General features: G+C 38.2%; 2 protein-coding genes and 1 long non-coding RNA gene across 7 annotated transcripts; 2 read left to right on the top strand and 1 right to left on the bottom strand.

The window, feature by feature from the left end:
• Window positions 1-13,483: 13,483 nt before the first annotated feature.
• Window positions 13,484-44,460, top strand: LOC113752000. Its single transcript, XM_027296145.1, has 2 exons — window positions 13,484-14,117; window positions 44,330-44,460. Exons 1-2 carry the CDS (start codon window positions 13,484-13,486, stop codon window positions 44,458-44,460), a joined length of 765 nt encoding a protein of 254 aa, XP_027151946.1.
• A 2,560-nt stretch (window positions 44,461-47,020) lies between these two features.
• On the top strand, window positions 47,021-50,804 carry LOC113754075. Of its 4 annotated transcripts, none has more exons than XR_003465126.1 (5): window positions 47,021-47,106; window positions 47,427-47,463; window positions 48,741-48,779; window positions 49,265-49,315; window positions 50,496-50,804. It is a non-coding gene; the product is annotated as an uncharacterized LOC113754075 (long non-coding RNA). The 4 variants fall into 4 exon arrangements; XR_003465124.1 differs by having other exon boundaries at window positions 47,064-47,151; XR_003465127.1 differs by lacking the exon at window positions 48,741-48,779.
• A 1,410-nt stretch (window positions 50,805-52,214) lies between these two features.
• Window positions 52,215-64,049, bottom strand: LOC113753498 (serine/threonine-protein phosphatase 2A activator). 2 transcript variants are annotated; one of them, XM_027297670.1, is made up of 3 exons: window positions 63,255-64,046; window positions 60,881-61,376; window positions 52,215-52,444 (listed from the first exon to the last, which is right to left on the bottom strand). In XM_027297670.1, exons 1-3 carry the CDS (start codon window positions 63,901-63,903, stop codon window positions 52,438-52,440), a joined length of 1,152 nt encoding a protein of 383 aa, XP_027153471.1. In that variant the 5' UTR covers window positions 63,904-64,046; the 3' UTR covers window positions 52,215-52,437. The 2 variants fall into 2 exon arrangements, with proteins under 2 accessions (XP_027153471.1, XP_027153472.1); XM_027297671.1 differs by lacking the exon at window positions 52,215-52,444 and having other exon boundaries at window positions 60,877-61,376; window positions 63,255-64,049.
• Between the last annotated feature and the right edge of the window lie 8,040 nt (window positions 64,050-72,089).

The raw sequence follows: 72,089 nt of genomic DNA, 5'->3' as shown, positions 1-72,089 counted from the left end.
AGTAAAAAATGGAAGAAATGGCCAGCTGCAATTTTTCTGTGTTGTCCGAAGCTTGTAAAATGAAGAAATAGCGCGTGTCCCCTTTTTTCTTTTTTCATTCAACTTTAAACAACAGAAATTAATTCTTAATAGAAAATTTATTTCCATTAAAGTGCTTTAAATCCAAATCTAAAGGGCTAAAACAAATTTTTAATTTTTGTGAGGATTTTTCCTTCTTTTTTTTTTATAGAAATATAATGCAAAAAATACCTCCTAATTTTATAAGTATAAGCAAAATTAACTATTATCTAATCAATAAAATAAAATAAAACAAGAATAAAGCTAAAATTGAATTTAATGAGAGACCAAACTAAAAAAATCAAATAAACAAAATTTTTGGTGTCTACATCTTCAATCTCGAAGCTCACTGTACCCTCAAATTGATTATTGCCTCCAAACGCGGATGCATTATTCTCACTAGACGAGCTTCCAAAAATTAAATTTTGTAACAAGTCATTTTAAAAATATATATGAGTCGTAATTCCATGTAATTGGGTTCAAAAAGGTTGGAATAAAATATTCGGAGCAAACAGGCAATTAAATATTTAAATAAACTAGTAATAGGAATTTAAAATAGGTAAATTTTGTGAGTCCTCACATCCTCTACCCCTTAAGAAAATTTCGTCCTCGAAATTGTACCTTGATTTGTGAACAGGTCTGGATATTTTTCCCAAATTGCTCCTTCAACTTCCCAGGTTGCTTCCTCTAACCCATGGTTCCTCCATTGAAATTCGTTTATTCCTCAATTCTTTCACCTTACGATCCAGAAGCTTTACCGGTTTCTCCTAATAGGTCAGTCTCTCATCAATTTCAATACTTTCCGGTTGCAAACTATGAGAAGGGTCTGGATGGTACTTCTTAAGCATAGACACGTGGAAAACGTTGTGGATCCGACACAAACTCGGTGGCAATTCCAACTTATACGCTACATTTTCCACGCGTTAGATAATCTTATAAGGTCCTACAAATCTCGGTTGTAACTTCTTTCCTTTTCCAGACATCAAACTCGCTTTCAGAGGTGTAATCTTAAGAAATACTTGATCTCCAACCGCAAATTCTAAGTCATTCCTTCGGTTATCTGGATAACTCTTCTGACGACTTTGTGCGGTCCGAATCCTCTAGCGTACCAACTTCACTTTTTCATTCGCCTCCTCAATCCAAGGCACTGTAGTTGGGCCTAAAATTTTTCGTTCACCTATTTCATCCCAACAAATCGGAGATCTACACTTCCGACCATAAAGTGCTTCGTACGAGGCCATTTGAATAGAAGAGTGGAAGCTATTATTATAGGCAAATTCCACCAATGTCAAAAATTTACTCCAACTCTCCCCAAAATCCAAAACACAAGTTCTTAACATGTCCTCAAGGGTTTGAATTGTCCTCTCAGACTGTCCATCGGTCTGGGGGTGGTAAGTAGTACTGAAGTTTAATTTAGTCCCCAACACCTCTTGCATCTTTTGCCAGAATCTCGAAACAAATCTTGGGTCTCTATCGGACACAATACTTAAAGGTATTCCATGTAACCTGATAATCTCATCCATGTATAACTTAGCTAACTTCCCCAATGGGTACTTCATATTCATCTGCACAAAATGAGCCGATTTGGTCAATCTATCCACTATTAGCCAAATGGCATCATGACCTCTTTGTGTCCTAGGTAACCCTGATACAAAATCCATAGTGATGTTCTCCCATTTCCACTCAGGTATCTCCAAAGGTTGCAGAAACCCGGACGGTTTCTAATGTTTAGCTTTAACCTGTTGACAAACTAAACAGGTCTAGACAAATTGGGCAATCTCCTTCTTCATGCTCTCCCACCAATACAAACTCTTCAAATCTTGGTACATTTTATTCCCTCTAGGGTGTACCGTAAACTTCAATCGGTGTGCCTCTTCCAAAATTTTTTTCTTAAGCTCTTTATCCTTTGGCACTACTATCTGATTCCGAAACCTCAATATGCCATTCATTCTCAAGTTGAAATCTGACTTTTCTCCCTTTTTGACTCTCTCCACCCACTTTTACATTTCAGGGTCCTTTTCCTGAGCTTCTTTTATACGTTCCAACAAAGTGGAATTCACTGCAATATTCCCAAGAATTACTTTTCTCGGTTCAAGTCTAGGATTTCAATAACTAACTTCTTCTATCCAGTGTAATTCCTTAATCATCAATCCGGCCACTTGCACTTGACGACTGAAAGCATCGGCCACTACATTGGCTTTCCCTGGATGGTACTTTATCGTGTAATCACAATCTTCCAAAAATTTCATCCACCTACGTTGCCTCAAATTCAGCTCCTTTTGAGAAAACAAATACTTAAGGCTTTTGTGGTCAGTAAAAACCTCAAATGTTACTCCATACAGGTAATGCCTCCATTTCTTTAAAGCAAACACTACAACCGCTAACTCCAAATCATGAGTCAGGTAATTTCCTTCATGCAGTTTCAATTTCCTAGATGCATACGCTATCACTTTATCATTTTGCTTTAATACACACCCCAAGCCTTCCTTGGAAGTATCTGTGTAAACCACAAAGCTATCTTTCCCATTCTGTAGAACCAATACAGGCGCTCTTGTCAAACATTTCTTCAATTCCTGGAAACTCTCTTCACACTTAGGACTCCAGATAAACTTTCCACTTTTCTTGGTCAACTCAATCATGGGTCCAGAAATTCTAGAAAAATCCTTAATGAATCTCCGGTAATTCCCTGCTAACCCTATAAAACTTTGAATCTCAGTAGGGTTTTCCGGTCGTTTCCACTTCGAAACTGCTTCAACTTTGGCTGGATCCACTTTTATCCCATGCTTAGAAATTTGTGACCCAAGAATGTCACTTCTTTCAACCAAAATTCACACTTGCTAAACTTAGCATACAATTGGTGTTCCCTCAGGGTTTGTAAAACAATTCTCAAGTGTTTTTCGTGATCCTCCACGTTCTTAGAGTATACTAGTATATCATCAATAAACACCACCTCAAATTGGTCCAGATAAAGCTTAAAGATCCTGTGCATCAAATCCATAAAAGCAGCAGGTCCATTGGTCAATCCAAATGGCATTACTGCAAACTCAAAATGTACATACCTCGAGTTAAAAGCAGTCTTAGGTATATCTTTCTCCAAAATCCTTAATTGATAGTAACCCTGTCTCAAATCCAACTTCGAGAATACTACCGCCCCTTGCAATTGATCAAATAATTCATCAATATGGGGCAACGGGTACTTATTCTTAACAGTGACATCATTTAAGCCTCGGTAATCTATGCACTATCTTAAACTCCCACCTTTCTTCTTAACAAATAAGACCGGGGCTCCCCACGGTGAATCACTCTCTTTTATAAAACTCCATTCCAACAAGTCCTGCAATTGTAACTTTAATTCTTTCAGCTCAACTGGAGCCATTCTATATGGCGTCTTAGAGATAGGTGCTACTCCGGAGTCACATCAATCTTAAAAGCTATTTCCCTTTCCGGGGGTAACAACTCTAATTCTTCAGGAAAGACATCTGGGTACTCTTTCACTATAGGCATGTCCTCTAGTCTCACTTTATCACTAGGAGTATTGATTAGAAAAGCCAAGTATCCCTGAACTCCCTTACTTAACATTTTTCTAGCTCAAATCCCTGAGATAAGTGCAGATGAAGCCAATCTGCCCCTTACATCCAGTTTCAAAGTCGCCTCTCCCGGAACACACAGTTCTACTATTTTTGTCTTACAGTTCAATTGGGCATTATAACGGGCTAATCAGTCCATTCCTAGGATCACATCGTATCCCTTAATCGCTAAGCCTATCAAATCGGCCAGTAGTTTCCGTTCTCCAGCCCAGATCTCACAATCTCTGTATACCAAGTTAGCGATTAGACTTTGGTCCCCAGTAGGCGTCCTAACCTTCAAGTCATAAGGTAACTTAATTGGTTTCAAGTCTATTCCACTCATGAAATTAGGGTTTACAAAAGAATGGGTTGCACCCGGATCAATTAAAATCTTAGCTAAACGGTGGAAAACAGGAATCGTACCTTCAACCACCTTAGTCGCATCAGGTATCTGTTGATGATCCAGTGCATAAACCCTAGCCGGTACCTTAGGTCGACTTCCTTCAGCACTAGCCTGCTTAGAGGTTGACTTTTCTGGCCTTTGAGTGCTACCCCCTATATTCATTTTACTTGGACAGTTCGCGAGTTGGTGCTTGGTACTACCACATAGCAAACACTTCCCAGACTTTCTCCAACAATCATTCTCCGAGTGATTTAACTTGCCACAGTAACCACAAGTAACTTGAGGGGTCACAGCCGAACCACCAGAAGGCGCTCCCCTAGCTTGAACCGGTCCACTACAACCTCCTCTGGATAAAGCTCCCCTTGAAGCTCCAGTGAACCTCGCTCCTCCCATTCCTCTTCCCATTTTGGAAGGCTATACATTCTTATTAGCCTGTCCAAAAGTACGACTAGAAAAGTTTCTTTTTCTATTATGGAAGTCTCTAACTTGCATTCTTGCACTCTCTACCCTTTGTGCCTTTTCTAGAGCCTCAGTAAATGTGGAGATTTGGGCTGCGGCCAAGTCCTCCTGGATTTCCACATTAAACCCTTGTACAAACCGTCTTATCCTTTTCCGTTCATTGATCACCAATTCAGGGGCATACTTAGAAAGTTTAGTAAATTTCTCTTCATACTCCGCTGCATTAAGGGTCTATGAGGACTCGTAAAAATTTACTTATTTAATTTACTATTTCTAGGTTATTTAATTATTTACATGACCATTTACTCCGAATATTATTTTCTAACCTCTTGATACCTAATTACATTGATCTATGACTTACTTATATTTTTAGAGTGGCTCGTTTCAAAAATTCATTTTTCTAAGCCCGTTAAGTGAGATTAGTGAATGCGCGGTTGGAAGCAATAACCGTTTTGAGAGTACTATAAGTTTGAAAAATTGGAGACTTGTACATTAGTCTTAAAATAGGTAATTTTATACTTAAGTATTCGAGTATTAATTAGTGAAACTATCGTTATAAGAATTTCTTGGAGATTTCGCTTTATCGCGCAAAAATCGGAAGTACGCGTTTTTACACACGTAATTCAATTGAGGGACTTTACACACTTATTTTGGGACAATTAAGATTGAATAATATTAATATGAATATAAGTGCATTAGAGGTTTAGTGCACTAGTGAAATAAACTCGAGAGGAAATGAGAACAAAACGTGCGCGCGCGCGCGAAGGAGAGAGTTGACTTTTGGGTGAACTTGGGCCACACATTAAAGCTTCTCTTGGAAGCTTCCTTTGATCAAACACTCCCTCACTTTTCTCTCTTATTTGCCCGGCCATCAAGGAGGAAAAAACAAGGAGCTCTTCAATTTTTTCTTCTCCATTTCTTCACAAAATCATCACCCATTTCACCTCAAATTGTAACCATGTGTAGCTAAACAAGTGGTGATCATCCTAAGCTACAAAAGGGGCTGCTTTCCATGGTTTTCTTGGGCTAAGGAGGGCTGAAAATTTCTGCTTTGCTCATCAAGAGAGGTAATGGACGATCCACCTTGAAAAACTTGATTTATGGAAGTAGTAGTGAACTTATGAGCTTGCAAATCCATGTGGGTAGCTTGTTTATGTTGGAAAAATTGTTGTGTGGGCTCTATGAACTCCCACTTGGATTGGATGGACTGATTTGATGAATGATGATGCTATTAATGTTGGTTTAGTGCTTAAATTCGTGGAATAATGTTGGGTTGTTGGTAGAAACTCAAGGAAGGTGCAATGAACAAAAGTGACCATTTTACCCCTGCCATGTTCGTGCACTTTGGTGCAAAATTTTGAGGTTCTAATGACTTGTTTGTGATTTATACATGTTATATGAATGGTGCAGCAAGTTTCAATGAAAAATAACATGATTTGGTTGGTCAATTGTAGTGATTTCAAAGATTTAGCAAAACTGGAAAATTTTCCCGGATTGCCCAGGTAGTCCTTTTCTTTCGGCCATAACTTTTTACTCCGATATCGAAATCAAGTCCCGTTTGTGGCACTAGAAACTACACATTCCCAGATTTCCAACGGAATAAAATTCATGTCCTGATTCTACATGAGTAATCTGTACCAACCGTTTGAACTTGGCTGCCCTGTTTCGTTAGTTCCCTGGAAGGCAAAACATGAACTACAACTTGAGGCTCCAATGTGGACTAGTTGTGGACAGATTTTGAAAATGGTTTTTTCTGAGAAATTGTAGCTTTATGAATGTGTTTTCCAACGCCACAACCACGTCCAATTCCTAGTTGAATTGAGTGATTTGTGGCCATATTTCAAAACTGACTTCTTGAAGGAAAACCCTCCTTTTGGGCAAAATTGTTACTAAACTTGATTGAGACTTGTTAATTCGAGATTCTTGGTGTTAATCACCTACCAAACCTATCTTGGAATGTTTATTAGACCTTGTCTACACCAATGAACCATGTTGAGGGAATTTCCTTGGCCAAATGCTTGAAAACGGAAAAACGGAAGTCCAAGGCAGATTTGCCTTGGAACTTCTTGGGATTTTAGTGGTTTCATTAACTGATTTCTCGTACATATTTTTCTATGCATTTTGGCATAGAAGTAGCCCTTATATGATAGTATATTCATACCAAATTTGGTAGCGTTCCGAGTCCGTTTCGATACCTAACCAAAGTCCCAAAGTCTGAAGTTTAAATCTGGAATTTTGCTTAACAGTTTCGATTTTTCACCAAATTTGAGCTATCATATCTTGGTGCTCAACACTCCGACTCTTGTTCTGTTTTTTTGTATCAAAGTTGGATTGCAAATCTAATAGTGTTCCAAATTTCAGAGGTTAGTTCAAATCAAGTGAATTTTGCCGAATTTTCAAAGTTGGCCAAAAACCGACCTAAACCTGTCTCAAGTGCCCCAAAACAGCAATTTTGAGCTAAATTTTGAATACTTTCCGTTTGGAATCACGGAAAAGTGTATTCTAGGAATTTTTAGTACTTTAGATGGAGTTTCCAACGGTACCAAGTTTTCCAATTTTGGACTTGTAACGAGTGTGATACGATTTTTCAAAGATCTCGTATCAAAACTGAAATTTCCAAAACTTAAGGGAAATAGAGTTGTTCGAATTCTCCTTTTCCCTCGATATCACTTGAACGTTTTACCCTTGATTTCGAAGGCGAAAACTCGATTTCACTTGTACTTTTGAAACCCCTCTTTTGGGCCGCAATTTATGAATAAATTAGGCTCACTTCCGAGAAATTTTCTCGGATTGTACAAGCGTACACTCATGCGTGATAATTGGGGTTTATAAATGATAATTTGCTATTAAATTGCTCAGGCTCGCACGAGGACCTTCAAGAGGATCCTACGGTGGACACCTGAAATTCAAGTGACATTTCTTCCTTGTTTACTTGGTGAGTGTCAAGTGTATGATTACTTGAACTCTTGTGAACTTGATACATGCGTACCTGTAACCAATGATCAAAGATTTTGAAAATAGAGTCGAGTGTGTACTTTATCGCACTCGTTCTCATTTGAAACAAATAATTCATGATTAACTTGCTTGACATGAAATGAATGACCTGCTTGACATGACATGAATGCTTGAATATATCAAATGCTTGCTTGACCTGAAATATTATGCTATGGCTGCATACGTCGCTGGAGTTAATCTCTTCGACACATACATGTTACATGGGGGGCGCCCAAACTCATAGGCCGACCTTGGAACTTGAGCCGGCATGGGCTTGGTCGGGAACCTCGGTGAGCCATGAGATTACATGATAAGCTTGATCTATTTGAGAGATCTCGCTTGACATACTCATGGAGTATCGCCCTATAAATGTCGTGTGGGCCCGGAGTGGTATGTACGGTGGATGGACATGAGAAGTAAGTGGAGACCTACAGAATGGAAATACCGACCCGGTTGACGGAGAGTCATCGCGAGAAGGTATGCGAATGACACTGGCAAAGCAAGTGGAACTTAGCTCCTGAGAGCTACCATATCCTTGAATTGTTTCTGTTTACATTTTATTAAAATTGTCAATTACTTGTACTTTATCTATTGTCCTGTTATTTGGGCTTGTTACTTGGACTATGTGCTTGCATGTGTGTTCTTAGCCTCACGAGCGTTTTGCTCACCCTGTAGATTTTTTTTCCTTAACAGGATTGGACATGGAATGAACTTGGGGAAACCCCTTTTGATGTACTTTTGGCTTAGGGTTTCTAATGTAATTTGGGCTAGACCTCTTATTGGTTGTACTTTTGGGAATCTAATGTATGATTTGGATATTTGATGTACCTGGACGTTGTATATTTCCGCATTATTTGACTTGTTTTATCTAGTTGTGATGTCTAGTATTGCATTAAGCTTGAATGAAAATTGCTTGAGTCCTGGCGAGAGCTAGGCAGGTGTCCGCGGATACCCTTTGGTTCGCCTCAGGGAGAAGTGGGGCGTCACAATTGGTATCAGATCACTAGGTTAGAGATCTATATAGGAGACCTACTAGATACTCTATCCTTAAGACTTGAAACAGAATGACATAGTCATACTTCAAGGGATATTTGGACAAGTTAGTGACTAAGTTAGGCATGCCGTAAGTGACATCCGTGTGAGTTAGCGATTAAGTTTCTAACCCGAAAAGTGTAATTGTTTTGCAGGGATGGAAAATGAAAACGGGACTCCGGCAGCTAATGGGAATGGCCATGCTAATGGTCACGTAGAGCCTCTTAGGCCTATTTACTACCGAGCTCTTAGTGGAGGAGCTCGAGTGCGCTACTCACCCTATGATAGGTATCCTCAGTGTTCGTGTAGGGTGACATTTGCCTACCCAAACTACCTAGTGCTAGCTCTGGACGACGAGTGTCGTCAGTTGGTGAATGCCAACTTAGACTTGCAGGCGGAGGTGGACGAGCTTAGACAGATGGTAGGTACTCAGGGTGAGAGGATCGCTGAGCTCGAAGAGGTTATTGAGGGCGAGGTGGCTACATCTGCCGTTGTTCGTGAGGAGCTCCAGAGTACTAGGGCTTGACTTACTAGCTTGAGGGAGGAGGTCCGTGATCAGGCTTCCAGGATCTTGACTAATGCTACTAGGCTTGTGGATGAGGCAATGGATATAGTCCAGAGCTCTAATGAGGAGGAGGAGGATCCGGAGGAGGATCCTGAGGAGGATCCTGAGGAGGAGATTCCGCCCGGTAGTCCTACTGTGGACTAGGCCCTAGTGATTGACTACTTGACCTTTTGACCTTTTGACTAGTACAGTTAGGATTAGTTGGGGTGATGCGAGTGCTGAGGCCATTGTATTTTGCATGACTGTGTGCCCTACTTTTGAGGCACTTGTTTTACTTTAGTCTTCTGTGACTAAAAGTACTTTCATGGCACCTGTGTGCTATATTTTGTGATTTTTCCCATGACTTGCTAATTGTATGAACTTGACATGTTAATGAATGTAAATTATTGTTATCTCCAATGTTTTCTTGATTGGCTCTTGTTTCAAGTGTTTTTCCACTTAATTGATTTATTTCTTGCACTAGGCACACTTAGGATAATGGAAGGACGAAGGAGTGGTCGAGACCGTCGACGTGGGACTAGACAGACCCAACCTCATGGGGTTGACCAGGGATCGGTAACTGGACCGACCCAGGGACAGGAAAATATTGAGGGTAATCAAGTGGCTACTGCCATCAATAGGATGACTGATATCCTAGAACGTTTGGCGGAAAGACAAGGTCTAGGACCACTTAACCAACCTGGGGGACAGGATAGAGGAGAGGATAGAGCCCTAGAGAGGTTCTTAAAGTTCAACCCGCCTAAGTTTGTTGGTGAACCCGACCCGGAAATAGTGGAGAATTGGTTAGAAAAGATGACCAACATATTCGCTGCTCTAGACTACACAAAGGATAGGCGAGTGAATTTTGCTGCTTTCCAATTTAAGGGAGTGGCTCGTGCTTGGTGGGATGTGATAAGGGGAAAGTGGGAGAGAGCTCAAACCCCTTGGACTTGGGAGAATTTCACGAGAGAATTTAATGAAAAGTTTCTTCTGCCCTTAATCCAAGAAAAGAGGGAGGATGAATTCATCAAATTGAAACAGGAAACCCTTAGTGTAGCGGAGTATGAGGGGAAGTTTACTAAACTTTCTAAGTATGCTCCTGAATTGGTAGTCAATGAATGAAGGAGGATTAGACGGTTTGTACAGGGGCTTAATGTGGAAATCCAGGAGGGCTTGGCCGCAGCCCAAATCTCTACATTTACTGAGGCTCTAGAGAAGGCATAGAGGGTTGAGAGTGCAAGATTACAAGTGAAGGACTTTCACAATAGAAAAAGGAATTTTTCCAGCCATACTTCTGGGCAGACTAGTAAGAATGCGCAACCTCCCAAAATGGGAAGAGGAATGGGAGGAACAAGAACTGCTGGAGCTTCTAGAGGTGCTTTATCTAGAGGAGGTTGTAGTGGGCCGACTCAAGCTAGGGGAGCGCCTTCTACTGGTTCAGCGGTAACCCCTCAAGTTACTTGTGGGTATTGTGGTAAACCCAATCACCCTGAGAATGACTTTTGGAGGAAGTCTGGGAAGTGTTTGGCTTGTGGTAACACAGAGCACCAAATCGTGAACTGTCCAAGTAAAACGAAGATGGGAGGTAACACTCAGAGGCCAGAAAAGTCAACCTCTAAGTAGACCAGTGCCGGAGGAAGTCAACCGAAAGTACTGGCTAGGGTTTATGCACTGGACTATCAACAGGTTCCTGAGGCGACCGAGGTGGTTGAAGGTACAATTCTAATTTTTCACCGTTCAGTTAGCGTTTTAATTGATCCAGGTGCAACACATTTTTTTGTAAACCCTAATTTCATGAGTGGAATAAACTTGAAGCCAATTAAGTTACCGTATGACTTGGAAGTTAAAACACCTACTAGGGATCAGAGTCTAATTGCTAACCTGGTGTATAGAGATTGTGAAATTTGGATTGGGGAACGAAAATTATTGGCCGATTTGATAGGTTTAGCGATTAAGGGATATGATGTGATCTTAGGACTGGATTGGTTAGCCCGTTACAATGCCCAGATGAATTGTATGACAAAGATTGTGGAATTGTGCATTCCGGGAGAGGCAACCCTGAAACTGGATGTAAGGGGTAGACTAGCCTCGTCTGCACTTATCTCAGGGATCCGAGCTAGGAAATTGTTAGATAAAGGAGCTCAGGGGTATTTGGCCTTTTTAATCAACACCCCTAGTGATAAAATGAGTTTGGAAGACATGCCTGCAGTGAAAGATTATCCGGATGTTTTTCCTGAAGAGTTAGAGTCTTTATCACCGGAAAGGGACATAACTTTTAAGATTGATGTGACTCCGGGAGTAGCACCTATCTCTAAGACACCATATAGAATGGCTCCGGCCGAATTGAAGGAATTCAAATTGCAACTACAAGACTTGTTGGAACGGGGCTTTATAAAAGAAAGTGATTCACCATGGGGAGCCCCGGTTTTGTTTGTTAAGAAGAAGGATGGGAGCTTGAGATTGTGTATAGACTATAGAGGCTTGAATGATGTCACTATTAAGAATAAGTACCCATTGCCTCACATTGATGAATTGTTGAACCAATTGCAAGGGGCAGTAGTATTCTCGAAGTTGGATTTAAGGTAGGGTTATTACCAATTAAGGATTTTGGAGAAAGATATACCCAAGACTGTCTTTAACTCGAGATATGGGTACTTTGAATTTGCCGTGATGCCATTTGGGTTGACCAATGCACCTGCAGCCCTCATAGATTTAATGCATAGGATTTTTAAACCTTATCTAGATCAATTTGTGGTGGTGTTTATTGATGACATTTTAGTGTACTCTAAGAATGTGAAAGATCACGAGAAGCACTTGAGAATTGTTTTACAGACTCTGAGGGAACACCAATTATATGCTAAGTTCAGGAAGTGTGAGTTTTGGTTAAAAGAAGTGGCTTTCTTAGGACATATAATTTCTAAGGATGGAATTAAAGTGGATCCAGCTAAAGTTGAAGCTGTTTCAAAGTGGAAATGACCGGAAAATCCTACTGAGGTTCGAAGTTTCATAGGACTAATAAGGTATTACCGGAGATTTATTCAGGATTTTTCTAGAATTGCTGGACCCATGGAAAGTTTATATGGAGTTCTAAGTGTGAAGAGAGTTTTCAGGAATTGAAGAGACGTCTGACAAGGGCACCGGTATTAGCTCTACCAAATGGAAAGGATAGTTTTGTGGTTTACACAGATGCATCAAAGGAAGGATTGGGATGCGTTTTAATGCAAAATGACAAAGTAATAGCGTATGCCTCTAGGAAATTGAAACCGCATGAGGGAAATTACCCGACTCATGACTTGGAGTTAGCAACGGTGGTATTTGCTTTAAAGAAATGGAGACATTACCTGTATGGAGTGACATTTGAGGTTTTTACTGATCACAAAAGCCTTAAGTATATGTTTTCTCAAAAGGAGCTAAACTTGAAGCAATGTAGATGGATGGAATTTCTGGAGGACTATGATTGTACGATTAAGTATCATCCAGGGAAGGCCAACGTAGTGGCCGATGTTTTAAGTCGTCAAGTGTGAGTGGCAGGGTTGATGATTAAGGAATTACACCTGTTAGAGGAAATTAGTTATTGGAATCCTCGATTGGAGCCGAGGAAAATAATTCTTGGAAATATTGAAGTAAATTCCACTCTGTTGGAACGTATTAAGGAATCTCAGGAAAAGGACGCCGAAGTGCAAAAATGGTCGGAAAAAGTTGAAAAAGGAGAAAAGTCAGATTTTAACTTGGGATCAAACGGTATTTTGAAACTTTGGAATCGGATAGTGGTGCCAAATAATGAGGAGCTTAAAAAGGAGATTTTGGAAGAGGCACACCGATCGAAGTACGGTACACCCTGGAGGGAATAAAATGTATCGAGACTTTAAGAGTCTATATTGGTGGGAGAGTATGAAGAAGGAAATTGCCCAATTTGTCCAGACCTGTTTGGTTTGTCAACAGGTTAAAGCTGAACACCAGAAACCATCAGGATTTTTGTAACCTTTAGAAATACCTGAGTGGAAATGGGAGAAATCACTATGGATTTTGTATTCGGATTACCAAGGACACAAAGAGGCCATGATGCTATTTGGGTAATAGTGGATAGATTGACCAAATCGGCTCACTTCCTGCCGATTAATATGAAATACCCATTAGAGAAGTTGGCTAAGTTATACTTGGACGAGATCATCAGGTTACATGGAATCCCTGTCAGTATCGTGTCCGATAGAGATCCAAGATTTGTTTCGAGGTTCTGGCAAAAGATGCAAGAAGTGTTAGGGACTAAATTGAACTTTAGTACCACTTATCATCCTCAAACCGATGGACAACCTGAAAGGACGATCCAAACCCTTGAGGACATGTGTTCTAGATTTTGGGGAAGGTTGGAGTAAGTTTTTAACCTTGGTGGAATTTGCTTATAATAATAGCTTCCACTCCTCTATTCAAATGGCTCCGTATGAAGCGCTTTATGGTCAGAAATGTAGGTCTCCGATTTGTTGGGATGAAGTAGGCGAATGGAAAATCTTAGACCCGACTACAGTATCCTGGATTGAGGAAGCTAATGAGAAAGTAAAGTTGGTACGCCAGAGGATTCAAGCTGAACAGAGTCGTCAAAAGAGTTATGCAGATAATCGGAGAAAGGATCTAGAGTTTGCAATTGGAGATCTCGTATTTCTTAAGATTACGCCTCTGGAAGCAAGTTTAATGTCTGGGAAGGGAAAGAAACTACAACCGAGGTTTGTAGGGCCTTACAAGGTTATTCAATGCGTGGGAAAGGTATCATATAAGTTGGAATTGCCACCGAGTCTATCTCGGATTCATAATGTATTCCACGTGTCCATGCTTAAGAAATACCATCCAAACCCTTCTCACATTCTGCAACCAAAAAGCATTGAAATTGATGAGACATTGACCTATGAGGAGAAACCGGTTAAGCTTCTGGATAAGAAGGTAAAGGAATTGAGAAATAAGCAGATACCCTTGGTAAAAGTTCTTTGGAGAAATCATGGAGTGGAGGAAGCAACCTGGGAAGTTGAAGAAGCAATTCGAGGAACGTATCCAGACCTGTTCGTGAATCAAGGTAAATTTCGAGGACGAAATTCTCTTAAGAGGGGGAGGATGTGAGGACTCACAAAAATTTACTTATTTAATTTCCTATTTCTAGCTTATTTAATTATTTACTTAGCCATTTACTCCGAATATTATTTTCTAACCTCTTGATACCTAATTACATTGATCTATGACTTACTTATATTTTTAGAGTGGCTCGTTTCAAAAATTCATTTTTCGAAGCCCGTTAAGTGAGATTAGTGAATGCGCGGTTGGAAGCAATAACTGTTTTGAGAGTACTATAAGTTTAGAAAATTAGAGACTTGTACATTAGTCTTAAAATAGGTAATTTTATACTTAAATATTCGAGTATTAAATAGTGAAGCTATCGTTATAAGAATTTCTTGGAGATTTCGCTTTATCACGCAAAAATCGGAAGTACGCGTTTTTACACACGCAATTTAATTGAGGGACTTTAGACCCTTATTTTGGGACAATTAAGATTGAATAATATTAATATAAATATAAGTGCATTAGAGGTTTAGTGCACTAGTGAAATAAACTCGAGAGGAATTGAGCACAAAACGCGCGCGAAGGAGAGAGTTGACTTTTGGGTGAACTTGGGCCACACATTAAAGCTTCTCTTGGAAGCTTCCTTTGATCAAACACTCCCTCACTTTTCTCTCTTATTTGCCCGGCCATCAAGAGGAGGAAAAAACCAAGGAGCTCTTCAATTTTTTCTTCTCCATTTCTTCACAAAATCATCACCCATTTCACCTCAAATTGTTACCATACGTAGCTAAACAAGTGGTGATCATCCTAAGCTACAAAAGGGGCCGCTTTCCATGGTTTTCTTGGGCTAAGCAGGGCCGAAAATTTCTGCTTTGCTCATCAAGAGAGGTAATGGACGATCCACCTTGAAAAACTTGATTTATGGAAGTAGTAGTGAACTTATGAGCTTGCAAATCCATGTGGGTAGCTTGTTTATGTTGGAAAAATTGTTGTGTGGGCTCTATGAACTCCCACTTGGATTGGATGGACTGATTTGATGAATGATGATGCTATTAATGTTGGTTTAGTGCTTAAATTCGTGGAACAATGTTGGGTTGTTGGTAGAAACTCAAGGAAGGTGCAATGAACAAAAGTGATCATTTTAGCCCTGCCATGTTCGTGCACTTTGGTGCAAAATTTTTGGGTTCTAATGACTTGTTTGTGATGTATACATGTTATATGAATGGTGTAGAAAGTTTCAATGAAAAATAACATGATTTGGTTGGTCAATTGTAGTGATTTCAAAGGTTTAGCAAAACTGGAAAATTTTCCCGGATTGCCCAGGCAGTCCATTTCTTTTGGCCATAACTTTTTACTCCGATGTCGAAATCGAGTCCCGTTTGTGGCACTGGAAACTAGACGTTCCAATCTTTCCAACGGTATAAAATTCACATCCTGATTCTACATGAGGAATCTGTACTAACCGTTTGAACTTGGCTGCCCTGTTTCGTTAGTTCCCTGGAAGGCAGAACATGTACTACAACTTGAGGCTCCAATGTGGACTAGTTGTAGACAGATTTTGAAAATAATTTCTTCTGAGAAATTGTAGCTTTATGAATGTGTTTTCCAGCACCACCAACCACGTCCAATTCTGAGTTGAATTGAGTGATTTGTGGCCGTATTTCGAAACTGACTTTTTTAAGGAAAACCCTCCTTTTGGGTAGAATTGTTACTAAACTTGATTGAGACTTGTTAATTCGAGATTCTTGGTGTTAATCACCTACCAAACCTATCTTGGAATGTTTATTAGACCTTGTCTACACCAATGAACCATGCTGAGGGAATTTCCTTGGCCAAATGCTTGAAAATGGAAAAACGGAAGTCCAAGGCAGATTTGCCTTGGAACTTCTTGGGAATTTAGTGGTTTCGTTAACCAATTTATCGTACATATTTTTCTATGAATTTTGGAAGAGGAGTAACCCTTATATGGTAGTGTATTCATACCAAATTTGGTAGCGTTCCGAGTCTGTTTCGATACCTAACCAATGTCCCAAAGTCTAAAGTTTAAATCTGGAATTTTGCTTAACAGTTTCGATTTTTCACCAACTTTGAGCTATCATATCTTGGTGCTCAACACTCCGAATCTTGTTCCGTTTGTTTTGTATCAAAGTTGGATTGCAAATCTAATAGTGTTCCAAATTTCAGAGGTTAGTTCAAATCAAGTGAATTTTGCCGAATTTTCAAAGTTGGCCAAAAACCGACCTAAACCTGTCTCAAGTGCCCCAAAACAGCAACTTTGAGCTAAATTTTGAATACTTTCCGTTTGGAATCATGGAAAAGTGTATTCTAGGAATTTTTAGTACTTTAGATGGAGTTTCCAACGGTACCAAGTTTTCCAATTTTGGACCTGTAACGAGTGTGATACGATTTTTCAAAGATCTCGTATCAAAACTGAAATTTCTAAAACTTAAGGGAAATAGAGTTGTTCGAATTCTCCTTTTCCCTCGATATCACTTGAACGTTTTACCCTTGATTTCGAAGGCGAAAACTCGATTTCTCTTGTACTTTTGAAACCCCTCTTTTGGGCATCAATTTATGAATAAATTAGGCTCACTTCCGAGAATTTTTCTCAGATTGTACAAGCGTACACTCATGCGTGATAATTGGGGTTTATAAATGATAATTCACTATTAAATTGCTCAGGCTCGCACGAGGACCTTCAAGAGGATCCTACGGTGGTCACTTGAATTTCAAGTAACATTTCTTCCTTGTTTACTTGATAAGTGTCAAGTGTATGATTACTTGAACTCCTGTGAACTTGATACATGCTTACCTGTAACCAATGATCAAAGATTTTGAAAATAGAGTCGAGTGTGTACTTTATCGCACTCGTTCTCATTTGAAACAAATAATTCATGATTAACTTGCTTGACATGAAATGAATGACCTGCTTGACATGACATGAATGCTTGAATATATCAAATGCTTGCTTGACCTGAAATAGTATGCTATGGCTGCATACATCACTGGAGTAAATCTCCTCGACACATACATGTTACATGGGGGACACCCAAACTCATAGGCCGACCTTGGAACTCGAGCAGGCATGGGCTTTGTGACGACCCCACTTCCCCCTAAGGCGAACCAAAGGGTTTGGTGGGCCGCCTGCCCAGCTCTCGCCGGGACTCACTATAAAACTCAAGCGTGAATATAATCGATGGTTCTTAAAAGCTCAACCGGAGTATAATATATCCACCAGTCCAACATACCAAAGTACAAGTCCAATACTTCATCTAAATTTTCATACTAATAACTTAAGTACAATCCTTATGTTCACAATTCAAATCATTCTTACAAAAGTATAATCCCCAAAATATCATGAGATTTACATTCACTTCAACCACAAGTACATCATACCATAAAGTTTCACAAATTTTCAAAATAACCATTACATTCCACAAAGAAAATCAATCACAACCCAGATAAAGGATAATCCACGGTACTCCAAATCCTTGTGCTTGAGTAACTATCCTTCTCGAGCCCTGCATAGAACTAAAATGTTTTTGGGGGTGAGCTAAAGCTCAATGAGGTTTCAAAAGGGAAAATCAAGTATTTATAAACCAATTCGTAAGTGTTACTTTGGAAACACATGTAGAAGTAATACTTTTGTTGGCAACTTTATTATGAGTACAACTCATAAATCATTTAAAAACCACTAACGTACATTTTGAATGCATGACCACATAAATATATTCTCATGAATTTTAGCCAAACAAATAGTGGCTCGTCCTACTAGAAGAACATTACAAGGATTGCTTCGTCTCAGAGATTAATGCTCATGAGGAGTCTTACCCGAGAAATGTCAACTAGGAGAGCAATAACAGTATTAATAGTAAAGCAAACACAAAAGGATACAGTACTCAGTCCACTTCCCGTCCTTATAACTCCCATCGATAACTCTCTCGGTTGACTGGCCATCACCTTATCCCTTCAGTGGTAATACTCGAGTATACCAAAATACAGTGCCCAGGGTTATCAACCTATCCGACCGAGTCCGCTTCTGGCTCGAATAGGTGATAACGAAGGGGAAAAGGCCTTGTTCAGCCAATGTGATAAAGTACACATGGCCTATAGCATACGCAAATAACATATAAACAATGAAATATTGAACAGTTAAGCAATACAGCAACAGTTAGGTCGAGTGCGATAAAGTACACACTCGCCTAGAAATAAGTACTTTTCATTCAAATGAACAAGATTCATCAAGTATTAGACCACTTAGGCATGAAAGAAGCACTTATCAAGTCACATCACGTATATATATAAGCAATTATACAAATAGTGGTTATAAAAGTTCGAGAAGCAATTTTGTGCAAAACAGTTTGGAATCCCTCACCGTAATCCGGAGCAAAGCAAGAGCAAAAGCAGGAAATTAAAAGAGCTTCTCGGTGTCCTCTGAATCACCTGAGATTAATCACAATTACAAATTACCTAGATGCTCGATTAAGGCGAATAAAAGAAAACCTCTTAGATACACACACTCAAGCCTCAAGCTCAAACAAATTGAAATAGGAAGTTTTAACTTAATCATTGGTATAAAACCAAAAGGAATTTAAAAGTCCCATTTCCGAGATAAATCGTGGCAAGGACTATCAATTTCAAAAGAAGAGTAAAATGCTTAATTTGGCACGGAAATCGAGAAGGTGAAAAATGCGTTCGTACTAGAAAATTTTCAATAAAAGCTCAAGTACTAGAATATAAGTGAAAAAGAATCATGTTTTCTTGCCGAGCAAGTTTTCTACACTTTTCATTTAAATTTATTTAAATCTAGTGTTTTTAACAATTTTCCTCTAAAACAACTGGCCCGGAATAATTTTTATGAAAAATTTAGAGTTTGGAAGTTAGTCCAATTATTTCTTAAAATAATAAAGCTAGTGTAAGCAAAGAAAAGAATCAACAAGTTAGCAAGGGTTTAAAAATCCCGACACTCGAATTTAGCATTATCGTACTATACTCAATTTCTATAGCTTAATATTGGAACAAAACATTTCAACAAAGCTTGATTTAAAAATACTCAAATTCAACAGACCAAAACGGATTTCACGATTTCAAATCATTTGCACATCGTATTCCCGGTTGCCAAAATAGCCAAAACACAATTCAAACATCAATTTCACTAGGGCTTCATCAATCATTAGCCCTAGGTCTCAACAGATTCAGTTCCAAATAAAATTCAACAAAGGAAGTCCAAGGTATCAAAACAATCCCAAATCACAAACCATGGACCTTCCAAATACGTTTCAACCAACCACTTGAACAAATTCACCAAAAATTAAACTCTTGCAAAAATTACTCAAATGGCCAAGAGCTTCATCAATCATTAGCTCTTGACGACAAACAATCATTCCTTGCAACAATCAACCAGAAATTTAACTCAAACATAGAAGATAAGTCACGGTTAGCTTACACCCACATAAGTCTAGAAATTCATATTTTCCTTTCTTGTTTCAATATTCAAGAAAATTCTAGCAAATGTCAATTCAAGATGTCTATTAAATCTCCAACTTTTACTTGCTAGAAACACTAAACATATGGCTTATAATTTGTCCAACCTAAACTAAAACAAACAATACACAAATCCAGAAAATAATCTCACCAAAAGTTTCAACTAGTACGGCTAGCAACCATGTACAAATTCCAGCAATATAACCCATTAACTTATAGTGTTTTGTCCATAACTTCCTTCAATTTTTACTTCAACTCAACATGCAAAAAGGTGATTAACCAGCTACAAACTAATCTTAATTACCCAGTATAAAAATCTTAGCTAAAATTCAAAGGAAAACTAATTAAAGGCTCAACCTCTTCTTTCGGCCACAATTCAGCTTTCTTTTCTTTCTCTTTTTTTTTTATTAAACACGACTCATCTCAGCTTCATGCATGATCAAAATAATTAACTATCAATCAGCTTTGATCCAATCCATGTGCGGACATCATAAAAAAAAACATCCAACCAGAATTTTCATTCCAACCCACTCGATCGACATGCATGCATCCAGATTTTGTTTTCCTTCAAATTTCTGGTTTACACACTGCTAATAAATCTCATACAGGGCTTAATCATCCAGTATTTAGTTAGCTAAACATGCAACCAAGAGAGAAACAACCACTTTTCAGCAAATTTCACACTAATTTACCCATACAACTCCATCGGCTAAACTGGAAATTTGTTTAGCAGTCCAGCAACTTTCAAATAAAAATTTCCAGCCATGCAACCGAATTCCTGGCCACAAAGTTCTCATGCAACACCAAATAAAGAACTATCTATCAGGTTGGGTCCAAAATTAAGCTCAGATCATCACAAACTAGCAAATTAAAAACCGAAATTTCCAGCTCAAGCTCTCGACAACTTCACTTCCTTCTCAAACAGATTTTCTGTGACTTAAACTATCATCTGACCACACAACTGTGACGCCCCCGCTTCTCCCAAGGACGAACCCTAGGGTATCGGCGGGACGCCTGCCTAGCTCGCGCCAGGACTCAAAACACAAAGCTAACAAAATTATATTAAACCAAAAGAGAACTATTTATAATATATACAAATTCTATTTACATCTTCAAAAGTATCGAGTCAAACCATTTTAATACATTATAATAACAACCATCAGAAGGTAGACCCTAAGGAGGGTTCTTATACAAATCACCAAAACAAAAACAAACATCCTAGCTGTCCGACTATTACAAGCAAACCTAACTATACTAGTGTATGTGTCAAAAGTCCCCGCGTCGGCCCCTGCTAAGGAAAACAAAAGAAAAGGGGTAAGCTATATGCTTAGCAAGTAAACAGGGGTAAAAGCGTAAATCTCACATATTAACAATTGCACAGTAAGAGTAAAGCAAAAGCAGAAAAGTAACATCACATAATAAGGATACAGGTGGCTCCAAAGCCAGATCGTTTGCCATGTGTGACCTCCTGCCGACACTCCGTCGACCACACATAATGGTCCGTAGAACTTCACTTGTACTCCCACCGTACACCTTATCACCCTCTCTGGCCAGACACCTCACAAACTTGCTCAAGCGAACGAAATTGAGCTTGGTTCACAAGCTCGGGTCACAAACTTGGTCCACCTAATCGGTGAACCGGATTCATAAACTTGGTGACCTCAAACCAGGTTGGACTCACTTCGACCAAGCTCTAACCGGCTCGAATAGTCCATCTAGGTCATGAGATCGGGCCCCAAACTCACAAACTTCACAAAATTTACTCAAAAGTCACCCCGAGCCACAAGCTCAAGGGGTTTAGTTCCAAAATGATTCATATACATATGCCATATACAAATGTGTGCGTAAATTAGGGTTTAGGTCGAGTGCGATAAAGTACACCCTCGCCTAGGTACCCTTTTCATACATATCGAAACACATAAGCAACTAATACATAAGAGCGGCCTGAATACTTACACAACGAACAAAAGAGCAAAAGTACGAAATTCGTGCCGCGAGGAGTAGCTAGTAGGCCCCACCGGCTCCACCTAGCTCACCAACGTCTGAAATTGAAGATTGTGTCACAATATATCACAAACGGCTACTAACATACTTAAAACAAGCAAAACGGCAAAATCGGCACATGCAAGTGCGGAAACGGCAAAACGGGCGCACGCGCCCGCGCGGAACGGCAAACGGAAATGGCCAAATCTGCCTTCTCAAACCGTTTTGATCAAAAGTTAGGCTAGGAATGTCGGATCAAGGTACATGAGGTATCGTTACGAAGCTAAGAGGAAGGGTTACAGTTTTCATGAAGACACCTCAATCCGGATCTAAACGGAAATAGGTCGAAAGTACAGAAAATCGTTCCAGGAATTCGCACTCTAGAGTAACGAACAGGGTATGTTTGCTGGACCATAACTCCCAGCTTACAAATCTAAATCAGGAAATTCCAAATGCATTAGAAAGCTGAGACATAAGGCTAAAACTTTGATGTTTTGGCCAAGACCTGAATCCATTCAGAATGGAACGAAAATTGAGTACCAAATTACCTGTCAGAACTGTCCAGATCAAAAGCAGTTCTGACGATCAATCTTGTTTTGGTCATAACGGAAGCTACGGAACTCGGATTTCGACGTACTTTATACCGTTTCGAAGCTAAAACCAAGATATAAATTTATTATGAAGGAGTTGACACCCAGATCGTATGGGATCAAAACAGAAAAATGCACGGTCAGAAGCTGAAATTCAAAACGTACACAATTTCAGGGCACAAAACAGGTGCGAGTGTTTTGGTTATAACTCGAGCTACACAGATCCGTTTGACCGGAAATTTTGCAGATATATTCAGGACTTAAGAGGTTACAATGTTGAAGAAGGCTACTCAGTCCAGTTTCGAGGGTAACTAGGTCAAAAATGCAAAATACTACACCAGAATCACAAAAACAGATTCACAGAATGCATTCTAGCGGGAACATCATAAATCCGGCTATCCAAGTCCGAATCTAGAAATTCCAAAACCAACTGAAAGCTAAGAAACAGGGCTACATTTCATCAGAAGGCCTCAACAACCAATTCGGAAGCATTCCTAACCAAAACAATCAATTACAGGCGAAATTCTTACATTCGGGTAAAACCAGAACAGCAATAGTAATTTCGAATTTTCTCATCCTACAATACTCTGATTGACCTGAAATTTTTCAGGCACCTCTAAAATGTCATTCCCTACAACTTTCATGTTTTAATCCAAGGCCAATTCGGCCTCTAACTAGGAGCTAAAAATTCGGGCAGAATGCTCCCACAAAAACCCTAATTTTCTGAAATTTCTTCCAAACCAGAAATTGGTTGCAATTAATCACTTTTTCCACCTCCTAGAGTCATTATATACCATTTCCAATCATCATAGATAGCCACACAATCATGCTTATATTAAAACAGAAAAATCCCCAAAAATAATAAAACTTCATCACTTCAACCACAATCAAGAAATAATCCATAAACTTGCATCTCATACTACCACTAAGCATGATTTAAGCATCAATTAAGGGAGGAGGGTGGTTCTTCACAACTTACCTTAAAAACAAGAGAGAGAGAGAGAGCAAGAGGTCCTCCTAGCTTTCCAAATCACTCCACCAAACAACTTACTAACACTAATTGAAGAGGTTTTATGGAGTAAGTTCAAGTTTCAATGGTTGGTTTTGATGATTTGGAGCAAAATGGAAGCAAAACTTGAAGAGTTTCTTCCTTTCTTTTTGAGAGAGAGGGCCGGCCAACAAGGGAGAAGAAATGAAGAATTTTTGGTTGTTTTTTTGATTTAATTAGTCAATTGGTAAGACCATGAATAGTGGTCTTAAGGTATGAAGCAATCACATGGTGACACTTGTCACCTTTTATTAAATACCTACCTAACTTGTCTCTCTCATATCAATCCAAATTGCAACCTCTACTTATCTCTTAACACCCGGTAAATTAATTCCAGTATCCAAAACTTAACCTAATTGGCCGAATTTTACCAAACTTTCCGCGCTAGTGGGTCCCACGTCCGATATATGTTCTTAATTTCTCAAAAACTAACCGATACTAGAAAAATCATCTAAAACCTATATTTACTCAATAACAATTATCTGGGGAATTTTTTAATAAAGAAAATGTAGAAAATGCGGGCGATAAATAAAACTCCACTTAAGCTTTCTAATAAATTGTAACACTAGAGGTTTGCTAATCTAGAGTTTGCTAACCATTTCAAACTAATACATAAACTAGGGTTTTCAATCTTAACCGAGATTAGGGTTTCCTCCTTAGCCCTAACCCTAACTTCACCACACCGAAATAATGAATACCCCTAATATCAACTTACGAACTGATTGGGGGCTCACAACAACCACCACATGCAAGCCCATAGTCAACACCATCTACCCTTAACCAATCAATCTAGTTCCGGAAATTACCTCAGCTTGGAGTACACACACACGATTAGCAGCAGAAATTATTTTCCTTCCCTCGGCAGTCCAGAAAAATGCAGACCGCTAGCTCTCTCCCTCTCTCCCTTGCTTTGGCTTGCGGCTGGATGAAGGAAATCTGGTCTCAAGCTCTTCTCCAGCTCACGGATGGAAGACAGACTGAATCGCAAGTCTCTCTCTTCCCTCTCTAGTTTACGGACAGAAAGAAAAGAAACAAGAAGCTCGGCTCCCTCTTTCTCACTCTCGTCGATGATACCAAGGCAGGGAAATGGAAGTGAAGTGGAGTTGTTGTGGGTGGGACTGATGTGTAGTGGAATGTATATATTGCAATGTTTTAGTGGAGTTGAGTCGGCAATAGGAATGGAAAGTGCTGGAATAAGAAATGGAAATGGAACCGGCAGAAATTGGAAATGTTTGGAATGAAACTTGTTTAAGGTTTCCGTGGCTGCATGGTAAATCCAAGATAGTGGAGGGCCAGTTTGGTCTTTTCACACTTGTTCGACCTTCCACTTAGGTTCTCACTCGTAAACTAATTCCAAAATTTACCCCGGATGAAATTCGATAGCCTACTGAAGCACTAATCTTGCGAGAATTCAATTATCGAGACTTCATTGTCCTAAAATAATTATGAAGGTCCTAATCTAAAAACGATTTCGTCTTAATACTAAAGTTCCCGTTAACACTTAAACATTATTAACACTTAAAATTAGCTATCGAAACTCAAAAATTTAATATTAAAGCATTAACATAATCTACATCAAGAAGTATTAATTTATCTTGGCAAAATTCAAATAGTCCAATATTTTGCACAATTAACTTATTTGCGACTTTAAACTTATTAAAATCAAGTTTGACCTTAAAATACAACCATAACATTCTCAATATTTATTTATCATTTTATTTTCGAAACTTATTGACTTTATTACTTTTAAACCATGAAATACCTATCTTCAAGTTTATAAACTTGTATAATGTTTAAACTAATATACTTTCTCAATCCAGTATTAATTATGGCTTATAGATACTCCATTTTCCTTTTTAAGACTAACTAAGCTCTAGGTTGTTTGTGAATTAAATTTTGTTTCACAACCTTAACTTCTCAGGTTTTATAGTCTCTTAAATATTATAAAAAAATAATTTAAGTGATTAGGAGCCATTTCGTGTATATAGTCATAACAAATTACCTTAGAGTTTCTAAAACATTATATGAGTCTTAATCTCATTACCAATTCAACCATTCAACATAATTCAGCAATATTACTTCAAAATCCATTAGGTTTGGTAGCTCTAAAACAAGGTTAATGTTCATATATAAATTTTAAGATCTTATAAAACATTTGAGCTAAGATTAAATCATTTCATTCTAATCTTAATAATTGAAGCTGATGGAACTTTTATTTATTTAATTTTTTCCTAAATTTTCAATTCTATAGGAATTCAATTAGGCATTTAATTTACCCATTCATTTGTTACATGTAATATTTCTAATAACGGATTAAACGTAATGAAATAAATTCAAAGTATACACATAATTTTTCGAGTTCTCACAGGCTTGGTCGGGAACCTCGGTGAGCCATGAGATTACATGATAAGCTTGATCTATTTGAGAGATCTCGCTTGGCATACTCGTGCAGTATCACCCTATAAATGTCGTGAGGGCCCGGAGTGGTATGTACGGTGGACGGACATGAGAAATAAGTGGAGATCTACGGAATGGAAATACCGATCTGGTTGACAGAGAGTCATCGCGGGAAGGTATACGAATGACCCTGGCAAAGCAAGTGGAACTTAGCCCCTGAGAGCTACCGTATCCTTGAAATGTTTCTGTTTACATTTTATTGGAATTGTCAATTACTTGTACTTTATCTATTGACCTGTTATTTGGGCTTGTTACTTGGACTATGTGCTTGCATGTGTGTTCTTGGCCTTACGAACGTTTTGCTCACCCTGTAGATTTGTTTTCCTTAACAGGATTGGACATGGAATGAACTTGGGAAAACCCCTTTTGATGTACTTTTGGCTTAGCGTTTCTAATGTAATTTGGGCTAGACCTCTTATTGGTTGTACTTTTGGGAATCTAATGTATGATTTGGATATTTGATGTATCTGGATGTTGTATATTTTGACATTGAAGCATCTTTTGGATATTCAAGGTAAGGGTTGGATAATCGTTATAAATTGTTAAATTTTAAAGCTTCCGCATTATTTGACTTGTTTTTTCTAGTTGTGATGTCTAGTATTGCATTAAACTTGAATGAAAATTGCTTGAGTCCTGGCGAGAGTTGGGCAGGCGTCCGCGGATACCCTTTGGTTCGCCTCAGGGAGAAATAGGGCGTCACAGTTGAACCATAATATTTTCTCTTGTTTATTCTTAGGGTTTGTCGATGATCAAGGGCAGAATCCGGAAGGAAACTGTTGACGTTATTTTGCTTAAACTGGTGAGTGTTTTTTGTGTGAGGACCCGTAAAATTTTCCTATTTTATAGTACTTTAATTTATTTTCGCCTGCATTTCTTTACCCCACTTTATTATATTAATTTTTCAGAGATTTTTATGAGTGAATATAGCTTTTAAATCATTTTCTTGGTATAAGTTATCAATTGTATTGAGGACGTGGGACCCGCTAGTGCGGTAAAATTTTGACGATTAGTTGAAATTCTACACAGAGGGATGTTAATTTATAAGGTGTTAGGAGTTAATTAAGGATTAGCGAGGCAAAGTAGTGTTGGAAGACAAGGAAAGTGAGAGAAAATTCTGGAAAAGGGCCAAGTGTCATGATACTATTGAAAATGGGACTTTGACCAATTTCTTACCTTTGCTAAATATCAAACTTTGACTAAAATCATCTTCATTTCTTCACCAAGTTGGCCGAAACTTTGAGGGAAAGAAAAAAGAGAAAAACTTCATCTTGCACCATCATTTCTTGCTCCAATCTTGAATTTCAACCATAACTTTTGCAAACTACTCCATAAAAGTGCTAGTTAAGGTAGTTTCCAAGGTGTTTGTGGAGTTATTTTGGAAGGGAAAGCACTAAGCTACTAATTTTCTTGGGGTTTCAAGGTATCTTGCCAAGAACTTCCCCTTTACTTCAATTAATTGTTAATTAGTGGTTTAGAGTTGTGAGTTTTGTAGTTTTATGGAAAAATTTCATGGAGAAGGTGGGGACATGGGAAATTTCAGATTTTTGGTGAATTTTCTGCCTTTATTTGATGCTTAAACAATTGCCATGGATTGATAGCTTTGTTATGTAAAATATTGAGCTTATATGCGCTAGTTTCACTTGCCTACGAAAAATTTCAGCTTGTGTACTTCAATTCCAGATTAGGGTTTCCATTTAGGAATGAATCTGCCCTGTTTCTGACCTGCATATTTGTCCATGATAGAAGTCGAATCAGGTCTAGGTCAAAACATGAAAGTTGTAGGGAATGGAGGTATATATCTGTCTGCAAAATTTCAGCTCAATAGGAACACTGTAGCATGTGAAACAAATAAAATACCATTGACTGCCAAAAGCCCTATTTCGCGGGCAGCTTTCTATTTTTTCTAAGATTGCACATTTTGACCCTGAAAATGCACGAAATGCTTGTTGATGTCTTCATAAGAAATGTATCTCTTTGTCTTAGCTTCGAAACGCCATAAAGTTTACCCCAATCCGATCAGCGTAGCTTCAAATGTGACCAAAATGCCGGAAGATGTCAAACCTGCTCCTTAGCCATTCGTCTTTAAAACTGGTTTCCCGCTTTGATTTTGATGGATGCATTGCTAGAATTGACTTGTATGTGGATGACTTTGAGCCTAGTTGAGGAGCCATTGTGTTATGTTTACTTATGTGTTGAATTGGGCTGAGTTGAGGAAAAAAAATGAAGCCATAAATGACTGGAATATATCGAAATACAAAGGGCATGCTATCCAAAGTTTAAGGGCTACGTGATTCCTTTGAGTTGGGTTGATTTTGAGTAGAAATGAAAGGTTTTGGGGTCGTTTATACCTTGGCACCAATTGTTACTTATTTTCACCCCCAAGTTCTATTTTACCTTGCATTAGTAGTTATTGGATAGGTACGACTCGTAATCGAGTCTCAATTGTTTCTTAGTTGTCCTTAGGACGTGTCGGCGGTCAAGGGCATTCCTTGGGAGGAAACTTTTGATGTTATCCTTGCTTGAATAAGAGAGTGTACCATTTGCATGACTTGTTGCTGATCAATTTTACCTGTACCTGCAATGTGTGACCTGAATGACTATAACACCTGCTTAATTCTGGACGAGACGAGGGTGTACTTCATCACACTCGTCTCTCTTGCTTATTTGTCGAGTCATTGTATATGCTTGAACCTGTTACTTATGCCTGTTATAAGCTGAATTTGTTACCTATGCCTGTTATGATGTCATTTGGAGACTGGTATCCAACGACCTTCCTGTGAAATCTGTGCTCAGCCTCATTGGTAGTTAATTGAATCGAGCCAGCAAGGGGCTTGGTCGAGGAAAATTGACAAGCCATGAGGGCCTATTTCTGGGGAATTCAAGGGTATTGGAGACTGTGGATTGCTGGTATACTCAAGTATTACCATTCTTATTCCTGTTTGGTGTTCGGGCCCGGTAAGGGATATGTTTGGTGAACGGGGGATATTCACATGTTTGTTTCATTAAACGTTGACGGAGGGTCAACGAGTTTGGATCAAGTACTGCAATGGAAATCTGGCTCTTGAGAGCTACCTGTATCCTTTCTATTTGAGATGATTATTCATTTCCCTATTTGACACGTATACTTGATTGATTAAAAGCAAATCTCTATGATTCTTGATTGCTTGTATTTTGGTAACTCATTAAGCGTAAGCTCACCCCTTCCCGTTACCTTTGTTCTCCTTACAGGGTTCAACATGTTGGAAATCATGATTTTGAAGAAAAGAGTAGAGCTAGTAATAGACATCCCTTTTGATTATGTTCCTCTATATAAGAAAACCCTAATTGTACTTTGATCAAGCATCTCCCTTTGATTTGCAAAGTTCCAACGTATGTATATAAGTGATTATCCATGTTTCCTTCGAGTATTTGTTGATGAATGTGTGCTCTATGGGTTTATATGAACTTTTCTTGTATCCATTGGAAAGTCGGGCGAGTACGGAACTTGATCGAGGAAGAAAAGAAATTTGGCGAGAACACTGGTCACAGAATCCGGCCGTATATCCGACCAATTCTTAGCCAGATATCTGGCCGGATTAGCAGGTGATTTTGGAAAAAATTTTGGGATGCTCAGTGCCTTGAATCCGACCGGATATCCGGCCAAATCCTGGCCGGATTGTGACGTGGCCGCGCATCGTTCCGTTTTCGTTTTCGTTTCGTTTTCCTTTTCGTTGAAGCATTTAGTTAAAGTTCCCTTTCACCGTATGGTTTGGTAATCATGTTTTCAGCTTAGGAATCTCTTATTGTTGCATTCTTGGGATTCTATCGCGCGTTGAGTAGGGTTTACGAGTGTTTTGACTCTGTAGTACTGGCGAGAGCTGGGCAGGCCGTCCACCAAACCCTGTGGTTCGCCTTAGAGGGAGGTGGGGCTGTCATAGTTGGTATCAGATCCCGCTTCGCGTGGTCTCTGCGTGGAGTGAGCTTGAGGTCAAGTGGTGTTACGGTCTCGATCATGTGAACGAGTGTAAAGGACTAAGTGCTTTTGAGCATAAGCTATGAGTTATGAAATGTTATAGGTTTCAAACCTTTATCGTGGTACTTGGAGACAATAGATGTATGTCCGGTAGGAATTACGAATGTAGATGATTTACTCTTGGGCCTAGCTAGCTCGAGTTATGAATTACCTTATTTTGGATTCTTGTACCCGAATACGGAAGAGATGAAAGCCTAGGTTGGAAATGACTTGGGCAAACTAGAAATGTGATTCTGTGGAACTTCGTGTGATGGGTTAGGGTGTCATTATGTATGATTAATCATGTCTAAGATTTGACCTGTGTTATTCTTGTCGAGTACAGACGGAGCCCTAGAAGGAGAGACGAACCTAGTTCTAACTATGAGGAAGAGTCCGTTAGCCCAGTTGGGAACTAGGCCTAATTTGTGTATAGTACTTTTGATGACCCCGATACTTTCATGGGATTCTTTTTGATTGTATCTGACTGACTGCTACTGTGTGATTTGCCTGGTAAAGTTGTGTTATATGTGTGTTTGCCTTTTAAGTTGTGTCTACTTTTGTTACTTGTACCTGCATACATTTATTTTAATCTTGTATTCGCACTTCAACCCTAGACCGGTTAAACCAGATAGAGGGTACTCGTAGCGGACGAGGCCGGGGGCACGGATGTAAGCAACCATCGAATGAAAAGGGAAATCAAGAATCAATGCTTGAACCCAATCTTGGACCTAGAGTGGATCCTAACGTTCAGGTGGCTGCCGCTGTCCAGCGCATAACCGACCTTTTGGCTCACGTAGTAAAGCATCAGGGCCATAATCCTGTTAATCAGCCGGAAAACCCTGGCGTGGTCAAGTGGTGTTACGGTCTCGATCATGTGAACGAGTGTAAAGGACTAAGTGCTTTTGAGCATAAGCTATGAGTTATGAAATGTTATAGGTTTCAAACCTTTATCGTGGAACTTGGAGACAATAGATGTATGTCCGGTAGGAATTACGAATGTAGATGATTTACTCTTGGGACTGGCTAGTTCGAGTTGTGAATTATCTTATTTTGGATTCTTGTACCCGAATACGGAAGAGATGAAAGCCTAGGTTAGAAATGACTTGGGCAAACTAGAAATGTGATTCTATGGAATTTCGTGTGCTGTGTTAAGGTGTCATTATGTATGATTAATCCTGTCTATGATTTGACCTGTGTTATTCTCGTAGAGTATGGACGGAGCCCTAGAAGGGGAGACGAACCTAGTTCAAACTATGAGGGAGAGTCCGTTAACCCAGTTGGGAACTAGGCCTAATTTGTGTATAGTACTTTTGATGACCCCGATACTTTCATGGGATTCTTTTTGCTTGTATCTGATTGACTGCTACTATGTGATTTGCCTGGTGAAGTTGTGTTATATGTGTGTTTGCCTTTTAAGTTGTGTCTACTTTTGTTACTTGTACCTGCATACATTTATTTTAATCTTGTATTCGCACTTCAACCCTAGACTGGTTGTGAGGACTTGCAAATTCCTTACATATTTCTTGAAATTTTCCTTTTATTTGAAAATTATTTTGAAATTATTATTCTATACCATATTTCTACTTAATCACCCTAGAAAAAGTGCCAATGATCATAGAAAATTAGGGTTTTCCTTTCCGATTTCAATTCGAAGTGAAATAGGGTTTTTCGTGTATCCGTCGTGTAATTATCCTGTACGAAGCAAGGATCAAATTTGGTGCTTAAGAGTGACTTTTGGGTAAGAAATAATATGTGATTAGAAGAAATGATAAAAAGTTAGTGAATAGGAAGTAAAAACCCTAGTACGTGTGATTTAAGGAAAAACGGCGCGAACCGACGGGTACCGCGCGCTACCGATTGAACGCACCACTTGACCACCACTTTCTTACCACATGAGCTCATTAATATTTGAGCAAAATATCTCCCACATTTCCAGCTAGTCTTGACCGAAAATGTGGACCAAATGCAAAGAAAAGAGAGAAAAAAAAAAGAGTGGTGGTGGTGGCGCCACTTGTCGCCACCTAAGGGTTTCTTGACCAACCAAGAGTCCAACCTTTTTATCCCCAATTTTGCTCTTTCTTCACCATATTTCTGCTGGTTGGCCAAGAGACAAGAGGGGAAAGAGAGAGCAAAGAAACACCTTCCTTCATCTTGAATTTGAGCTGCCAAGTGAGAAAGAAAAGAAACTAAACCGATTAAAGGCACCCTTGAGTGTTTATTTAGTGAGGTGTTGGTGAATTTTTGAAGGGGAAAGCTAGGGTTGCTCTTCGTAGACACTAAGCAAGGTAAGGATGATGATTTCCCCAATTTTTACTCTTAATCTTGTTTAAATTAGCTTAGCATCTCAAAATTGTGGTGATGATGGTTGTTATCATGCTTTGGGTGATTTTCCTTTTAGTTACATGAATTAGGGTTTGATGGATTGCTGCCTATATTTGATGTATGGTTAGTATATGTTGTAGCTAAGATTATATAGGGGGTTTTGGTAGCAAGTGAAGCAAGAAATGAAGAAAGTTATCATTGAAACCAAAAATTCCAGATTTCTGGAAAAATTTCACCCTGTTCTGTCCGGTTTCATTTCGTGTGGTTAGAGGCCGAATCAGGCTTGGAATAAAACATGAAAGTTGTATAGAATGGTATTTTATAGGTTCCTACAAAAGTTCAGCTCAATCGGAGTAATGTAACCTGTGAAAAGACCAAAATACCCTCACTATTTTAGGATGTTTCCAGTGTTCTGTTTTAGTCAGTTCATCCAGTTTATCATGTTTATTCACTAGGATCCGTGCTGATTTAGCCATTTTTTAAAACATTAAAGTTTTAGTACTCTGTCTTAGCTTTTAAACACCTACAAGAACACCTTAAACGGACCTTGGTAGCCTGAGATATGACCATTCTAGTACAGTGCGGTTAATTAGCCATATAGTTGGAAGTTGGCTCTGTAAATTGGGAATTTGACCAGGTTACACTGGAAATTTGACCAAGTGATCTTCATGAAAGTTGTAGGATTTCGTCTTAGCTTCGAAATGGTATAAGTTTCACACCAATCCGATAAGCGTAGCCTCAGATGTGTTCTTTCCGTAAAAAACCCGTCAAATCTGTCTTTTGTAAACTTCATTTCCGCATTTGTTATTAGTTGATTTATGTCCTTGTATTGTCTTGAGCCTATGGAACGGCTATTGAAATGCATTTGTGTTGTGTATAAACTTGGGCTTGAATGAGAAAAATAATGAAGCCAGAAATGGCTGGAAAAATAGGTAAATACAAAGGGCGTGCTGCCCAAATTTTCGCTCGAGGGCTAAGTTTCTATTTGAATTTGTATATTTTCGTTTTGCAAATACTATGACCGTTTTACCATTCCGTTTTACCATTCCAAAACATGATACCTCTTCGATTTGAAACGCCAGATGTTTACTTACTCCGTACCCAAAATATAGAGGTATGATTTCGGGTTTTCTCGGCCACAAGTGAACCACGTTTAAGTGAGGTTTTAAGTGTGAATGTAAGGTAGTATTGTCCTCCTTTTCACATGATTTTATCATGACGTGTAGTCTATACTAGCTGCTTGGGTATGAGGTGATTTTGAACTATCTAAACGATTCCGAAAACAATATTTTTAGCCTATCTCGTTGGAGTCCGAGTTGTCTTTGGTCCAAGTGTTTTCCGCCGGACATTTTATAACCCGCTTGAGTTAGTTTTGTGTTTGGTTTATGAAACCCTAGTTATTTTCGTCCTCCGATCCAAATATCCCCTTTTCACTATAAAGGCGTCTTTATACGTTTTACTTATCAATTGTCGGTTTTTCTTTGATTTCACTTACTTGTTTGTGCTAGATAGACTGTAATATTCTTTCTCATTTACTCTTAGATTTTCTCGGTGACTGAGGTAATATCCGGAAGGATATTTGCACGTTGTTTTACGTAAATAGGTGAGTGTTCCTTGTTTGTTATGTTTCTTGATTATATGGCTTGTATATATGACTGATAACATGTTAAACGCTTTCAATGATTAGCCAAAACGAGTTTTCTAGGCGAGCGTGTACTTTATCGCACTCAGCCTAAATGATTGTGAAATTTTCAATGATTGAACGATTGAAATGTTACTTGTGCATGAATGTAAGCCTTTTGGCTGAACTGGCCACTGCCCCTTGTTACCGATCGACTCGAGCCAGAAGCGGACTCGGTCGGGCGATATGGTGACCTGGGTGAACGTTTGGTATACTCGAGTATTACCTTGAAGTCTGGTGGAGCCCGGCCAATGTCTGGGAAGGGGGTGAATGAAATGAACGAACGAACGAGGGTTTTACTTACAAAATGTATTTTCAAGTGAATGAATGGAGGAATAAGGGGAATGTCAGGAGAACGAATGAATGAATGAACGAACAAATGGCTCCTTGTGAGCCTGTATCCTTTAATGTATGTGTTATTATCACTTTCCATTGTAAATGTTACTTGAATTATTGAAATTCTATATTTAATGTTTTGGATGGATTGCTGCTTACGTGTTCGGAACCTCACTGAGCTTTTAGCTCATCCCTTTAGTTTTGTTTTCCTTAACAGGGGAAAGTGAGCAAGGACGAGAGCTCTGTATAGACTGGCTTGGTCTAGTTCTTTGGTTTTGTAATGGTTCTCGCCCTAGTGCTTGGCACGGGCTGGTTGTATGGTGAATTGAGAACCTTTGTATATTCGACGGATGTACTTCCTTCTGAGATAACAATGTATATAATTTTGTTTTAAGTTTTGGATCCTTGTTTTGCTCTTTCTGGTGGTTTTATTTCTGATTTGCTTGAGTGAACGACTGAGTCCCGACGAGAGTTGGGCAGGCGGTCCGCCGAACCCTTTGGTTCACCTTAGGGGGAGGTGGGGCTGTCACAGTGGTCAAACCAGATAGAGGGTACTCGTAGTGGACGAGGCCGGGGGCGCGGACGTAAGCAACCATGGAATGAAAAGGGAAATCAAGAATCAATGCTTGAACCCAATCTTGAACCTAGAGTGGATCCTAACGTTCAGGTGGCTGCCCCTATCCAGCGCATAACCGACCTTTTGGCTCACGTAGTAGAGCATCAGGGCCATAATCCTGTTAATCAGCCGGAAAACCCTGGTAACCATGGAGAGGGTGAGGATAGAGCCCTCAAACTATTTAAAAAGTTCTCCCCACCGAAATTCCTTGGAGGAAAATTGACCTTGATGTGGCCGAGAGGTGGCTAGAGAACATTATCGATATTTTTGCCGCGTTGCACTATACTAAGGAGAGACAGGTGACATTTGCTGTCTTTCAACTGGAGGGAGCAGCCCGTTCTTCGTGGAACGTAATAAGACTGAAATGGGAAAGAGAACAAACACCGAAGACGTTGGTTAACTTCATGAGAGAGTTCAACGCAAAGTCTTTCCCACCTCTAATCCAGGAAAAGAAAGAAGATGAGTTCATTAGGGTTCGCCAGGGAACCCAGACTGTCGCCGAATATGAGAGCCAGTTCACTAGATTGTCTAAGTTCGCTCCCGAACTAATTGTGACTGAGCAAAGGAGGATAAGGAGTTTCGTCCAGGGACTAAATGTTGAGATTCAGAAGGACCTAACTATAGCCCAACTTAGTGCCTTTAGTGACGCGATGGAGAAAGCTCAACGAGTCGAAAGCGCGAGATTACAAGTTAGAACCTTCCAGGCGAAGAAAACGAGCTATTCCTGAAGGTGGCGTAGGACAAGAGGATAGAGCACACCTCCCAATCTTGGAAAGGGAACTAGAGGAGTAAGAGTTCCGAAGATATGAAGAGGTACCTCACAGGGAGGCTCGATCTCTGCTTCCCGTGGTCCCTGCAGGTACTGTGGGAAGCCGAATCACACGGAGGATGTCTATTAGAAGAAAGGAAGAAAATGTCTGCATTACGGGAGCACAGATCATCAAATCGCTAATTGCCCAGGCCTATCTCGAGAAGGGAGTGGGAACCGACAATCAACGAAGACCAACCCTGACCAGTGGAAGGGGGAAAAGACTAGACCAAAGGTGTCGGCTCAGGTGTATTCCCTTGGGCAACATCAAATCCCTGGCTCATCTGAGGACATGGAAGGTAAGATTCTGGTATTCCACCAATTGACCACTAGAATGGTGTATAAGAATTGCGATTTGGATAGGAAGTGGAAACCATACTAGAGAATTTAATGAGCCTAGCCAGTGAAGGGGTACTGCTTGGTTAGCTAAGTATGATGCTCAACTTAACTGTAAGAAGGAAGTGAAAATTTTCGTATACCGGAGAAGGCGATGATAAGAAATTTCTAGGACGAAATTCTTTTAAGGGGAGGGAGTGTGAGGACCAGCAAAATTTTCCTATTTTATAGTACTTTAATTTATTTTCGCCTGCATTTCTTTACCCCACTTTTTATATTAATTTTTCAGAGATTTTTATGAGTGAATATAGCTTTTAAATCATTTTCTTGGTATAAGTTATGAATTGCATTGAGGACGTCAGACCCGCTAGTGCGGTTAGTGCGATAAAATTTATACGATTAGTTGAAATTCTATACAGAGGGATGTTAATTTATAAGGTGTTAGGAGATAATTAAGGATTTGCTAGGCAAAGTAGTGTTGGAAGACAAGGAAAGTGAGAGAAAATTCTAGAAAAGGGCCAAGTGTCATGACACTATTGAAAATGGGACTTTGACCAATTTCTTACCTTTGCTAAATATCAAACTTTGACCAAAATCATCTTCATTTCTTCACCAAGCTGGCCAAAACTTTTAGGGCAAGAAAGAAGAGAGAAACTTCATCTTGCACCATCCTTTCTTGCTCCATTCTTGAATTTCAACCATAACTTTTGCAAACCACTCCATAAAAGTGCTAGTTAAGGTAGTTTTCAAGGTGTTTGTAGAGTTATTTTGGAAGGGAAAGCACTAAGCTACTAATTTTCTTGGGGTTTTAAGGTATCTTGCCAAGAACTTCCTCTTTACTTCAATTAATTGTTAATTAGTGGTTTAGAGTTGTGAGTTTTGTAGTTTTATGGAAAAATATCATGGAGAAAGTGGGGACATGGGAAATTTCAGATTTTTGGTGAATTTTCTGCCTTTATTTGATGCTTAAGCAATTACCATGGATTGATAGCTTTGTTATGTAAAATATTGAGCTTATATGTGCTAGTTTCACTTGCCTACGAAAAATTTCAGCCTATGTACTTCAATTCCAGATTAGGGTTTCCATTTAGGAATGAATCTGCCCTGTTTCTGACCTGCATATTTGTCCATGTTAGAAGTCGAATCAGATCTAAGTCAAAACATAAAAGTTGTAGGGAATGGAGGCACATATCTGTCTGTAAAATTTCAGCTCAATAGGAGTATTGTAGCATGTGAAATAAATAAAATACCTTGGACTGCCAAAAGCCCTATTTCGCGGGCAGCTTTCTATTGTTTCTAAGATTGCACATTTTGACCCTAAAAATGCATGAAATGGGTGTTGATGTCTTCATAAGAAATGTAGATCCCTGTCTTAGCTTCGAAACGCCATAAAGTTTACCCCAATCCGATCAGCGTAGCTTCAAATACGATCAAAACGCCAGAAGATGTCAAACCTACTCCTTAGCCATTCGTCTTTAAAACTGGTTTCCCGCTTTGTTTTTGATGGATGCATTGCTAGAATTGACTTGTATGTGGATGACTTTGAGCCTAGTTGAGGAGCCATTGTGTTATGTTTACTTATGTGTTGAATTGGGCTGAGTTGAGGAAAAAAAATGAAGCCATAAATGACTGGAATATATCGAAATACAAAGGGCATGCTATCCAAAATTTTAGGGCTACGTGATTCCTTTGAGTTGGGTTGATTTTGAGTAGAAATGAAAGGTTTTGGGGTCGTTTATACCTTGGCACCAATTATTACTTATTTTGTTGCCCAAGTTCTATTTTGCCTTGCATTAGTAGTTATTGGATAGGTATGACTCGTAATCGAGTCTCAATTGTTTCTTGGTTGTCCTTAGGACGTGTCGGTGGTCAAGGGCATTCCTTGGGAGGAAACTTTTGAAGTTATCCTTGCTTGAATAGGTGAATGTACCATTTGCATGACTTGTTGCTTATCAGTTTTACCTGTACCTGCAATGTGTAACCTGAATGATTGTAACACCTACTTAATTCTGGACGAGACGAGGGTGTACTTCATCACACTCGTCTCTCTTGCTTATTTGTCGAGTCACTGTATATGTTTGAACCTGTTACTTGTGCCTGTTATAAGCTGAATTGTTACCTATGCCTGTTATAAAGTCGTCTGGAGGCTGGTATCCAACGACCTTCCTGTGAAATCTGAGTTCAGCCTCATTGGTAGTTAATTGAATCGAGCCAGCAAGGGGCTTGGTCAAGGAAAATTGACAAGCCATGAGGGCCTGTTTCTTAGGAATCTATGGGTATTGGAGACTCTGGATTGCTGGTATACTCAAGTATTACCATTCTTATTCCTGTTTGGTGTTCGGGCCCGTTAAGGGGTATGTTTGGTGAACGGGGGAAATTCACATGTTTGTTTCATTAAACGTTGATAGAGGGTTAACGAGTTTGGATCAAGTACTGCAACGGAAATTTGGCTCTTGAGAGCCGCCTGTATCCTTTCTATTTGAGATGATTATTCATTTCCGTATTTGTCATGTATACTTGATTGATTAAAAGCAAATCTCTATGATTCTTGATTGCTTGTATTTTGGTAACTCATCGAGCGTAAGCTCACCCCTTCCCGTTACCTTTGTTCTCCTTACAGGGTTCAACATGTTGGAAATCATGATTTTGAAGAAACGAGTAGAGCTAGTAATAGACATCCCTTTTGATTATGCTCCTCTATATAAGAAAACCCTAATTGTACTTTGATCAAGCATTTCCCTTTGATTTGCAAAGTTCCAACGTATGTATATAAGTGATTATCCATGTTTCCTTCATGTATTTGTTGATGAATGTGTGCTGCTCTATGGGTTTATATGAACTTTTCTTGTATCCGTTGGAAAGTCGGGCGAGTACGGAACTTGATTGAGGAAGAAAAGAAATTTGGCGATTACACTGTTCACAGAATCCAACCGTATATCCGGCCAATTCTTAGCCGGATATCTGGCCGGATTAGCAGGGGATTTTGGAAAAAATTTTGGGGTGCTCACTGCATTGAATCCGGCCGGATTGTGACCTCGTTCCATTTTCATTTTCGTTTCGTTGAAGCATTTAGTTAAAGTTCCCTTTCACCGTTTGGTTTGGTAATCATGTTTTCGGCTTAGGAATGTCCAATTGTCAGATTCTTGTGATTCTATCACTCGTTGAGTAGGGTTTACGAGTGTTTTGACTCCGTAGTCCTGGCGAGAGTTGGGCAAGCGGTCCCCCGAACCCTCTGGTTCGCCTTAAAGGGAGGTGGGGCTGTCACAGCTGGTATCAGATCCCGCTTCGCATGGTCTCTGCGTGGAGTGAGCTTGAGGCCAAGTGGTGTTATGGTCTCGATCATGTGAACGAGTGTAAAGGGCTAAGTGCTTTTGAGCATAAGCTCTGAGTTAAGAAATGTTATAGGTTTCAAACCTTTATCGTGGTACTTGGAGACAATAGATGTATGTCCGGTAGGAATTACGAATATAGATGATTTATTCTTGGGACTGGCTAGCTCGAGTTGTCAATTATCTTATTTTGGATTTTTGTACTCGAATACGGAAGAGATGAAAGCCTAGGTTAGAAATGATTTGGGCAAACTAGAAATGTGATTCTATGAAACTTCGTGTGATGTGTTAGGGTGTCATTAAGTATGATTAATCCTGTCAAAGATTTGACCTGTGTTATTCTCGTAGAGTACGGACGGAGCCCTAGAAGGGGAGACGAACCTAGTTCTAACTATGAGGGAGAGTCCGTTAGCCCAATTGGGAACTAGGCCTAGTTTGTGTATAGTACTTTTGATGACTCCGATACTTTCATGGGATTCTTTTTGCTTGTGTCTGACTGACTGCTATTGTGTGATTTGCATGGTAAAGTTGTGTTATATGTGTGTTTGCCGTTTGAGTTGTGTCTACTTTTGTTACTTGTACCTGAATATATTTATTTTAATCTTGTATTCACACTTCAACCCTAGACCAGTTAAACCAGATGGAGGGTACTTGTAGTGGACGAGGCCGGGGGCACGGACGTAAGCAACCATCGAATGAAAGGGGAAATCAAGAATCAATGCTTGAACCCAATCTTGAACCTAGAGTGGATCCTAACGTTCAGGTGGCTGCCGCTATACAGCGCATGACCGACCTTGTGGCTCACGTAATAGAGCATCAGGGCCATAATCCTATTAATCAGCCGGAAAACACTGGTAACCATGGAGAGGGTGAGGATAGAGCCCTCGAACGATTTCAGAAGTTCTCCCCACCGAAATTCCTTGGAGGACCAGACCCTAACGTGGCCGAGAGGTGGCTGGAGAAGATGATCAATATTTTTGCCGCGTTGCACTATACTGAGGAGAGACAGGTGACATTTGTTGTCTTCCAACTGGATGGAGCAGCCCGTTCTTGGTGGAACGTAATAAGACTGAAATGGGAAAGAGAACAAACACCAAAGATGTGGGTGAATTTCATGAGGGAGTTCAACGCGAAGTCTTTCCCACTTCTAATCCAGGAAAAGAAAGAAGATGAGTTCATTAGGGTTCGCCAGGGAATTCAGACTGTCGCCGAATATGAGAGCCAGTTCACTAGATTGTCTAAATTCGCTCCCGAACTAATTGTGACTGAGCAAAGGTGGATAAGGCGTTTCGTCCAGGGACTAAATGTTGAGATTCAGAAGGACCTAGCTGTAGCCCAACTTAGTGCCTTTAGTGACGCGGTGGAGAAAGCTCAATGAGTTGAAAGCGCGAGGTTACAAGTTAGAACCTTCCAGGCAAAGAAAAAGAGCTATTCCTGAAGATGGCGTTGGACAAGAGGATAGAGCACACCTCCCAATCTTGGAAAGGGAACTGGAGGAGTAAGAGTTCCGAAGATATCAAGAGGTACCTCACAGGGAGGCTCGACCTCTGCTTCCCGTGGTCCCTGCGGGTACTGTGGGAAGCCGAATCACACGGAGGATGTGTATTAGAAGAAAGGAAGAAAATGTCTGCATTACGGGAGTGCAGATCATCAAATCGCTAATTGCCCAGGCCTATCTCGAGAAGGGAGTGGGAACCGACAATCAACGAAGACCAACCCTGACCAGTCGAAGGGGGAAAAGACTGGACCAAAGGTGTCGGCTCAGGTGTATTCCCTAGGGCAATATCAAATCCCTGGCTCATCTGAGGACGTGGAAGGTACGATTCTGGTATTCCACCATTTGACCACTAGAATGGTGTATACGAATTGCGACATGCCTTCGTTGCTGGAACCACGCCTTTAGTTTATTTCTTCCTGTTTCAATTCCTACTCCATGACAGTTAGTTGTCAAATCTAATCCAATTGGTATATATTTGTGATATTGCAAGTGAAAATTTTGGAATATTTTCCAGCATCCTTGTGAGACACTTTTAGATCATTTTTCTTTTTCTTTTTCTTTTTTTAAATGAGTTCTAAAAAGGGGTTAGTTTTGTTCTTTATTCCCCTTTACTTTTTCCTTGTATTCTTTTTTTTCTTGCCATATTTGTATCATGATTTTGCTCTTGGCCAAAAAGCATAAAAAAGGATTTAACAAATTTGAGAAAGTTTTTTGGAACTTTCTCGATCTAATGCCTTTATAAGAATTTTTTCCTGCTTTTTCCCCCTATTTTATATAATTATTTTTGTAAAAATTTGGAAAGTATCTTCAATTCTTTTTCAAAATACTCTAGGTGATATAGTGAGGCAATATTTTGCAGCCTTTGTGTGTATTTTTCCCTTGTAAATATTTGATTGTGAATATTTTTTCCCTTGTAGAAGAGGCAATCCTGGATTTTGTTCCTTGTCTTTCCTATCAATACAGGTTTTTTGCTATTTTTTATAATAATTTTTTATTTTCCCTTGAATTGTTGATTTATTTATGATTATAACCTATCATGTGTAAGTTTTGATATTAGTAATCATGAATTAGTTGGTCTTCAAAAGATTAGGTTGTGACATGTTTCCTTAAGCCTTTAAAACATGAAGAAGGATAATAATGTTGTCGCACCCCATTTTTTAATGAAAAATTATGAATTTTACGAGTTTATATAAAAAAATGATTTTTGATTTAATTTTGATTGAAAATGATTTTTGATTTTTTTGAAAATAAATAAAAAAAATGGGCCTAGAATGGGACTAGAAAGTGCGACGATTTTGGCCCAAATTAAAAGTTTAAAAAGGGTTTTTAAGAAAAAATAGGAGTCGCTACTTGGTATTGAGTTAAGGTGTACCAAGCCACCTAAAATGAAATTTTAAGGAATAAGTCGAAAAAACCATTTTTAAATGACTCCAAGTCTTCAAAAAATCAGAGAAAAGTGTTCGGGAGTCACGTTTGAAGAAAGGGAAGGCAAGGATAAAATCCAAGGCACCCTTTCAACCTAGCCTAGAGCTAGTTGCATGATTTAGTCAAAAAATTTCTTATTTTAAGCTAAAAATTTATCACATTTGGATGTCACTACATTGATGCAAACCTAAACCTAGGAGGATATCAAGGAATCGGAATATCTCTTCAAAACTTAATTGGTGCAAATCACATTAATTGTGATGCCCAAGTTGACTCTTTGAAAAGGTCACGAATATGCAAAAATATAAGACTCGAAGAAAAGAAAATAATAATTATACAAATATACATGACCTAAAGGAATGCATCATAACGGGTGCGGGGGGCTAAAATTTGTGGCTTTAATTTTCCCTTTAATAGAGGGAATACGAGTGTGCTAAGGATAGAGAGTCATACTCATCCATATCCCATATTCGAGGGGTACTCTCCTAATCTAAGCAAGCAAAATGATCTAACCTAGTTCTAACTTTCCTTAAATGAAATGCAAGTCTAATGTCATGTCTCACACACAGGGATAAGGAATATACATATAGGGGAAATATGGGATAAGGGATATATATATATAAGGAAAATGTCATGCAAAATGATAAAAACCCTAAAAAGTAGAAAATATGCATGAAAATGTAGTGATTGTCATACAAACATAATCTAGCGCGTGGATGGACTAGCCCATGTCTATAAGTTCTTACTAGCATTGGACTAGTGGAAGATCGGGGGAAAAGACCACAACTAGCGTTGGACTAGTGTGGTAAATCATACACTTATTAGAACTAAACAAATCATATAAACCTAATAAAATCAAGTAAACACATAAAACACATAAAACACATAACACATAAACATGATATCTAGATGCAAAAGCCGTAAGAAAGCGAGTAAACACGTAAACACACAATATGCAAGCATGCAAGCAAATAAAAGCAAATAAAAACCTAACTATTACATTTGGGGGCTCTAACTACAATCTAAGGGCGAAAAATGAAATAAAATAAAATAAAAACCTAACTATTACAACTTGGCATTTAAATGCCTCTCAAATAACCAAAATTAAATTTAAATAAATAAAGTGAATAAAGAAATAAATGAAATAATAAAAAACATTAAAAAAAACATGCAATTACACACATAGTAGCACATAGGATCAAGTAAAATCAAAATAAAGGAGTGGAGTGTACCTCCCTTGAATTGGTGACCTAATGAAATGAAATTTTTCTTATTTACCCTTCAAAACAAAGAAAAAGATCAAGGCATCACTTTAATTAACAAATAATTACAAGAAATGGAAATAAACACGAAATTGAATCAATCAAAGCATTCAAATGAAAGTAAATAACCCATATTCAACAAATTAAAACAAACAAGGACCCAATTGAAAGAATTAAAGAAGTTTGAGGGTCAAATCATTATTATTACAAATATTAAGGGTCTAAATTAAAATAAAATAAAATAAAATTAAGTGCTTAAGATGTAGCATACCAAAACCAAATGCTAAACTTCACAAAATGAATGAAAACCCGTTTGCTATAATTAAACAACAAAATTACCCAAAATTTTACTAAAATCCAAATCAAAACTATAAATCTATCAAAAATTATTAAACCTTCAATTTCTCTCATAAGACTTATGAATAATCTGTCCAAAAACACATTAAGACGTACCAAAGAAAAATAACATGTTAAAGGGGCAAAAGTGATTAATTTTTCCTATTTTGTGGGCAATAATAGAATAAGGGGAAACTTGAGGGGTAAAAATGTAATTTTTGGAAATTTTTGCATGCATCTTCGAAGAAGCTCTCTTTCTACAACTCAAGGAACTTATTCAAACTCAAAAAGACAGCCGCAATAGTCAAGCCAAATTCACGGAATCATAAACTAAATCCAATAGGAACCACATCCCCACAAACAAAATACAGAACAACATGGGATTAACAGCTCAAAATTTCCCATCCTAGATTCGCAGATAGAAAGGAAAGCAGACAACTTTTGTTGGGTTTTCATTTTTCGGCAAGAAACTCTACCCAGGTATGCAAGTCCAGAAGCAAAAATGAAAATAATGAAACCCCCAATAACATCCAAATCCCCTTTATTCAAACATTACGTTTAATCACAAGCCAACATGAGGAAATCTTCATCCCACTGCTCAGGAATAGAAACAGCAAGAGCAAATAACAACGGCAACCAAGAAACTCAAGATCATGACCCAACAATGAATGAAGATGAAAGGAACTAATCTAGAGGAGTACCTGATGTAGCTTTTTGGATCGAAATCAGGGCAAGAAATGTGCGGAAAAGCTGCTAGAATTGCTTCGTTGCGGTTCCGTACCCGCACCAGTGAAGCCAAGCTGCGGATTTGGGGACCAGATTCAAGGGCTTTATTGACACTTTTTGCTGAAACTTCCTGAAGAAAACTTCTTCTACAGATTCCATATTTTGTGCAGAAATCAAGATCTGCTCGAATCAAGAAATCAAGAAGGAGATAATTGGGTCGCAATGTGACCCAAAAACCAGCCTGTTCTGATGAAAGTTTTTGCAGAAATTTTTCCTTTTTCTCGCTGTTTCTTTCTTGTTCCGCCCACTGCTCTATCTCTTTTCGTTCCCCAGATTCTCCTCTCCCTCTCTTTTCCTTCTTCCTTTTCCTTTCTTCTTCTCTCTCTTGCCCGCTGCCTTTTCTTCCTCCTTTTTCAACCTCGAAACCCTCTTTTCTCCTCCATTTTCCTTACCCAGCCGAAACTTCTTTCTTGTTTCTTCCTCAGCCTTTTTCCACTGCCCGAAACTCTTCTCACTCTCCCTCTTGGTTCTAGATTGTTCCTCCTCCCCAAGCTCTCCTCTCTCTCGGTTTTTCTTTCTTTCTCTTCCCCCTTTTCTTTTTTTCCTCAGCCGAAACCCTCCTTTGCACTTTTTCTTTCGGTTTTCTTGCTTTTCCTCCCAACCTAGCCCCCACGAAGCTCCCTCCTTCTCTTGCTCAGTTTTTCCTTTTTTTTCTTCCTCTTCCCCCCAGTTTTCCTTCTCCCCTCTCTTCCCTTGCTTGCGTCTTCTTCCTCTTCCTCCCAAAAACTCCCTGGTTCCTTCCTTTTCCAGATTTCTCCCTCGTTTCCTCTGCAGTCTCTCTCTTTCTTGCTCTCCCCCCAGAGTCTTCCCCCTCCTCTGTTTCCTCCTTTGCTTCCTTCAGGTTTTCTTGCTTTGGTTCCTTTCCCTGCAGCTTCCTTTGCCCAGATTTTCCCCTTTTTGCTGTTGTTTTTTCTTCTCTTTGTTCTCAGCTCACTATCCTCCTCCAGATTCTTGCTCTCTCCCAACCTCCTCTCGGTTCCTTTGTTTTTTCTTGCCCCAAAACCCTCGTTTATGGTTTTTCCTTTTCCTCCAACCTAGCTCCCACGAAGCTCTTCTCTTTCTCTCCCTCATCTACCCTTTTTCTTCTCTCTCTTTCAGTTTTTTCCTTTTTCCAACCTCGGTTTTCCTTTTCCAGTTTCTCCCCAGGTTCCTTCAGCCGCTAAACCCCTTTCTTGCTCTCCCCAGAACCTCTTTTTCCTTTGCCTTCTTTTTCTTTTTTCTTTTTTTTCAGATTTTTCCTAGACTTCCACTTGTCCTAGCCACCTAATCTAGCAAGTGTTGTGATGTCAAAAAAAAAAAAAATAGAGACACTTGTCTATTGCCTGCCTTATACACTTAGCTAGTTTGCATGGCCTCCACCTATCTATTATGCATGTGTTCCACATATTTTCCTTTTTTAATTTTTTGTTTTCCAAAACAAATTTAGGATAAATAACAAATGTTACATTCTTTTTTTTATTTTTTACCTTGCAAAAATTCATTTTATTTTATTTCAAAAAATTGAAAAGATAAAAAAGATTGGAATTTTTGTAAGAATTTTCTTTTTCTGAAATTTAATGCAAAAATGTTTTAAAAAAGAAAAATGATGAACCTAATTTACTAAAATAAATAAAATAAAGACTAACCATCATCTTGGAAAACTTAGTCAACTAAAATGAAATAAAATAAAAATAAGAATAAATAATAAAAAAATAAAGCTAAAATTGAATTAAATAAAATTAAAATTTTGGTATCTACAAATGTCTTGCAGCCATTTGAGTATTATATGGATCTCTAGATTTTTGCATCTTTCATATGTAGGATTACTTTTTTCGTCCCTTTTTTGGTTCTAAATTCCCGTAATGATGCAATGAAATTTATATGAAGTCAAATGTTTGATAAAACCCCAAAACTATTAATTTGTATGTACTAGGTAAAATTGGAAAGCAAGAAAGTTTACATGGATCCAAAAATTGGAATTTTGTATTGGTCTTATTGAGTTTGTTGATTCCATAGAATATCTCCATTTCTCTATGAGAGAGAGTATGAACTAGATTATTATTGACTCCACTATGTTTCTATGCAACATGGCTGATGCTCAACGATTTCCGGTAGACATGATGAAACCAAAAAATCGAACCTAGGCCGACCAAAGCTTTATAGTGGCATTTTAAATAAAGAATATATTTCTAAGTTGTCTTCTCATTTCGTTTTCTAATTCAATTTCTCAACTAACATAAAATTTTCTTTGTTATTTGTACGTTTGTCTCTCAGGAAAGTATTTTTGTGTCACAGTTTTTTTGTTTATTTGATTTTTTATTTTTATTATTTAACACATATGAACTAAGGATGAAAGGGAGGTGCGAGACATTTGTGTTTGGTGGCTGACGTGTCACCATTTGATTGGAGGAAATGTGGTTGTTCACCTGATTATGAGGAGAGCACGTGGTTGTGGTGGTGGCTGTGTTAATGCCGAAGAAATGCTGCTGCATAAATTCGCCAGCAAAAAAATTGTAGCTACTAATTAGGAAGCTCAAGCTTGGTCAATTACCGCTTTGTATTGGTGTTATCGCCCGGACAAAATGCTTTCTTTGGCAGTCCCAGAGGTCCCCCTCAATTCATGGCTTTTGTTTGTATAGGAAATAGACTATGATCTCAATTAGAGGTCCACATTATTTTTCTTCTGAGAAAGTTGGCGAAGGGACTTGGTGGACGATGGGCTCAAGACAGAAAGGGGGCTAGTAATATTTCTTCTTCATCTCCCTCTTCCCTCTCTCCTCCATCAAGTAATCATGGTTAATTCTTTCTATTTATCTGCCATTTTCTTTGCTAATCTTTCCTTGGCTAAAAGCAACAAATCACTTTCTCCCCTTGCTTTGTGCCCTTTGTACGGCTTTGATACACTTGTTTCTAAGTATTAGAAAACTATTTCTTCTATGCTTCCTCTCTCTCTCTCTCTCTCTCTCTCTCTCTAAAGGATTTAGCTGAACTTTTTCAATATTTTTTTTATTAGATTAATTTGGATTTGGAGAGATGCTTGAATTTTCTTTTCCTTTTTTAGGTGGAAGAAGATGATGAAGATTAAAGAGAAAGCAATGGTAATTTTAATGGAGGTTTCAACATTCTTCTATGGTTCGAGATGTTTTAATGAAAACATTAGTCTCAAAAGTAATTATTTTACCCACAAATCCTTTTGGTTCCCTGGGTTTTTAAGAATTAGAAATAAAGCATTTTTTATGTTTGTTCATGTAATCTCTATTTCTTAGCTCCCAAAAGTTTCTTTCTTTTGTCTTTTATATCTTGTGTTTTAGTTTTTTGTTTTTCTTAACATCTAGTGAAGTGGAAAAATGGAACGAGGGTTTTTTTATACTTGTGTCTGTGTGGTTAAAAGGCAAAAAAATTATATGAATGGTGAATTGTTGGATTGGTTGATGCAGAATCTGATGAATGGGAAGAGGTGCTCTGGAGTTATTTCTCCTCAAATTGTTTATGAGAAAATTTGATAGAAAGACCTCAAAGCCATCTCTCCTATATCCTTTGGGTCAAAAAAATCTCTCCATTCTTCTTTTCGTGCAAAAACCTATTGTTTTCCTCTTTGCTGGTGAGTTAAAATATTGGGAGTTACAAAACTAGAGGACTTTCCTTAAATTTCTGTATCTGCAATGGAGGGGTTTGGCTCAATGCTAAGAAGACTAATCAAGCTCAATCCCCTCCTACTCGATGCTTTTGTCTGAAAAGTCCCTTCTATTCTTATCTTTCTTTCTTTCTTTCTCTTTGAGAACTGCTGGCTTCTCCACTCTTGTTCTATGCATACTTTTTCTCTTGATTAAATTTTTTTTTATTCTTTAATAAGTTCCATATGTTGAGGGATAGGGATTTGATATCAAGTATGAATGATTTGAAATTCTTTGCTCAAGTAAACACTTTTAGGGTCTCTATTTTCCTATTTTTTTTCTTTCTTTCTACCAGAAGTCAACTGTAATTTTCTAGTATCTTTACTCCTATTTCATAGGTGTTCAAGAAATGGACTATGGAGAGAAAAGCCTGCCTCTTGTTGAAGTATTCCCTAAAATTCTAGTGAAGTCATGATTAGGAAGTTGTTAGGTCTTTGTAAGCAGCTCCGCTGAATAATGATCCTGACTTGAGATCCAATATTCTATACTTTTCATTGTTTTGCATTGGAACTTGTGATTATTTCCTTAGATGAAATGGTTTAATTTCTTTTTATTTTTTATGTTCTTAGAAAGTTTTGTTTTCCAGTTGATATTGTTAGCAACTCTTTATAGGTAAGAAATTCAAAGTAAGAGGGTATAGAATGACTATTTTTATTAAACTGTTTTAGTTAGTTGGTAATGATTTTGCCATTTTTTTGCAGCCAGCTATTACACTTATTAGACATCTTTTTATAGCTCAAGTGAGTGGAATTCCATCTTGGGGCTTTTTTTTGGATTTGGATCAATATTTTTTGATTAATGGCTAGAATGTCATGTTTGCTTTGCTAGGCATGCTATCTACATAACTTATTCAATGTTTGGCTTAAAATCTTGGCGGTTAATAGTTGAAGTAGTTAAATTTGAAACCATGTAAGGTCTATGAATCATTATATGAAACATTGAATTCTTGAAAGGATTGTGAAGTTAAAAGAGTCTTACTCAAAAAGGAAAGGAAAACTTGTGACATTAATCTCTATATCATCTTGCTTCATGTAGATACAAACTTTTATTTTAAAGCAAAGAAAACATAGTGGGGTTGTATATTTCATTAGCAACTTCTAATAATGTCAAAGAATATGGAGATTAAGTTCAATAATTTTCTCTGAATCATTCTCATGTTATTACCATGTGGTTGTTTTAATTCTGTTCATCTAGTTGACGCTTGTTTACTCTACATTTTTGTTAGATAAAGGAAGAAAGAAATAAAGAGTTTAGTTTTCTTCATTGAGCCTTCAAGGTATGTGTAGGAACTATTGTTTCAATGTTTTTGTGCTCTCTTTTCTTCCTTTTTTTTCAAATTTATTTTAGCAGTTTATTCTTTGTACAACTCTTGATGGATTTTGGGTAAGTCATTGGAGACTATTTATGGATGTTAGGGTAAAAAGTGGATAAAGAATCTAAACTGACACCTTATCTTATGGTGAGCAAATTAGTCAAGGTATGTGGTGATGGAAATATCACAATTAGCCTCGCGCTATTGTCTTTGAGCTACTAGAAGATGATCAACATGATTCTTTACAAACTAAAATTGAAGGATATTGCAGTCCGTATGCCAAGTCAAACCCTTTACAAGGCCCTCCAGCTTGCTTTGGATTTGGAGCGCAAGTCGTGGTTTTCTTTTGAATTGATGTAGTTTAGAATTTAACTTAAACAGGTGCTTATTACCTTATGCATCTTATGCTATCCTCGGTTACTTGTTACTTTTTCTAAAGAAACTTAACTCATACAAATTCCCCAATTTATTCGATCAAGAAAAATTTTAATTTTGTTTTTAATTGGACCTATAATACAAATTCCCCAATTTAATCGGGATCTAAGAATTGTTATATTTTAGCCCTATTTTCTATTTCAAAAAGGCATATTTGTGGAAGCCTTGTGGAATTGTATTAGTAAGTTATGCATTAAAAGCTTTTGGTTGATCTTGACTTTACTGATTGGTCCAAGATTGCATGTAATGATGTATGCTTTTTCTTAATGAAGATGATGTAATCCATGGGAACTTTAGCTTGCTATTTCATTAACTGTTTAAATAGTCAATATCAAGTTGGTCGGTGGTTTACATCTTTTCTTGGTTTTAGGTATTCCTATTAGTCTGATTTTTTTCTAGAATTTCAAGTCATCCCTATCCCCTCATTGCTTTCTATTGAATGATGGAAACTACATGGATGACTTGATTGTGCTTGTTTTCAAATAATGTCTAGGTATTATTATCATTCTTCATGAATAGCAAGTCTTGCCTAAATTCAACCCTCTTTTGGTTGAGGACTACGTGTGTTGAACCCTCTTATTATCAGTTGCTTTCATTCCTCAAATTTCTAAATCCCTTTGCATTTCTTTCACTCATCGTGTTTTAAATAATCACTTGTTGCTACTAATCATATGGTACTTACTGACTGAATTTGCTTTTAAAATTTTAGGATGAAGAGTGAGAAAGCTGATGAACTGCTTGAGTTGGTTGGCTACTACATGGCCTTTCTCATGAATTCTTATCAAGAAGCAAGGTATGGTTCTCCAACCATGAATAGCATGGATATGAGCCATTTTGCTATTTGCTACTCCCTCCGTCCCATTGAAAGTGTAATACTTTCCTTTTTTGGCTGTTCCAAAATGTTTGTCATGTTTGATATTTCTAACTACTTTATATTCTGAAATTTTCCTTATACCCTTCATTAATGATGCATAAAGACAAATATGATGGGATTGTTTTCTACTTTTTACTTTGACTAGCACATGATTAAAGGTAAAAGTGAAACAAAAGAAAAAACTTTTTGGTGGAGTGTACTATGCATAAAAAGCACATATTCTCAAACATGACTAAATATATAGGACGGAGGGAGAATCATTTATCTTTCCCTGGTATAGTGGTCAATAATTGTGAGATTGATTGGCCTCTTCACTTAATCAATAATTCCTTTTTCGTATTTGCTTCCCATTGGAGTGTTAGTTCTTTCATTTTTGTTTCTCAAATCTCAAGTTTTTGGCTTCAAAACTTATAACAAATTTCGTTCCTATTTTTACATGGTGTCATCCTTAATTTTGGCTAATGAGAAGTTTTGGTTTCAACATACAAGAGCTTAATTTACAGTTCATTTTGGCACATACAAGACCATGACAATAGAGAACGTTATCACCATTACATGCATATATCAAGCACAGCCACCAGCAAATTGCATATTATAGTGGAGAAAGTAGTTTTTATTTGTTTCCTGATCGATCAATTCTAATTCAATTTATACTGTAGTATAATATTCCTTTTAGTTCCATCAGAGCAGTTCTTTATTACTCTGTCCAAATTATATACTTAATGATACATAAAGTTCATATGGCTTAAACATAAAATTACATTACCTCTTATGCCGAATAAAAACATGGAGCAGGAGATTATTTGAATAAGCACTGTGAAGAGGAGAACAAATAAACTCCTAAACAATACTCAACATTGGGAAGAGATTGAGAAATACAATCTTGAACCATACTTTGTAAACACTTGGTATCCAATTATGCATACAACTCGCAATAACTATGGTCTTTGTTAACATAATTGGACTTGACTCAAAATACTTGGCTAATGTGGTATACTTATTTAAATCATTACTCCTAATTATCAATTTATCTATTTTATTTTAAAAAAATACACCTACAATGGGCTCTATGCTAGGCATTCTACCTCTATAACATCACACCGCGCATTTGGTGATCCCCTCCTAGTACTTTCAACAAAGCATAGGAGCTTCTGGATGCAAGATGACGATATGCAGCCTTGCAAAATAGAAACAGTGGAAAGTAGTTCACCAGTAATGGTTGATCACTAAGAAAGCTTTCCAAGAATTTCGTACAACTCTACAGCAAAAGTAGATAGTCCACACTTTTGATTGTTGCCACATCCTTACTTCATACCAAAGCAGACTTGAACTACAACAAAAATACAATTCACAGAAAAGAGAAAATCGAGCTTCATCCCAAAACGACCATGCTTAAAGAGCCGGTGTCTAAAGGGGACCCAACAAAAAAAGGTGAAAACAAGCTATTCCACGAACTACTTTCCCCGAATTGTTATCTAAGAACATCATGCACGATATCTTATAGAAACCAGTAACCTAAAGCAAGAATATAATCTAACAGAGAACTGCAAACTCTAGATCTAATTCGGAATAATCATATTATTGAGGAAAAGATAACATCAACTTTCTGTAATGCAACGGATGAAATTCTATTTAACCATTTACTGATACAATATCATTACACATGTTATCTCGATAAAAATTTGTGGCGGATACAAGTACTACTACACCAATTATCCTGGAACTCCAACTACACCAATTTCATTCCCATCCTGTTTGTAGGTAAAAGACCTCAGGCTTATTCCCTGCAGAAAAGCAAAAGTGTACATAGATTTAAGAAAGTGATATCACCAATATACGTTGAGTACAACTTTTGTAAAAGGTTGATACTTGCACCTGGGCATACTAGTCATTGGCTAATAACTGTATAATGCCAAATGATAGACGTGATGAAGTTAGACAGACGCACGGCGAAGCCTTGCATACAAATCATTTTGTTTTTCCTTAAATAAGAATATTTTTGCACCTAGAAAAGCATAGCAGACATCCAAATGCAAAGGATCTTATGCTTCTAAACAACCATAGAACACCCAGTTTGGCAAACCACCAAGGAGAGAAATTTCTAACAGACAATAACAGAAAAACTAATCAAAACTCAAAAGATGCTAAGAGCAGTTACAAGTAACGAGTCAAAGATTGAAGGGGTGTGCAGCTGCATAACTGCAAACCAAACCTAAACGGCAACAAGAGACAAAGTAACTTTAAAAAGAGATTAAGAACTTTCATTTCAAAGAATTAGTGATGAAAAGTACACAATTAACTGCAAGAATAAGAAGTGAAAGAACCCAATTTAAACCAACTTTATTTCTTAGTACCTTATGATCAGTCCTGTTCAGTGGACTGCTTTGTTCATTTTGATGTTTTAAAGTTTGAGTCTTTCTGATGGTATTTCACCACTACTATGTATCTCACACTTTGGAACAAGATGAAGAATGACAACAGTTGGAAAATGAGATTTTTGGAGCACTTTGTTCAATATCTTGATTAACCTCAATCAAAGCAGTATGAAGTTTAGCAGATGCTGTGGTTCACCTTGTGGATATTGCACAAATCCCCTATACTCTCTAACTCCTTTTATTGCCATGTTATTCACCTTCTCACAATCAAAAATACAAAAAATAATAACAGACACATAAGTAAGAAAAGGCTCCTTTGAAAATGAAATGCATAACCTTACAGAAAAGTTACAGTAAGAAGTTGTCAAGATAAGCATTCATCCATGATTAGATGGCAAGAATGAAATCTAAGAGGCTCTTTGAAATTGGATAGAGGCAGACATAGGCATTAAAGAAGTGATAGAAGATAATGGATTTAAAGGGAGTGATATAATATGGAAATACCACACTTGACTAGGGAAAGGATATCTCCCATGCTCAGACACCGGCCCCATCTGGCAAATGAGTTTTTTCAGCTTCTAAGAAAAGAAAATTGAATAGTGACCTAAAATTGATTATTGTTCCTATACAGTTCGAACTATCTATGGTGTATTAGGCATAAAAATTTGAATATTTATAGACGAGGAATAATAAATAAACTTAGACTTTTCTTTTCCTTCTATCTAGTCTATAGAAAGCTAAACCTCTTCATTCTTTTTTCTCAAAACTAGTTTTAATTCTCTAAGGTAGAATAAAAAGAAATTGTATTCAGATGTAATCCATATGGAGCTTGTGACGTATCTATTTGTGTCAGGGGTCCTAGATATGTAACTGCTCAAGATATCATCTTACCACCTTATGTAGAAATCGTTGATAGTACACAACATATAGCTAGATTGATGGAACCATCAAGCCCTATAGAAATATTTTAAATTTAAAACGGATCAGTTGACCCGGTCTACAAATTCATTCTAACTCTCAACGAATTCCTCGAATTTTAGGTGGGATGGGGATTTATTTGCCTAATTCTTCATGAAAGAGGAGGCAATGAATGTTGATGGACAGTAAGTGAAAGGCATGAAAACCAGAGCTGAGTCGCATGGTAGAGGAGTTGCAGCGAACAAGAGCAACTCACCTTGGGTTGAAGAAAACTCATCTTTGATTTTTATTGGCTTTCCACAACCAAAAAATTTTTTCCAGGACTTCTCATGCCAACTCTCATTTCCTGTAAAAATCCCCACATAATGTAACAAGAATCTCAATTCACAACTGCAGTCACCATGCTATCCCACAGATTTTCATGTGTAGTTCCATTGAAGTAACAAAAACTTGCTGTAGATGCTTTAACAGTTACCCAACCCCAAGGACATCAGACAACTCTTTGGAAGGAGTGTATACATAATGTTTGATCTAGCCTCTTTGTCAATTCATGTTGTATGAAACTTATCCACATTAAATCTTCACAAATGTCCAACTCCAGAAGTTATACCAGCAAAATGGACTTCACTACTTGGTGAATGTGCATGTTCTAAGAAAGAATAGATTCTTCAAGAACTGAAAAGAATAGATTCTTCAAGAACTGAACTATAAATTCTAGGAGATCTTTCAACACCCTTTAACCCTTAAATTGCCCAGAAACAAGTTAAAATCAAAATCATCAAACCTTATGCCAGACAAACTTATTTTCATCTTCTGCAGTCATTTCTATAATTTTGTCAAAAACTAGGTACAATTACCATTTGAAGAGTACCAATACAATGGCTACACATATTCAAATGTAAGGCATTAATGTCATCTGTATAATACATGATAGATTGGAAGAGAACTCCAAATAGTTGAACTACAAAGCAGGGCTTATCATGATTTTCCTCCGGAGTACCTTTCAGCTATGTCCAAAGAATTCCAATTGCTCTTATGAATATCTATCTTAATAGCAGTAGCTTCCTCTCACTATAGGGTTCCAGTTCTCCATGACAACTCTTTTTAATATGCATCTCTAGTCGATCGTATATATAGCCTGTGCTTACTATACCATTACTCTGCTGCCTCCTTTCACTAGTAGCCATGATTACTTAGTCATGAAACTAAGTGATAACTTTCAAATTGAGAAAAAGGAATCCTACTATATAAAAACGCTGAGTTGCTCTTATGAACAGTACTCATGGCGCCCACATGGTCCCCTATGGGCAGCATGAGTAGGTGACTAGTTTAAACAAAATGGGCAACCCTGAGTAGTGCTTTTCTGGGAGAGATACTATTTAGCCAATCTTCTTGTAGGTATCTAACAACTTCAAATAAAAGGAGTATCCTATTTGCTCTATTTCAATTTGATGCAGAAAAGAGCAATATATAAGTATCTAGATTAATGAGGAGAATAAAATGATCTAGTAGAATAATTTTTACCAATATAGGAAATGCAAAGTATATAATATTTGATATTTATGACACAAAATGTGGATGAACTGCTTTCATAAGTAAGCAAAATACTACTGATGAAGCTGGACACCCTATAGGAAATGCTAAGAGATAATGATCTAGTTGAATAATTTTTACTATTTATGGAGAATACTTTTTACAAAATGATCTAGTAGAATAATTTTTACTATATAGGAAATGCTAAGAGATATAATATTTGATATTTACAACATAAAATGTGGATGAACTACTTTCATAAGAAAGCAAAATACTATTTATGGAGCTGGACACCCTATTTTTCACTGTAGATCAATAAATGACCATAATTGCCATACTGAAGAATATCCTAGGGAATGTGAACCAACAATTAGAACCACATCTAACCATTGCTGCAAAACCTTAAGAACAATCTCTAGCATACAATTACTAGGAGAAGGTTTATGTCCTCCTTAATGCTTTTTCTGAAAGAACAAAAAAATATGAGACTATACGACAATTCAAACTGCCATTTAACCCCTGCACACTTGCGTCGACACAACCATACATGGGTGTGGAATTTGCAGCTGATGTGGTCCAAAATAATTGGTATGCTGACATTCTACTAAAGACATAGCTGCATTCTTCTACATGGACATAGATGTAACAGTGGAGAAGATAATGATTCTACTGTGATGGAAAAGACGGTTCATGGCATGGGAAGAGAAAAGGTGAGAGGGGGGAGGGTCCAGTCCACAAAAAGGGAGCCAAAAATCTTATTTCCTCTCGGCAAACTGATGGCAGCAGTTGATTAGCAGTGGACCACTGGGGTGATGAGGAGGAGCAGAGGGAGGCAGACTAGCATGTTTATGTTGCTGACTGTCAAGTACCTTTATAAACATTTTCCTGGGAATCATCAAAAGCTTGAAGGTTTTGTAAACCCACAGTTCTTTTCCTTCTAACCTCTTTTTCAAGTACAGACATGTTTAAATAAAGCTATCTCCACATTGAACCCACTTACTGCAGAAGACTGAATTATTTATCGCATAGAATCATCTGTAACTTAGTTAAGACCCACCCGACAAAAGGTTATACACACACACATATGCGTGTGTGTGTGTGTGTGAGAGAGAGAGAGAGAGAAAGAGAGAGGGAGGCTGGATTTGCATCTGAACTTTAATAAGTTGTTGCCAAGGTATGAAAGTATTTTAGCTGAATTTGTGTTTCTTGAATTCATTGTTGGAGCTATAGAATATGTGCCTTAACCCATACCAAATCAGACACTAAAAATTCAAATCTACACTTCTCAGACAAAAGAAAGACCCAACACGCACAGAAATGTCCAAGTAATATACTCAATTCCCTATGAAACCTACCACCGATGTCTACTTCACCTTTAAGTTACATTGTCTCATAAATTGTCTGACCTAATTAGTCTACATTACCTCTTGGCCAGATGGGCCTCAAAATCCTACTTGCTGTACAAAAGCTTGCATTAAACTAGTATTATTGGCATGTTGAATATCGAAGAGATACTAACATGTTCTAATCTGATGTTAGTGCATCTTCTGAACGGTATGCTAATTTTTGTTGCAACAATAAAAGGGAGGTAAATCTAAACCAATACTTTTCTAGAAATTATAATTTTTCTTTCCACTTGTCTTCCTATTTTCCATATTCTAAAGCTTGCTGCCCTAATTTATTAGGCATTCTTTAGTCATTACCACCAAGAAAATTAAGTTAAACCAGCATACCTTTAGCTTGCTTAGTGGGCATCACTATCTCTAAATGAATTATCTGTCCTACCATATCCAGGCATGCAGGCATCAGTTTCACAAAATAATTCTCATACAGGAAAAACACGTGGTATAATAGACAAAATCAAGACAATTCCAAAATGGAGAACTCTGCTGATTTTTCTATACTTCCATGGGAAGGATCATAATGTGAACATTCACAAATTTATCAAAAGATGTATACAATAACTTGGCAATCCAACATGCAATTTAAGATATATTTTGATGTCATCCCCATTAGATACAAGCATAAAAAGAGTATCAAATAATCGTAACTATAGACAGTTGCATCAAAATCTCCAAGAAACACTAACATGTACAGTAAGTACTAATATCCTTGGCTTTGTAAACAACGGTTCAGAGTCTATTTTGATTCTCTGGTTTTAGAAAAGAAAAACAAGAGACACACACATAAATGGATGAAAACTTGATGTAGCTGTATGAAACAAAGAAAACTATAATACCAAACAAGTGCAAATCATCATGTTCAAGTACAACATTCATCAAAAGTCCACAAGGATTAGAGATTTCACGAAAATTGCCATAAGTAATTCTTGAACTATCTGCAATTGTTTAAGGTAGTCATTAAGTTTCATTTGAAACTATTTAGTCCTTCAAGTTTTACTGCATGAACCATTTTAAGGGCTACCAAAGGGAAGAGAGGTATTTGATTCCCTTCAGTGTAATTATCCAAAACCAAATAGGATAAGAATTAGTACTCCACGCACTTCTGCTTTGTAACTCCAAATGCCATCATCATGAACACTGATAAACCCTGAACCCTGCCACCCTCAATCTTACTTTTCCCTTTTCCCAAACTTGCAGCTCCTCAGAGTACAACACCATCAAGCACAGCCATTGCAATCCCCACTTCTGCTAACTCCCCCCCCCCAACCCCCCAAAAAAAACTTTCCACCACCATAATCTCCCCCGTCCTTCGCCATTCTGAAGATGACCAACAGAGAAACACATCCTAAGACGAAGAAGAATAATGTGATCTTGCAAGGCCCTCCATTCCATTTTTGCACAAAGTAGTTTCGGACTATCTGTTTCAAGTATTAAAGACACAATAATTTACATAAAAGGCTAAAGCAGTTCTCCACTCAAACTCTGCATGCAGCAAATTTCTTCACCCATGATGGCAATGACCGGATTCTGTGGCAACTTAAGAAAGCCATTTTGTACAGCTTTCCAAAAGTTTTTTAAGTGGCAATGACCAGATTTTCTGGTGAACTAGAAAATATCTAGAGCTTCCCTGATTATTTTCCAGGCAAGCTTTGCAATCTCTAAGCAAATTTTGGACACCAATTTTCAGATATCTAATGGAGTGACTGAGACTTGAGAATAGCACTGCTTTCTATGCAGTAAGAGCAAGGTTTGAGTTTATTAATTGGATATACCTTCAATTCCAATTACCTGATCTAACAAAAGCTGCATCAAGGACTGGCATTTCTTGGTTTCCCACATGAGCACACACCAAATAGACAACTTTTGCCTAAGGTGCTGTTAGTTGCCATGAAATTTTGACTCATTTCGTTTGGGCAACTGACTCATTTCATGAATAAACCTAATCATATAATATTAACGAGAAACTTCATCCTGAAGATCTTCTACTAGATTGGAAGGATAAGAAGCTGGACGAGATCAAAATTCGGTTAAACTCAATAAAAAATTTAAAGGCAAAGAGTGAAGACACAGGGAGATTCAGAGGAGAGAGAAAGAGTCCCACATAATCAGTTTAATTGTATTCTCTTATTACTTTTCATATGTTAGAATTTAGAGCTTACTTTGCAGAAGGAGAAAAAATAGAAGCTTATAGCATCACCCTTGTTGCAACTCCAGCATGAGGTCAATTCTTAAATACTTGAGGTATTGTATGCAACAAAATTACGTGTAAGGCTCAAAACCTGCATATAATTGCTTTCGTCTTCTTCCTACATTCATGATCTATTCAGCTCTCTAAACCTCTAATATCTGAGCTCATCATTTTAGGTAATCCATATTAATAACTAATCCATACTAGCAGGCTACGATAAGAGGCAAAATAATACATCTTAGACACCACTCTACACCCGCTATAGTTTGGTATCTTCCGCTCATTGTGAAGATTGTTATGACAAGAAGTTTATCAGATGTTTAGATTTTATTTTTAAAAAAAATCCATTTAGGCCATCTTCAATATAAAATTTGAAAAACAGATTCTTGGATTAACTCTTTTTTTTGTTAGTTTTGCCATAACATATGTCTACAGTAACCCTCCCCAAAACACTCAAACACACACCTAAGAACACCCAAAAAAAAAAAGTAAAAAAAGTTACCCAAAACACAAACACATCAGTTCCCCATTCCCCACCAAGCACCATCTAGCCCCACCACCAAGCCATCTCCCCTCCCTCCCAGTGCCACCATCCCCCTCCTTCCCCCAACACCTCCAATTTCCCTTTTCTGTGCCCTAAACAATGGGGGAGAAGAGAGGGGAAGGCAGGAGAGGGGGATGAGGAGGAAAAAAGTGGCAGGGGAGAAGGGAGGAACGGAAGGGCAGATGGCAGGGGAAAAGGGAAGGCTAAAGGGGGGGGGGGGGTGCTGAGGAAGGGGGAGGGAGAAGGGAGGAGAAAAAGGTAAGTGGTTGGGGAGAAGGTGGGAGACGGTGGGTGGCGGAGGGGCAGCGAAGTAAGCATACAGCGATCTTCAAAAAGCACTCGAAAACACACTAAAAAACACTCCTAAAACACCACATGAGATACTTCATTAAAACACCCATCTACTGTTCAAGTTCTATAAAAACACCCATCCAAACAGACCAGCACTCCAGTCATTCGCTAAGAATTAGATACTTTAATAGCATGAGCTAACAATATATCAGTTATTCCTTTTTCTTTTTAATACCCTCCTCCATGAACCCTAGCGATATATCTGTTAATCTCGTCCAACTATACATACATAGATAACAACATCATTTTACCAACAAGAACAACTATGTCAAAATGGGACATTCAACTTTGTAGCACATGTTTAACTCCAAAAATTTCAAGAAGAAAAAGCATGCATTAAAGTGGTGATCCTACCCATTTGTAAGCATATGCTAAAGATCTTTATAACAGGAAAAGAAATCAATTTCTAAACATACAAAAAAAAGCCAGCGCATGGTAGTCATAAAAATTCATCAAACCAATAAGCACAATATAGATTCCAAATTAAAACACAAAAACAAAAAGCTTATTCAGAAATCTAATTTCTTTTGTATCCAATGATACAAGGCACACTTCATGGGTCCAAAATTTTAGTCAAGTTAGATATATCTGACGAACAAGAGATTTGCAGTTTACTGAAATGCAAAATTTAACAACTAATAGACATTTTTCCGAAGTACATTAACAGCTCATTGTCAGAAAATCTTTCCATTTTATCCTCCAAAAACAAAATCAAACTTGCTGAACAATGAGTAGAAGGAAATTAAGATGTGAGCTACACCACCAGTACCCATAGTAAAACATCTTGAATGGGGGAAGGACCTATAGTGCTCAATTTCTGACCAGAATAAAAATGCTCAGCAGTTCAATGAGCACAAAATTCAGTTTAGGCTAATCTCACCAAGCAAACATGAAAACCAAAAGCTTACCATTTGATAATGGAGCCAAAGAGAAAATGTTGCATGATAGGAACCTTCTGCAAAACTTCCACTTTATACATCTTTAAGAGCCCACTATTAACCTTCTTCCAATTTGGCACACCACTAATATCATCCAGCATTGGTGAATGCTCAGCAAACAATCCCTTTTTAACCTTCTTTATAAATACAATACATGAAAGGTACAAATATTCACTTGCGAAATTCTCTAATATATCCTCATTATGAATTGATTTCGGCTTCATATACTTGTGGTCAATCAACTGTGAAGACCCAAATATGAAAGGTAAAAAGTGATAGTCATCAAGCCCCCATACTCCATGGGATCCTGCAGGCTCGAGAGAATAAGTCAACTGCAACTTCCGCATCAACTCCAAGTACTTCACAAAAACCCGGGAAACTAGTGCTTGATAATCTTCTTCTTTAACTATTTGCAATCTCGCTAAGCAGTACAACCATGCTGCAAAGTTTGTTTCATGACCAGTACCTATCAAGACAAAAAAGGAAGATGCAAAAAGTAATGAAAGCCATTTCAACCAAACGTACTTATGAATAACCCAAATAGAAGCATATGAACATAGGCAATGGCAAATTAAGGGGAAAACAGAACCAACTCTTTTCATCAACTGCAATGCCAACAATCACAGCTGCTTGCAAAATCAACAAAATCCCAGTTTTATGTTATTTTCACTGCTTGGATTAAGGTTAGACATTTATCGTCCCTTGTCTTGTCATATGTTAGAAAGGATGCCCAATTGTGCCAAAGAACTAAACCAAGAATCAGGACTAAAGCATTCAAAATGTCTTAGCAGGCAGGTATGGCAAGTAGGTACAACGACATGAAACAAGAAAAACAAGTTTCACAGACAAATGTAGCATACTGGACTGCTTGGGCAATATCTACATGGTGCATACGGTTTCTAAACAGCAAATTGACCAACACCAAAAAGAAAAAAAAAATAAAAAGGAACAGCCTCTCTAGACAATGTCCTTGGTCTATCTCTGACCAAACTTCGACACTTTGCTGCTCTGGGTCAGAGCTTAATTATAGGTAAATGCAGCAACAATTCACCATCTTCCATCAACTTCTTTTAATTTATCACCCTAGGCACAATATAACCTTCGCAGGTACGTGGTCGGTCTAGGATATTAAGTGCAGTGCTACCTTCTCTGATGCTACCTTCTAGTGTTTGCTACATAACCATCCAACTCAGAGTTCTAGTATGTTTTGTACTTGCTGATTGTCGAACATTTTGCTCCTTGAAGAATAACTGTTTTATAGAAATTACCTTCAACCTAACAAGCCAATAGGTACTGTAAGGTAATGAGTGACACACTATGGACTTGACCATCAAATAATCAACTTAACATCCACCATCATCCAATTCAAACATGAATTTAGGTACATAAAATTCAAAAAGAATTTAATAAAAATATGTTAAAAAATTAAAAAAGAATTTCATGATAACATGAAGAATCTGTTAGTGCAACGGAAATTCAACCTTCCTAAGATTCAGTAAGAGTCAAACTCCAACCATCAACTACGGTTGATAGCTTACCAATCATAAAAGTAACCTCCAACTCATCCTCTATTACCCATCCCACAACTGAAGTCATAATTCAATAGCTACAACTTCATGTATATTCTTTATACTCGCTTTCCTTAAAATAGCATGAAGTATATTTTTAGGAAATAAAACATCGCTTTTCCTATGTAAACAAAAAGACATTTGACAATATTTACCTCTATATAACAAATGAGTATGTTCCTCAAACTACAATCTACCATAAAACCATGCTGACACTTAGATCTATCATCTCATACCGTAGTCGTTTCAACAGCATGAATCACTAATGAACTCATATAATTAAAGGCTCCAATATTTTGCAAAACTTTCAACATCCTATATGCAATTTATGGGTACTGGAACACTCTGATACCTTATGAGCACAAGTAACTTGAAAAAAGTAATGCCATGAATGGACAAAAGTGGTCATCCCTCCTCAACTGATTCATGTCACTCTATAAACAAGAAATCAGTCTTACTATCACAGATGCCAACTAGTACAGCATTCCAAGCCTCTCCTTCTTTTCTTAATATTTGTCTTTTGGCGCCATATTCAACTCAAGCCATTCAAATGATGTACTTATCAGTTACTCATCCATACCAACAAAACTCCAAATAATATTCAACAATTTCCAACCTTTGTGCATTAGGCTACCGAAAAACAAAGAAAGAAAAAGAAGACCAAAGGGAAAAAAAAAAAAAAAGCAACCGTTGTACTCACTAGGGGGGAAAAAAGATAAACAAAAGTAAAACTACACCCAAATTAAAAAAAAAAAAAGTTGAATCAGAATAATTACCGTAATCAATGCGACTTGAATTGCCGAAGCTGTCGGTAAAATAGGGCACTAATTCAACAGCCGCATCACGAAGATCGGGAGAAAGCAACAGCAGCATAAACGACTCAGCATCAGAGCTCATGCGATCGTGCCACGTCCGGTACGCCACGTTGCCGTAGCGAGCAGACTGGGGTACCGGAGGAATTTCATCGACGAACGCGATTAGCTTCTCGATCACATCAACGATCGTGCAGACGGCGGGAGACACGTGGCAGGGATCAGAGAGCTTGTGAGATTTGATGGATTCGGAAAGGGAAACGACGAAGCCGAGGAAGTTGGCGAAAGTAGGAGAGGAGTGGAGCCGGACGATGTCGTTCTGGCTGGAGATTATCTTGACTGGGGTTTGGAAGCTGTAAGGTGGTTGAAGCGGGACCACTTTTTGGGACTGTGGCACCGGAGTTCGCATAATGGCTTCTTTGGTGTTGGTTGGATTCGTAGGAAGATTGACGGCCGGGAAGCGGATGGGGATATAGGTTGGGTTGGAGGAAGGCGGCGGTGGCGTAGGGTAGGCGGTGGGCCCGCCGCAGTTTATGCATGTAGTTGAAGGAGAGAAGTGGTGGTGAGGAAAGGCGGTCGGCGGTGGTTGAGGTGGCGCTTCTTTTTCGTCCATGGTGGAGGTGAAATGATATGAAAGGAGAAGATATTAGAGCAAATCGATCGTGAAAAGGGTGGTAATATATAAAGACCAACAAAAGAGCAGGATAAAGTCATAAAACGTTAAAACTCTTTCTACCGTTTCTATCTAATTACCTATAATGTTTTGAATCTCTGCTTCGGCCCGAAGCTCTGGCCGGTGATTAAACTACCTTATCTATCTAATTACCTATATTTTTTTGAAACTCGATCGGGGAAGTGAAACTCACGCCGAGGACCCTGGCGTGAGCCGACATAGTTTGGCGATCAAGGGTTCAGGGGCTTGAGTGGGTCAGACGCGTACTAAAACTTAGGTGACGTTACAAATATATATTAATTTTTTATTTAAAAAAGACTGTAAATATATCTCAGTTATTTCAATTTGTCCAACAAATTAATAAAAAAATTACCAAATTCGAAAGCTAACAAATGATAAATCATGGTTAAATACTTAAAATGAATCTTGTGTAAAACAAAAAAATTAATCTTCAAATTAATTGTTAATTTTTCGACAATTCAAAAGCACCTTTATAAGTCTAAATCTTTTCTAGATGATAAGTCTTGCACAAAATTAAGCCGTATTTGTTAAGTGATAATTGGTAAAGTTGCACAAAGAAATTATATAAGAAGTTTAAGAATGCATTTATAGTTTTTCAAAACATCAAGGGTGTGACGACTCCACCGTACCCAGAGACGTACCAAAGGGTTTAGCGGATCGTCTGCCTAACTCGCGTCAGGACTCGATACTCTAAAACAAAAAAATAGAGTTCACGCCAAAAGAAGATTCTGTTTAAACTATTACATCTTCAAAAGTTGTATAGACTATTACATTAAGCCATACACACCACTAGTACCAAGAAGTAAATCCTAGAGTAGTTACTAACTATAACCACCACAACAAATATATGCATTTCACTAGTCAACTTATAACAAGTACAAATTCAACTATTCTATAACTAAAAGTCTATACACTTTCCCGAGTTTTCCCCGCGTCGGCCCCTGCTAAGGAAAACAAATGGAACGGGGTAAGTTATATGCTTAGTGAATAATCAGGGTAAAAATGTAAACTCACATCCAAATAAACAAGTAAATCAGGATATTTCACATCAATAATACAAGGGTAACATCACAATAGTAGGATACGGGTGGCTCCAAAACCAGTTCAATTCCCCGAGTTTGAACGCCTGTTGACACTCCGTCAACCAAAGTACTCATGGTCCGTAGATTCCACTTACTTTCCCCGTTCACCTTATCAACCCCCACTGGCCAGTCAACAGCACACAACAGCTCGAGCGAAACAAAATCACTTAGTTTTAATCAAAGTTTTAACAAAGAACGAAATCCCAAGGTTAGCATGGAACTAATTTCAACCAAGTCCCGGCTGGCTTGAATAGTTCGTCTACCCTTGGAATCGGGTTGGAACCAAGTCCTGAGATATCCAATCTCTCAATAGATGATATCTCTCAATAAAGTACACAACAAAGTACTTACCCCAACAGCACACAGCAAAAAGGGGTTCAACTCAAATCATGTAATCACCCCCATCAGCACATAGCGAAAGGGTGATACTCAACATAAGACATGTATTCTCACATATGAAATCAAAACAAAGGATGGGTTTAGGTGGAGTGAGATAAAGTACACCCTCGCCTAAGTACCCATTTAACATATACAAAGCAGTGTGACAATTTTACATCAGTAAACAATCCAATTACTCACTCAAAATAGTGAGCACGCAAATCAAGGCACTTTATACGGGTCCACCGACTCCGTCCGGTTCGTCACTGCCTGTGACAGAAGATTATACTCAACTATCAGTGAATCGACCATCACAAATGGAAATAAGGACTAAAACGATTAAAGCGGCAAAAAGGACAAGGAAATGCATGCGCGCGTGCGCGGAAATAATAACGATATGAAAACGGGTTACACGGTTTTGATCATAACTAGAGCTGTGGTTATCGTAATAAGCTGTACTAGGTAGCGTCTCGAAACTAAGACAAAAGGTTACAATTTTCATGAAGACAACTCGACCCAGTTTTCAGTGGATCCAAGTCAAATTTGCAAAATAAAGAACTAGAACTCCAAAGGCTAGTTTATTCCTCTAATGAAAATTTGGGCGGCATGCCCCTTGTGTTTACCTATTTTTCAGCCATTTATGGCTTCAATATTTTCCTCAAATCAGTCCCAAAGTCACACATATGTAATGGTAACAAAATAACCCTTCAACTAGTCTCAAAATAATCCAATTACAACACAGGTCTTAACACGGCAACCAAAAATCAAATATAAAAACGAATAGCCAAATGGCAGGTTTGACGTCTCTTAGCGTATCGGTCACAACTGAAGTTACGCTTATCGGATTGGGATACAAATTATACCGTTTCAAAGCTAAGACGGATAACTATAAGTCTCATGAAGACATCAATAGAAAATTCGTTCATTTCCAAGGTCAAATTTATCGATTACAGAACCAGAATTCCACTGTCAGGCTGGTTAATAGTACTGTGTTCAAATGACAATAACTCAGGGTACAAAAATCGGATCAAGGCGTTTTCAGATGCGTTGGAAAGTTACAACATAGCACTACAAATTTTGCGTTTTGGCCAAATGCTAATTCAATACGGATCAAGGTGAAAAACCCCAGCCAGAATGATGAAATGTCAAAACTGTCCACAGAACTCTACCTATGGTAGTCGAGGGTATTTTTGTCATTTCATGAGCTACAGTGCCCGGATTGAGTTGAAATTTTGTAGGCTGCTATAAAACATTATTTTTTACAACTTTCATGTTTGGAGCTAAGTCTAATTCTGTGAAAGCCCCACCTTCCCCTAAGGCGAACCAAAGGGGTTAGCGGACTGCCTGCCCAACTCTCGCCAGGACTAACGGATCAGTTTAGAGCGATCTAATACGTTTCGGAATATACAAACGCGCATAAACAGGTCAAAATGACAAAATAAAAAAAAATGAAAACGGAGTCGGCCATGAATAGTAACCAACCCATCAGAACCCAACCAAATATCAAGCAAACATTCACATCTTGAAATTCAGCATTTACAATCCAAAGTGGCATACAAAAGTATTCAAAAGTGGATACATGTATGGTTTGCCAAATCAAAAGAGAAATGGACCCAAAAGTACATTTAGGGTTTCAATCAATGAGCTATACAAAAGATATATCCATCTAACTCAATTCGGTAACCAACTATCAAATCCAGTCCAAAAGTATTTATTTTTCCTGTAAGGAAAACAAAAGGAATAGGGTGAGCTTACGCCCAGTGAGATAATACCACTCAAGCAGCAAAGTTCACATAAGCATAAGCTTTTCATTCGCATTCATCAAAAGTAAACAAAGGCACACTCAACAAGTGGTTGATAAAACTACGACCGCCTCAAGAGCCCTTTGCCTCGTTTGCATTCTGATACGGACCTCATTGACTTTCCGTCAATTGTTTAAAAGTAACAACCGATAGGCTTCCACTTTACTTCCATTCCTTCTCCACCCAACAGTACCCTACCGCCCAAACTTCCAAAACACTTATGCAATTGGTATTACTCGACAGTTATACCGGAGTCGAGAGCCTCTATCATACTACAAATTCCACTTATAACAGTCCCCACAGGCTCATTAATTGGCACGACCAAACCCTGCGGCTCGACTTCAATCAACTACCAATGGGTTGACGCTCATCGATAACAATCATCGTCGTTGGATACTCGTGCCAAACGACACCAAGTCAAGAATTTCATTCATGTAACATTCCATGTAACATCCAGATAACATGATAAACAATGATATAGGTCATCATAAAATTGAGAGTGATCAAAGTACACCCTCACTTAACTCAAACAATGGGCTGGCAGATAAAAACATCAACGCATCAATTCGAAGTATCAAAGCTATACAGTAACACAAATTGAGTTAGTACACTCACCAAGGCTTGAAAATGAATTCATGCAACCTCCGTCCCAAAGCGGAGCTCGTGAACCACCGTCCACGCCCTAAAACCATGCAACAAAAGTACAATGAGACTCGAAACGGTCATAAACCCAATGCCCAAAATACGTGGACCAAAATAGGGTTCCATAAGCATACATTAAAGCATTAGAGGAACCAAGAAAAATCGGAAATGCAGAGTTAAGTTAACCCAAAAAAAATAGGGTTTTTTACATCATTTTGCGGTTTTGGTACCAATGGCACTACGATTATGGGATGGAGGTACAAGATACACTGTTTCGAAACTAAGAGATAGGGATACAATGTTTAAGAAGGCAACTCTATCCAGTTTCGAGTGTAACCAGGTCAAAAATGCAAGATACTACACCAGAACCGCAAAAACAGGTTCACAAACCGCATTCTAGTTCAAACATCATAAGTCAGGCTACCTAAGGCCAAATCCAGTGATTTTAAAGCCATCCAAAAGCTAAGATACAAGGCTACATTTCATTAGAAGACCTCAACAATCAATTCTGAAGCATTCCCAACCAAATTAACCAATTACAGACGCAACTATCAAATTCGGGTAAAACCAGGGCAGTAAGGGTAATTCCATCTTTTCTCAAGGTACGCTATTCCGATTGACCTGAAATTTTACAGGCATCTCTACAATATCATTCCCTACAACTTTCATGTTTTAACCCAAAGCCAATTCTGTAACGCCCCGAGGCAGAAGAAAAGGAAAAATTTCTGGTGAATAGAGTTTTGTGAGGAATCCGGCCCACATAAATATGGAAGAAATTCGGTCCGCATAAACAGCTTAAAGAGCCAGCTCTTTAAGGCTTTCCGATAAAGACTAAAATACCCTTTTATTTGAAAATTATTATTTATCAAAGCCCACTACCCAATTATTTCACATAAGTGTAAATAAACCTAGAAAATAGGGTTTTACACTTCGGTTTCAAGTTTGGAGCAAAGTTAGGGTTTTCGCGATTTTTCGTCGGATGAATTTTCGGTACAGAGTAAGGATTAAATTTGGGGATTAAAAGTGACTTTTAAGTGCGAAATAATATGTGACTAGTGGCAATGATATAAGGTTAGTGAATGGGAAGTAAAAACACTAGTACGTGAGTTTTTAAGAAAAACGGCGCGAACCGGCGGGTCCCGCGCACTACCGATTGAACCACCACTTGACCACCACTTTCTTGCCATACAAGTTTATTACTAATGGAGCAAAATATCTCCTCTCTCATGATGACCTTTTGACCAAAATTTGTGGACTAAAATAGCAAGGAAGAAAGAGAAATTGTTGTGGTTGTAATTAAGCCAAGTGTTGGCAAAACTTGTGGCTTAGATTAATCCTAGTCTTCTTGCCTTTTAAATCACCATAGAGTAGCCTTTCTTCTTCATTTTTTTCTTGAGCTTGGCCGAGACAAGAGAGAGAGAAAGGGAGAGCAAGAGGAAACAATTTCCTTCTTGATTTGCTTCAACCAAGTGAGAAAATCCAATTCTAAACCGATTAAAGGGTAGCTTGTGAGTTGGGAAGCTTGAGGAACCAAGAAATACCAAAGGGGGTGAAGGATCACTCTACCAAGCCTTGCTTTTGAGATCTGGACTCCAAACCTGGAGTATAATTGAACGTGACTACTTGAAGCACTATAGTTTGAGGATCGAAGTAAAGGAAGAACTTGTTTTTGGGTCTTTGTGTAGCTGGATGGCGTACATCTTGTATAGTTTAGTTTTAGTTTTGGTTTATGTACTTTTGGGCCTGTATAAATATTTGGAATTGAATCAGATGTAAATCTATATTTTACGCTTAGAATTGGTTTCCGCTTCGCTTAAGATATGTAATTTTGGAGAATTGGATGTATTATTTGAGTTGTACCTTGTAATTTACTTGAGGAATGTAGTAAGTGAGTGAGTCCCGGCGAGAGCTGGGCAGGCGGCCCGCTAAACCCTCTGGTACGCCTTAGGGGGAGGTGGGGTCGTTACAAATGGTATCAGAGCTTAGGCTTCAGATCTTTGTAGTGTATCCTAGGCTTAAAGTTTAGGATGCCGGACTGTGGGATTGGTTTGTACGTTCAGTGCTCTTTTGGAGCGTCAGTTGTGAATCTTGAAAATGGTACACGTAAGATATGACTTGATGAGCTTCGTTTAAGACCAAGAAACTTGTATTTGTGTACCTGATACTTTTCCTGAGGAAATGCTCGTGAATTTTAGACGGAATATGGTTTATCGTACGATGATGTGAATAGAAATTATGATTGAGTTTGAGATAAGTTGTAATGGCACAGGTTAGAGTGCAGAAGATTTTGTCTTGTACTCAAGACTTAACTGAATGAGGAAATTGAAATAATGACTTGGACTTGTCCAATAAGTGTTGGCTTGGGTTTTGATACATTATGGTGGTAGCTGGATTGTTGAGAAAATTTTTGATTTTGCAACATTCATCTAGTCTTCTTGTTTGATTAAGGATGGCACCACCCGATTTGTAGGTGTTGGGATTTGAACTACTTGAACTGCCTGAGACTGACTTTGAATTGTCGAAAATTGACTAGGCTGAGTTCACTTGAGACTTGAACATTGTTTAGGCAAGTGTGCTTTTACATACACTTAGTGGTTGTGATTTGACTGAATATATGGTATTTCATTTACGCATGAGCAAGTAGTTTGGTTTGTATACGACCTGTAAGTAGACTTGAATTTGAATCGGCTAGTGTACCTTACATACACTGGATAGACCTGACCTAACTGAAAATAGAGTATCTCTTTTACTCTTGAGCAAGTATCTTGATTTATATATGATCTGTATGTGGATTTGAGTTTGATGACTGCTTGAGAGTGTGAATTACTGGGCATAAGTTAGGCGAGTGAGTTTCTACACGTACCCGTATTCCTTGAACCTGAAATAATTGGCCCTGCTCTTGAACCGATATACTTGAACCCTGCTTTTGACTCTGTTTCTGAACATTTTCGTACTTGTTTGGTTATAGACCGGCTACTACTCTTCTGTAGCGGTTGAACAGAACCTCTCTGGTGAGGCATTGCCTGTTGTGTTTTAAAGCACCGCCATTCTTCTGGCGAGCCATGCCTGTTGTGTTATAAAGCACCATCAGGGATGAAATTCTTGAACTGAACCTCTCTGATGAGGTATTGCCTGTTGTGTTTTAAAGCACCGTCATTCTTTTGGCGAGGCATACCTGTTGTGTTTCCAAGCACCATCAAAGATGAAACTTTGACTTGAGGCTCTCTGGTGAAGTTTAGCCGTTGTGCTAGCTTGTTGTGTTATAAAGCACCACCAGGGCCAATCTCTTGAGCTAAGATCCTTTGGTGAAGTTTAGCCGTTGTGCTAGCTTGTTGTGTTATAAAGCACCACCAATGATAAAATTTTGAATTGAGGTTTTTTGGCGAGGTATAGCCGTTGTGCTAACCTGTTGTGTTGTCCAGCACCGCCATGGACAAAATCTTGCATCTGAGGCTCTGGTGAAGTATAGCTGAGTGCTAGCTTGTTGTGTTTTCAAGCACCACCGGGGACAAATTCTTGAGACTTTCTGGTGAAGTATAGCTGAGTGCTAGCTTGTTGTGTTTTCAAGCACCACCAGGGGTAATTTCTGACATGAGATATCGTTATGTACTGAATTATTTTTCCAAATACCAGGGACTTTAAGTCCGATTTCGAGCCCTTTTTGTATAAGGATCCAGTTACTCGTCTGATTATCTATTGGATCAAGAATATTTGATAAGTTGGATTGGAGTACTTTTAGTACTTGATTGTACTGAGTGATTCTTAGTATGTGATTGACCTTTGAGATATTTGATCTGATTAGTATTTGATTATGATAAGCGAGATTGAAATGATTCTTAATACGTGATTGACTATCGAGAACTATTTTGATCTGATTAGTACAAGTTGGAATGTCAAGGACGACATTCTTTTAAGAAGGGGAGTTGTAACGCCCCGAGGCAGAAGAAAAGGAAAAATTTCTGGTGAATAGAGTTTTGTGAGGAATCCGGCCCACATAAATCTGGAAGAAATTCGGTCCGCATAAACAGCTTAAAGAGCCAGCTCTTTAAGACTTTCCGATAAGGACTAAAATACCCTTTTATTTGAAAATTATTATTTATCAAAGCCCACTACCCAATTATTTCACATAAGTGTAAATAAACCTAGAAAATAGGGTTTTACACTTCGGTTTCAAGTTTGGAGCAAAGTTAGGGTTTTCGCG

This window comes from Coffea eugenioides, chromosome 11 (genome assembly GCF_003713205.1).
Source record: "Coffea eugenioides isolate CCC68of chromosome 11, Ceug_1.0, whole genome shotgun sequence".
NCBI lineage: Eukaryota > Viridiplantae > Streptophyta > Magnoliopsida > Gentianales > Rubiaceae > Coffea > Coffea eugenioides.
Note: the sequence above shows the minus strand (reverse complement) of the source record. Positions and strands in the feature narration are given on the sequence as shown.

Excerpts from the sequence above, each read along its gene's own strand:
- LOC113752000 (XM_027296145.1), top strand. The coding sequence starts at position 13,484 with ATGGCTCCGTATGAAGCGCTTTATGGTCAGAAATGTAGGTCTCCGATT. Across the intron at positions 14,118-44,329 it reads AGACCTGTTCGTGAATCAAG|GGCAAGAAATGTGCGGAAAA; the intron begins GTAAATTTCGAG and ends GATCGAAATCAG.
- LOC113753498 (XM_027297670.1), bottom strand. The coding sequence starts at position 63,903 with ATGGACGAAAAAGAAGCGCCACCTCAACCACCGCCGACCGCCTTTCCT. Across the intron at positions 61,377-63,254 it reads TTCAAGTCGCATTGATTACG|GTACTGGTCATGAAACAAAC; the intron begins GTAATTATTCTG and ends TTGTCTTGATAG.